Raw genomic sequence first — 72,089 nt, forward strand, 5'->3', positions numbered from 1 at the left:
ACTGGGCTTTTGTGTAGGGCATTATAACAACTCAATTTACTTTATTAGGGTTCCCTTGGAATGTGTAGTTATCAGTGTAAATGTAATGTATTAGATGCACCATGTAACATAAAGAGGTCTATTCAATTTTAAATTTCCCACCGTGTGCAAATTAGCCTGAGTGCAAGACCTCAGACCTAGTGAAGTTGAGACTTTGCATTTTAGTAAATTAGCGTTGTCAAAGTGAATCTTCTCCTGGCGAAGTATTGAGATGGGTGCAAAGCCGTCGCTGGCAAATTTTCGCGGGATAATAATTTTGCCCCTATATATTTATACTGGCGCACTTACCATAAGGGCACAAGTACCCTGGGGCAAATTCACTAAGCGCCGAAGCGCCGAACGCTAGCGTTAATTCGCTAGCGTTTGGCATTTTCGTTACTGCGCAAATTCACTAACGAACGCTGGCGTAGTTTCGCTAGTGTTACTTCGCACCCTTACGCCAGGCGAATTTTCGCTAGCGACGTTACTACGCAAATTCACTAACTTGCGCAGTGTACTGAACGCTACCTTTTACGCTAGACTTCCTTCGCCACCTCAGACCTGGCGAAGCGCAATAGAGTAGATAGGGATTGTTTCAAAAAAAGTCAAAATATATTTCTAAGTCCCAAAAAACGCTGGCGTGTTTTCTACATTATGGGTGATAGGCTGAAAAAGATTGAAAAATTTTTTGGGGCTCCACTCCTTCCCCCCTACATTTCCTGACTCGTGGCAACTTACCTAGACAGTGGGCATATGTGTAGGGCAAAATAAAATTTTTATTTGATGATTTGAAGGTTTTCTTGGCATTTGTAGTGCTGATACGTATTCCTCAATTGAAATTTGAATTTGGCGCCGTATGCAAATTAGCCTTCGCTAGCGTAACTTCACTTTACATAGCGAATCAACGCTAGCGCAACTTCGCAACCTTACGCTACCCCTGAGCGCAACTTCGGATTTTAGTGAATTTGCCGAGCGCTGGCGAAACTACGCCTGGCGAAGTGCGGCGAAGTTGCGCCTGGCGCAACTTCGCATCTTAGTGAATTTGCCCCTGTCTGTGTGTACACACTAAGGGGCCCATTTACTAACAATCAAATTGAGACATTTTCCTTGAATCTTGAAAATTTGTGGTTTTCCTCTAAGCCTCTAAACTTTGCATCTAGTCTGGGACTTTGCACTACCACTAGTTTTTCCAAAAATAAGCCCTTGAACTGTGGATCAGTGGCTGACACATCTCTGTTTCCTTTCAGAGCACAGTGTAACAAGTCAGACAACTATTCTGTACTTATTCATCTGGTTATTTAAACTGAGCAAATTCAAACATACAAATCTAAACACATCTATAATGTTATAAGTACATGTATATTAGAAAGCAAATGTTCTTTTTTTCTGTACATATACTAAGAGGTCTTTCAAAGGAATAATTCAAAAACAAGCTGCTTTTTGGCAGCTTAGAGAAAGAGTATCTCAAGTGGCATCCACAGTGTAAAGTTCACTGGAAAAGATTAGCACACAAAAAGCAGTCATTTACATTCATGATTATGATATTTAGAAAACCTCTTGTGGTCTTTCATCTGTCTCTGATAAAGCTGATTTCCCTGAATCACATAAAAGTCACAGTGAACCTGTCAGAAGAATACTTAAGATGATTGCTAGCTGAGGGGGAAATTGGCTTCAAAAAGATAAAATATAGCTTGTTAAAATCCCAACAAAGTAAAACAGAGCACAGACGGCACTTAGTGTTTTTTTACCTTCCTATCTATAGCCCAGAATTCTTACACAGCGTTCCAAGTTGATCCATTCTTTTGCAGTTCTAAAGAAACTTTTTTTTCTTTTCTTTTGAGCAAATGTGATTCACAGGAACAATAGCAAATTATATATGGAAATTATGGTCACAATTTTACTACTCACTGGAACCTAAATTTATAATCTGCCTAAAATACAGCAATAGATCTATGAATAATTCCTAATAATCCTGAATACAAAATGAGCATATAGAATGCTTAATCCACTTGTCATATCTTTTATTGCCTGGCTTTTTCCAGTTTTCTAAAATTATACGTACAATAATTCAAATGTATGCAGCATAATTGTAAGTTTCCATGTGCTTCTTTTTTTTACCCCCTCAAATACAAAACTAAAGAAAAAGTCCTGCTCTGCATGCAATCTAATTTTAATGCAATCAAATGCACACAAATCTTTGAATCAACAAAATAAATGCAAATAAAGCAAAGAATACATCACTCTACATATTTTGCCGTGCTAGTGATTTGGTAAAATAGTATGTGCTAAATCAATTGAAGGATTATAGTCAAGAACTAGCCTCCCAAAACCGTTACCAATTTCCTGTCCCCCCAATATGCTGTCCACAACCAGAATTTAGGAGGTTTCAATGCCACATCAAACATTCTGTACTGTTTCTGAATTAAACAAGTTACTCTTCACTGTCCCCCATTTAGTATCTGTCTCTCTTCATTCTCTCTTCATGCAGGAGTCGGGAGTCTGATTTTGATTGAAATTAGGTCTAATATATCTTTTGGGGGTGCTAGTATAACCCTAATTTGATTACGGTCTCTTTAAATAGCAATTAACCTTTGGCAATCCAGGGCCATAAGTCCCTTTTGCCTATAAAAATACTGGGAACTGGGATTTACAGCGCAGTGCCTCCACATAGGGAACACTGAGGAGCACACCTCAGGGGCATTTACAATAGGAAAAATAAAACACGCACAGTTTGCAGTATACAAATTAAAACTTTATGTAAAACTATATGCAATAACTGTAAATCACACAATATCACTTTACTCTGAGGAACCTGTGTGGACTATCAATCCCTGGCACAGTCTCTCAATGCCACAATCCCACACAGGGTGGATAAATGCAAAATCACTCTGGTCAGTTCAATGTCCCTTCCCCAAGAGCTCTTATGTCCCCAGGTACCACTACCTGCCCCAAGGTACCTTTCCCTTTGAAAGTAGTAGCTGCTTCCACGTGGCAGGTACACAAGCAAGACCTGTCCTCACCCTAGGGAAACACACAGTGGCCAAAGTATCCACAGGCAGGAGATAGAAGCTGGCTCTCCCTAGTGCTCAAATACTTTCTCAAGCAGAGCAAAACGCAGCCTTTCCTTTTCCTTCTTCCTGGAAACTCTTTTCAAGCAGCACTGTCACTCTCTACAGATCTGGATCTCTCTGGCTGCTGCAGCAGGGATCCCTTTATGAGCTCTGTCAAAGACCCTGTATATTTGGCTCCAAAGTCAGGCATCCTCTCCCAAGGATGCACTGGGGCACCCAGCCAAACGGATGGCTCTGCAGCCTGTAACTGGGCTGGATGATGTCACAGACAGAAAAACAGGGGAACGATTTGTCTGATCCCCTACACTAGATTTCCAGTATTAGAATTCACTCAAATAACTGATCCAGCACAAACAAAATCTATAAAAGACTGACTTTGGCACAAATACTGCATGTAGAGAGACAGGATTTCTGGTAATTTTGAAATTATGCTCTCTAATCCATATTCTAGGCAAAAGGAACAACTCCCCCCCCCAAAGGCTATATTAGACCTAATTGTCATTCAAAATCAGACTGCTGACTCCTGCATGAAGAGAGAGAGAGAGATGCTGGGAGGGGAAGAGTGAAGCGTAACTTAAGGTGGCCATACACGTAGAGCCAAAGAGCTCTCTCCCTGATATGCCCACATTTAAGTGGGCGATATCAGGCTGATCCGATTGTGTGCCCTAGGGCCCACTGATCGGATCATAATGTAGGCAATACCATCGGTCAAATCGCAGGACCCCATCAAAGAACAGGGAACATTTAGTTATTTTGGAAACAGTACACAATTTGTAATTGATTATATTTAGAAACATTTTTATTTCAGTATAATGAAGAAGGAGAAATATTTACTGCTACTACTATTTTATTTTATTAAGGTTTCCTGGTCTTGTGTAGTGTAATGTATTTGCTGCAACATATACCTCCATTGAACTTTAACTTCCTGACGTATGCAAATTAGGCAACGCTAACGCAACTTCGCTTTGCTTGCCGCAGTAACGCTAGCGCAACTTCGCCAGCATTTGGAGCCCTGGCACAAATTCGGATTTTAGTGAATTAGCATTGTCCTGGCAAATTTACTCCTGGCAAAGAGTTGCAATGTGAATGAAGCCGTCGCTGGCGAATTTTCAGAGGTTAGTAAATTTACCCCATAATATTAAAGGCTATTGTGATACTAAAATCTCTAGTTAGTATAGGTATGGGTATTTATAATTTATGTGATAGTATGGAGGGGTGTGTGTATGGATGCTGGATTTTCTTTTGGAGGGGTTGAACTTGACCTGAAAAAGCTACTTTGTCACAGTGTGATATAGCCTACAACATCCTATGAGGTCTTTTAGTTGTATGTAAACAACACACATGGTATAATTATGCAAACAAACTACATATATTGTGGCTGATGTTACAATTAATATTATTTATTTATTGCTAGACTAAATTGCCTATGCTATACAGTATAAGGATTTCTATGCATTTGAGTGATCTATTTTTCTGTTTTGTCAGTTTAACACCACACAGACATACAGTATGCTACAAGAGGATTCAATGACATCTGGTGAATATTAAAATCACTGGAGTACATGATGCTCTCACATTTTGTTTAAATCCCCTTTGTCAGACAAATGAATGTCAGCAGATAAGGAGTCTACCTGGTGATTTATACCATCCTTCACACCAACAACAGGAGGAAATCTGAAATGCATGGTTGACATAGCTAAATTAGATACCTGAAATATAAATGGCATGAGATTGAAGTAACTGCTGGTTCATTCTCAGTTTTCAAATACAAAAAGCAACTGATGGTTATAGATAGATCTAAATGTGACCTACCTTTTGGAATTTGCAAAGCAGTTTTGTTTGTTCATGTATGTGAACGGTAGAGAGCATGTGAAAGAAATCCTGTGTGAACTTCCTCCACTATAAATTTCTTATGGCTTGCCTTGGTACTGCCCTATCCCAGGCCAAACAAGAGTACTACAGTACACTCATAAACAATAATAAATCCAACCCACAATGCTTGTATCAACTCAGTATTCCATCCCTCTACAATGAAACAACATCAACAAATGAAACATTAACATCTGACTATAACCCCCCCCCAGGACTTTGATGACTTCTTTAAAAGTGAAGTTGATTCTGTCCACAAACAATTTTCCGACACCTCAGATAGCAATACACTCACTCTTCCTAAATCTCCTTTTTTACTATTCACCTTTTTGATCTTATAACTGAATCTAAAGTCTCAAAACTTCTCCTGTCCTCACGATCAACAACTTGCTCATCACCACTACTAAAACAGTGTGCCCCTGTCCTTATTCCAGTACCACAGTGTTCCATGATTGGTACAAAGATACTCTACTATACAAGTATGGGACCTTTTATCCAGAATGCTTGTAACCTGGGGTTTTCTGGATAATGTATAATTATTTGGATCTTCATACCTTACGTCTACTACAAAATAAATTAAACATGAACAGGTGCATTTCATTTCACTGCGCTTCTAACTTCTAGCGTCAGAGCAGGTCAAGGAGGAGCCGCATCTCTATATTGCGCTCGCTGCACTAGCAGAGCCGAATTCCCATTTTAGAAAATGGAAATCCGGCTCTTAAAGTTACTGGCTGCTCCGTGCAGCCTGAGGCAAGGTTCTCACCTTGCCTCATGGCCAGATCGGCCCTGAACATGAAATAAACCCAATAGGATTGTTTTGCTTCCAATAAGGATTAATTATATCTTAGTATGGATCCAGTACAATATACTGTTTTACTAATGCAGAGAAAAATTTGGATTATTTGGATAAAATGTAGTCTACAAACTCTGTAATTTGGAGCTTTCTGGATAACAGATCCCATACCTGCACTATATTCCCTAAATTATGTTACAAACAATCCAACAGATATGTATGTCACCTAAGCTTAAACCTAGATGTCTATTCTTGATAATGACTGTGATACGTTTTCATTAAGAGCACGTTTAAGCCATTAACTTTATACACCTTTCACATACTGGGTAGACCTACACGTGTGTTTTGACATCCGATACCTTACGTTTCGATGCGAGCGACGGAAGGTATCGGATGTCAAAACGACCGTGTAATTCTAAAAGAGAATTATAGTACTACAAGTCCAAAATAAAACCTTGCTATATAATGCTTCAAATCATAAATCCCCAGAACTCTGGTCTTTTTCTTAACAATGTGATAGAACTCAAAGGCCTGTTTTATATCAGTCTCTCTGAAAAAATGCATTTCAGAGCATTTAAGGCAAACCTATGGTCTGGCATTTAACAACAGGTATTCATATCCAGTGATTAACTGTATTCTGATGAACAATGGCTAGTTGCTTGGTTAGAGGGAATTTTGAATACTTTGCTAAAACCACTTTTAAAACATTGATTTACAAATATAATATATACAAAATATACTTAAAATAATCTAAACAAAGCTGTCTTCATTATTATTCATTTTGTTAAGTTAAGCATCTGAATGCAGCACTGTCCCGTAAAACTTTAAAAATAAACATTGGTGGCCAGCCACCCAATGAGTTAAACAAAAAACATTGGCGGCTGGGGCCCCCCTACAAGTTAAAAGAAAAAACTGGTGGCCAGCCCCCCAACAAATTAAAAAAAACATTGGTGGCCAAGTCCCCCCCCCAATGAGTTTAAAAAAAACAAACAATAGTGTTCAGTGGAACTTTAAAAGTTTCCTTCCAAGTTTTCTTAGCTTCTTCAGCTACTTTTGTTAGTTTCGGCTCCTATTTTGGCTGTGGCATTCACCTCCTATGCCCAGTGCCCCCAGATGGCGGCCTTGTGCCAAGGTACCCAACAGTGCTGTGCTCTGCACCTTGTGCTTGCTTTTTAAGGTATTAATACAGACCATATTTGCATCCAACAGTCCTGCACTCACCTGCTAGGTAGGTACAGAACCAAACTGCTCCAGACACAAGTGCTCTATGCATGGTCCCTTAAAGAGGCCTTACTGCTATAGTACTTAGAGCAGTAGTAGAGCAGTTTATTTACTTTTTGTCATTTAAACATTTTAGCCCAGCCTAGATACTCTATTACAGATATGGGAAAGGCTCCAAATTACAATCTCCCATAGAATCTATTTTAATCAAATAATTAAGATTTTTTAAATGTAATTTATTTTTCTCCAACTGATCCTTATTTATTAGTGGAAAAACAATCCTGTTGGGTTTATTTACTGTTTACCGTAATTTAATTTTAAGTAGACTAAGGGGGTTATTTATCAAAATCCGATTTTTTTTTTCTGGTTGGACTTTTAAAGGGGGAAAAAAACAAAATTTTCGGTATTTATTAAATTTATTAAATATTAAGATTCATGTAGAATAAATGGCAGATGTCCCGTTGATATCCTGATCTGCGCTGGGTTTCGTTCAATAATCTGAAGATTTCATGGTTTTCGGGCATCAAATCCAAAAAAGTCACTGATTTCAGGCATCAAATTTGAAAAAGTTGCAGTTTTCTGTGACAAATCCGAAAAATGAGCACAATTCAGATTTTTTTCACGATTTTATAGAGTTATTTCCCTCGCAATAAATTTTCGGAAAAATGTATTTATAAATAGGGGGGGGGAAGTCCATGTGGATTTGGTTGGAGTCGTTTTTTTAAAAATAGTGAAAACTTTTAGGATTTGAATAAATAACCCCAGTGATGTATGGAGATCCAAATTACGGATCTTATCTCTTATCCAGAAAAAACCCAGGTCCCAAACATTCTGTATAATTGGTCCTGTACCTCTATATCCTTAAGTAGAGCTAAAATCCTTAAAAAACATCATTGCATTTTAAGGACCTCAATAATTACCAAAGCTGTCTCTTTCTCTGCATTCTTATCACTCTGCCCACAAGAACAATCACTTTGGAGCAGATTGCCGTCATACACATCATAAGATATCTAAATTTTTCTGCATAACAATTATGGGGGTTATTTATTAAAACGCATTTGTTTCTAATTCTTATTAAAGGAAAAAACTACCAAACTCCCAACCACAAATGCCCGTAGCTTACTTCAAGATCAGAATGAAAAAAGCACTTCCGGGAAAAGTTGCAACAAAATCTTGAGATAATTCAAATCATGCAACTTTTTTAGAATTTGTCACTGGAAAACCACAGCTGTATTTGAAAACCCTCAAAGATCAGAAATGCAAGAAACATCTTCCAATTGTAGAAGGGACATCTGCCATTTACTTCTGCATGACGTTGATAGGTTTTAGCGGGGGTATTTTTGGATTTGTCGCATAATACATTTTGCGACAAAAAACCCAACCAGAAAAATCTGACTTTTAATAAATGTGCCCCAATATGTCAGAGATTTTTGATGGTATCAATATTATTTTGGGAATAGCCACTCAGCATTACAGTCATACAGAATAATGCCCCTACAAGTAATTGACCAAGATGTTGTTGAAGATAATGGTTACATTTAAAAAAGTTATGTTGCTTAGGGAATGTCAGGGAACCGGGAGTTCCCTCTGGGGAGTAGTCCGGATTTAGGAGGAAGCCCCTCAGGAGGGATCAGGATCGTGGTATCCAGGGACTAAGCAGAAAGGGAAAACGAGTTCAGGCAACAGGTCACAAGGCAGGCAGAATATAATCAAAGTCCAAAGTCCAGGCAGGGGGTCAACAACAAGAGATCAAACTGGAATATCCTCAGGGATAACAGGAATAGGCAACAGGGAACCCAGGAATCAATACAGGAACGAGATCCTATTTTCGGGCGCCATCTTGGCGCCTCAGGCGTCCTTTTAAAGGGGATTTTTGGCGCCCTTGCGTCGGCGTCAGCACGTCTGCGACCGGCGCGCTGCGCCTGCGTCCGTCGCGTCGTTGTGACGTCTTCGCGCCTGCGCACTTGCGCGCAGGCGTCTCTGCGCCGGCGCCGCTACCCACGTGGCGGCCATGGGCGCCGCCATTTTGGGAGCGGCGTCGGAAGGAATAGCTGCGCCGCCCGGAGCTCCTGGTCCTGCTCCGGGCGGCGATCGTGACAGTACCCCCCCCCTCACGGGGGGCCTCAGGACCACCGGGACAAGGCTTCTGGGGAAACTTGGCGTGAAAATCCCTCACCAGACGAGGAGCGTGAACATCACGGTGTCCTTCCCAGGAGCATTCTTCAGGGCCAAAGCCCCTCCACTGAATGAGGTACTGAAGGGACCCTCTGGAGATCCTGGAGTCTAAGATTTTCTCCACCTCGTACTCGAGTTGACCCTCCACAGAGATGGCAGGAGGAGAAGATTGACCGCCAGAGAACCGGTTGGTGATGGCGGGTTTCACCAGAGACACGTGGAACACGTTGGGGATTCTCATCTCTGGTGGAAGCTGGAGTCTGACAGCCACAGGGTTGATTATCTCCAAGATGGGAAATGGACCCACGAATTTTGGACCCAACTTGGGAGATGGTATCTTCAACCGGATATTCCTGGAAGAGAGCCAGACATTGTCACCCACCTTGTAGGGAGGAGAGGATCTTCGACGACGATCCGCGAAAGTCTTATGAACAAGAGCGCTCTTCTCTAGGTTCAACTTGGTAGCAGCCCAAATAGCAGACATATGGGCTTGCGGAATCGTCAGCAGCCGGGACGTCAGATAACACAAAGTCTTGGGGAAAAGCTTGAGGATGCTGACCATACACCGACATGAACGGAGACCTTCCTGTAGAGGAATGACAAGCATTATTATGAGCGAATTCCGCCCATGGGAGGAGATCAGACCAGTCATCCTGGCAGAGGGATACGTGGTTCCTCAGGAACTGTTCCAGGGCTTGGTTGACACGTTCAGCTGCCCCATTCGTCTGCGGATGGTATGCAGACGAAAACTGAAGAACAATTCCCAAGTCTTTGCATAGTGAACGCCAGAATTTGGCAGTAAACTGGGTGCCTCTATCGGAGACGATCTCCACCGGGAAACCATGCAGGCGGAAGATGTACTGGATAAATAGCTGGGACAACTCCACCGCAGAGGGCAACTTCTTCAGGGGGATGAAATGGGCCATTTTGGAGAATCGATCAGTGACAACCCAGATCACAGTGTTCCCACCGGAGGGAGGAAGTTCGACAATGAAGTCCATGGACAAGTGGGTCCAGGGACGAGAAGGAACCGGCAAAGGCTGTAGTAACCCACTGGGGCGAGAGTGGCTTGACTTAGATGTGGCACAAACATTACAAGCAGCAACAAAGTCCTTCACATCTTTGCGGATATCAGGCCACCAAACCAGGCGTCGTAAGAGTTCAAGAGTCTTAGCTGGGCCAGGATGTCCGGCTTGCCTGGAGCAATGGGTCTGTTGCAGGATAGACAGACGCAGCTCAGGAGGAACAAATGCCATTCCAATGGGTGTATCAGAAGGAGCAGAAGACTGACCAGCCAGGATTTGGTCGGCAAACTGTGGATACAGGGAGGCAATAATCTTGATTGGAGGAATGATTGGCTCTTGTCTCTCAGGAGAGCGGTCCACCGGAGTGAAGCTACGAGACAAAGCATCGGCCTTCAGATTCTTGGAGCCTGGGCGATAAGACAAGATAAAATTAAATCGAGAGAAGAAGAGAGCCCACCTTGCTTGTCTGGGGTTTAGCCTCTTGAGGGACTGGATGAACTTGAGATTCTTATGATCGGTGTAGATCTGAACAGGAATCAGAGAACCCTCCAGGAGGTGAAGCCACTCTTCAAGGGCAAGTTTGACAGCCAAGAGTTCTCGGTTCCCGACATCGTAGTTCTGCTCTGCGGACGAGAACTTCTTGGAGAAATAAGCACAGGGATGCAACTTCCCATCAGCGGGGTGTCTCTGGGACAGGATGGCTCCAGCTCCGACTTCAGAAGCATCAACTTCGATGCAGAAGGGTAGTTCAGGATTGGGGTGTCGGAGGACAGAAGCGGACGTGAAGGCCTCTTTCAAGGACTGAAAAGCTTCAATGGCAGATGGAGGCCACAAGCTGGGTTTACCCCCTTTCCGGATGAGGGCCAGGATAGGTGCAATGCGGGAAGAGAACCCCCGGATGAACTGCCGATAATAGTTAGCAAATCCGATAAATCTCTGGATTGCCTTGGTACTCAGCGCGATAGGCCACTCCTGGATGGCAGACACTTTCACGGGATCCATCTCAAATCCCTCAGGAGAGATAATGTATCCTAGGAAGGGGATCTTGGACACTTCGAAGACGCACTTCTCCAACTTGGCGAAGAGAGAGTTCTTCCTCAGACGAGAGAGTACCTCCTTCACCTGGGAGCGATGGCTTTCTAGGTCTTTAGAAAAGATCAGGATGTCGTCCAGGTACACAACTACGAACCTTCCTAGGAGATCCCGGAACACATCGTTAACAAACTCCTGGAAGACGGCAGGGGCATTGCAAAGGCCGAAGGGCATAACGAGATATTCATAGTGCCCGTCACGAGTGTTGAAAGCCGTCTTCCATTCATCACCCTCACGGATGCGAATGAGGTTGTACGCCCCCCGGAGATCCAACTTAGAGAATATCTTCGCCCCCTTCAGCTGGTCGAAGAGCTCTACGATCAAGGGCAGAGGGTACCTGTTTTTTACAGTGATTTTATTCAGGCCCCGGTAATCTATACATGGCCGAAGACCTCCGTCCTTCTTCTCCACGAAGAAGAACCCAGCCCCTGCAGGAGAGGTAGAAGGACGGATAAACCCCCGCTGGAGATTTTCTTGGATGTATTCCTTCATTGCGGTAGTCTCAGCAGGAGAGAGAGGGTAAGTGCGGCCTCTGGGGGGCATGGCTCCTGGCAGGAGTTCGACAGGACAGTCGTAGGAGCGATGTGGAGGAAGGAATTCCGCAGACTTCTTACAGAACACATCGGAGAATTCCTTATAACAGGAGGGAAGAGACTTTAACTCGGTTGAGGAGATAGTTACCTTCTTGAGGGGTTTAGCAGGAAGGCAATGCTGTAAGCAGAAGGGGCTCCAACGAGAAACCTGCCCTGTGGACCAGTCTATGGTGGGATTGTGCAGGCGCAGCCAGGGGAGACCCAAAACAACTGGAACAGCGGGACAAGAGATAATAAGGAACGAAAGTCTCTCTTTATGCAGGGCCCCAACCTGCACAGGTAGTTCGCCAGTGGTCATCGTGAGTACAGACTCCAGGGGTTTATCATCTATGGCGACGATCCGCATAGGAGAATGCAAAGGAAATAAGGGAATTCCCATGTACTTAGCAAAGAGAGCGTCCATGAAGTTACCCCCGGCTCCGGAATCGATGAAAGCATTCCCGAAGATGGTTTTATCAGTCAGACGAATCTGGAAGGGAAGGAGGAACCTGTGTGAGTTTTCTTGGGTCTTCTCCTGAAACCAATCTCGAGACTTTTGAGTAGTGCCCCCTACATGAGTTACCATAGACATACCTCGGGGTACAAAACTCTTAGCCTTTGCAGGACAGGCATTGGCAAAATGGGAAAGTCCGCCACAATACAGACACAGGCCTGACATCCGTCTGCGGAGTCTTTCTTGTTCAGTGAGGTGAGTTCTTCCCACTTGCATGGGTTCCTCCTGGAGAGAAATGGATGCTTGGGCAGGCGGAGTGACAGGAGCCTGCAGGAGAGGCCTCTGGAAGCGGGGTGCCAACAAGGGTTGAAACTTCCTGACACGATCTCTCAGGGTTTGATGCTCTCTCAGAAGAGTGTCCACCTTGACAGCCAAGGCGATGAGGTCTTCAACTTGCGTGGGTAATTCACGGGAGACCAGGTCATCTTTGATGCGAAGGGAGAGACCATTATAAAATGCAGTATGGTATGCGTCGTTGTTCCAACGAGTCTCAGCAGCAAGTGTACGGAATTCAATAGCATACTCCGCTACACTGCGACTCCCTTGGCGGATTTGGAACAGACGGGAAGCAGCGGATGTCACCCGGCCGGGAGCATCGAAGACGATCCGGAATTCTTTGAGAAATGCTTCTGCGTCATCCATCAGTGGGGACTGCTTCTCCCAGTGTGGAGATGCCCACTCGAGAGCTTTCCCTGCCAGACGAGTAATCACGAACCCCACCTTAGCACGTTCAGAGTCAAATTCAGTGGGGTGTAGGGCAAATCGAATCTGGCACTGATTCACGAATCCTCGACAGGCTTGAGGATCGCCATCGTAGAGAGGCGGAGCAGGAATATGTGGACCAGAAGTGGAGGGCTGGGTAGCCATGGCAGCAGCCGCTTGCGGAGGAGGTGCCGGCGGGGGGTCGCTGGTGTCAACAAGGAGAGCTTTTCCAAGATCGCCTCTAGCGTGTGTCCCACGTAATTCTGCCGGGCTTCATACGCCTCCATGCGGGAATGCAGGCCCCGAAAGGCCCTGCCGAAATCTGGCTGAGCTTCCTCAGTGGAATCCATGGCCCGAAAATAATGTCAGGGAACCGGGAGTTCCCTCTGGGGAGTAGTCCGGATTTAGGAGGAAGCCCCTCAGGAGGGATCAGGATCGTGGTATCCAGGGACTAAGCAGAAAGGGAAAACGAGTTCAGGCAACAGGTCACAAGGCAGGCAGAATATAATCAAAGTCCAAAGTCCAGGCAGGGGGTCAACAACAAGAGATCAAACTGGAATATCCTCAGGGATAACAGGAATAGGCAACAGGGAACCCAGGAATCAATACAGGAACGAGATCCTATTTTCGGGCGCCATCTTGGCGCCTCAGGCGTCCTTTTAAAGGGGATTTTTGGCGCCCTTGCGTCGGCGTCAGCACGTCTGCGACCGAAGCGCTGCGCCTGCGTCCGTCGCGCCGTTGTGACGTCTTCGCACTTGCGCGCAGGCGTCTCTGCGCCGGCGCCGCTACCCACGTGGCGGCCATGGGCGCCGCCATTTTGGGAGCGGCGTCGGAAGGAATAGCTGCGCCGCCCGGAGCTCCTGGTCCTGCTCCGGGCGGCGATCGTGACAGGGGCACATTTACAAAGCTCGAGTGAAGGATTCGAATTAAAAAAACTTCGAATTTCGAAGTGTTTTTTTGGCTACTTCGACCATCGAATGGGCTAGTTCGACCTTCGACTACTACTTCGACTTCGAATCGAACGATTCGAACTAAAAATCGTTCGACTATTCGACCATTCGATAATCGAAGTACTGTCTCTTTAAGAAAAACTTCGACCCCCCTAGTTCGGCAGCTAAAAGCTACCGAACTCAATGTTAGCCTATGGGGAAGGTCCCCATAGGCTTGCCTGCGTTTTTTTGATCGAAGGATATTCCTTCGATCGCTGGATTAAAATCCTTCGAATCGTTCGATTCGAAGGATTTAATGGTTCGATCGAACGAATAATCCTTCGATCGTTCGATCGCAGGATTTGCGCTAAATCGTTCGACTTCGATATTCGAAGTCGAACGATTTTAGTTCCTGGTCGAATATCGAGGGTTAATTAACCCTCGATATTCGACCCTTAGTAAATCTGCCCCTTAGTGTTGCTCTCTATTGTCCATTTTCTTTGTGCTTGAATTGAACAACTAATATGTGCGATTACAGACCACCATGATATACAGGGCTTGCAAGTAAGTTATGCAAACAATGTATTTATGGAAACTGCGAAATTCCACCTAAAATGCATTGAAGGCATCGGGAAGGCAAAATCACATTGTGTTTAAGGCATTTTCAATAGTATAAACATTGTCCTACCTTGTTAGAAAAACATCTTTTCAAGGGGGCGTGGCTGACTATGAGAGAGAACACACGCACTTTCTAGGAGCTCCGTCTCTTACTAGCCTAATTGACCTGATAATTAGCAACCTGAGACTTCTTTTATTTGTTGATCGGGACATTATTGCGAGAGACACCAGCGACGCTAATTATGGGAAAGAAGCGTGGTAAAGATCAGCATTCGACCATGTCTCCGTTTATACGGCGATCGACTGCACACAGCCGCCAGGCCAAAAATCAAGATGGCGCCGACGTGCTTCCAGAACCGCACAGTGCGCACTCCTCACCCGTTACCTCTATGGATAATAGCCGCAGCTCGGCCTCCGACTCTCCTCTCAGGGCTCCTCCGCTCACAGATCTGGATGCGGTGCACCAACCGGTCACCGAACAGGTACTCGCGCAACAGCTTGCTTTATTACAAGAACGCATGGCCACTGATTTCTCTCAAACTGTTGCGAGTGCAATCTCGAACGCACTTAGGGAACTTCAGAGAGATGTTTCCGATCTTGGGGAGAGAACGGATACATTGGAAGTTTATACTGATGATATAGCCCAAAAGCTTTCACATTTAGAGGAAGAAAACGGGATGATAAAAGAGGAGTTGGCCACTTTAAGGGATACCTGTGAAGATCTTGAAAACAGATCCAGGAGGCAAAATTTAAGATTTAGGGGTATCCCTGAGGACATTGGGGCACCGGATATTCATGACTATTTAAGTGATCTGTTTCACACCATTTGCCCTGAAACCCCACTGCAGCTCTGGACCCTTGATAGAGCCCATCGCTCTCTGGCCCCTAAGCCGCCAACGTCCAAACCTCCACGTGACGTTATAGTGCGCTTCCACTATTACAAGGGCAAAGAAGCGATATCATCAGCTTCCCGTAATTCTACCTTGGTGGAATTTCGCAGCCATAAGATACAAATTTTTGCTGACCTTTCCCCAGTCACTCTGTCTAAAAGACGCAACCTCAGACCCGTTACTCAACAACTGCGGGATCATAAGATCCCATATCGCTGGGGATTTCCCTTCAAACTGGTGGCCACCCATCAAGGTCAAACGTACATTTTACAAAACATGGACAATATCGCTAAATTCCTAGCTGCATTGGGTATAAAGCCGACGGGAACACGGTCACAGACCCTTCCGGCTCAACCTGAAAAGGCGCTTAGCCCTATTTGGTCCACAGTTCCTGTCACATCTAAGGAACCCCGGTTATCATTAACCCCTTCACCGCCTGCGGTAACTTGATCCCCATAATGTTATCAAGCAACATCATATTGTTATTTTTCCCTCTTAAAATCTGAAGATAAGAGGAAGGCTGCTCTATGGAATGCAGTGGACTCTCCAACAACCTCCCCCCTAATCAGGAGTTCATTTACTCCGTAAGGCTCACACTTTGAGCCCCTATAGACAGTTGTTTGTTAGTTTTGCCTTTTTTCTTTTTTTCCTTTTTATTCTTTTTTTTCATACTGCTGCGCCTTTTATCTACCCATACTTACCTAAGGAAATACTTTTGGATGTACAATATTCACCATCTAGTCAACACCCACCAAGGGTACTGGATACCTACCTCTTCATAGCTACAGACATCATGCCATCAACAGACTTGACATGGCCATCAACCTGTTACACACTCCCATTTCACTGCTTGCCTCCTAATCCGGACAAATGTTACGAGTAATATCCTTAAATGCCAAGGGCCTTAAAGGAGAAGGAAAGCTACGGAGGCATTTTATTGCCAATAGATTAGCTGCAATAGTGCAAGCTAGAATGCTATATTTATTCTGTAGAATGTTTTACCATACCTGAGTAAAAAGCTCTAGAAACTCTCTGTTTGTTTAGGATAGGAGCTGCAGTATTAACATGGTGTGACATCACTTCCTGCCTGAGTCTTTCCCTGCTCTGGGCTCAGATTACAGAAGAGAAGGGAGGGGTGGGGGGAGAAGAGCAGACTGAGCATGCTTTTGCCCAGGGCAATGAGGTTTAAGCTGAAGGCAGGAAGTCTGATACAGAAGCCCATGTGTACACAATAGAAGAAAGAAATGCAGTGTTTCTTTTGACAGGGGACTCAGAGCAGCACTACTTTGGGGGTTTACTAGTATATTTAGATGGACCTTTCTGATAAGGCATACTTAGTTTTAACCTTTCCTTCTCCTTTAATAGTGTTACCAAACGTTACTTAGCGCTGAAGGAGATTAAAAATCTCGGTGGCGATATCGCATTCATCCAAGAGACGCACTTTGAGGCCCAGGCTACCTCGAAACTCTGCTCTACTTTCTACCCTATTGGTTATTATGCTTCTCATACTAAGAAAAAGTCGGGAGTGGCTATAATATTGCACAAGGACTGTCCTTTCATGGTTGAAACTATCCATCGAGATCCTTCAGGGCATTATCTGATACTTCAAGGGAAATATCTGGGGTTCTCTCTACTTTTAATTAATATATATGCTCCTAATAGGAACCAGGTTTCATTTCTACAAAAAGTCCTCAACAGATTCCTCACACAAATCGACGTATACACTATTGTTGGGGGCGACTTCAATCTCTCTTTTTCGCAACGAATGGATCGGTCATCTCCATCAACTGATCTAACCTCCCATTCTCACTCACGTGATCTACGAAAATTACTCAGAAGCTCATTACTTTTTGATGCTTGGCGGATCAATCATCCCACCGACCGCCAATACACTTTTTATTCCAATCCCCATAAACTCCATACTCGTATTGACTATTTTTTCATTTCCCACCCATGTTTGCATTTGGACTTCTCCACGGAAATTTTCCCAATCTCCTGGTCGGATCATTCCCCGATAAGCCTTTCTATAACACTTTGTGCTGCTCCTCCAAGAGAACCACACTGGAGGCTCAACGAAACCTTGCTACATGACACTGAGGTTCGCCAGGATATCGAAACAGCATTAAGGGACTACTTTCAACTAAACGAACCCTCGGCCTCCTCCTTACCTATCCTATGGGAAGCTCACAAAGCAACCATTAGGGGACATATAATCTCCTTGACTGCACATAAAAAAAGGCAATGTAAGCAAGCTCATCTTCAACTCCAGTCTCAACTGAGACACTTGGAAACTCTTTATAACCAACAAAAGACGGACCTTCTGCTGACACAAATTTTAGATCTGCGAAAAAAGCTATGTGCTCTTAAACACAAAGACACTGAAAAAGCCATTCTGTGGACTAAACAGAAATATTACCAATGGGGTGACAAGCAGCACACCCTACGGGCCAAGAAACTCAAAGATTCCAAGAGTCAATCTAGGATTACATCCATTAGATTACGTTCAGGACATCTCACATATAACCCTGACCAAATAGGGGATGCCTTTCACGACTACTATGCTGATCTCTATAACCTCAACCTCCAGATACCGCACTCTGTGCCAGATGTACAAGATCCCCTCACAGAATTTTTCAACTTGGCGGACCTACCTAAACTCACAGATGACGACTTAGGCCTTCTTAATATGGACATTTCCCCTGAAGAGATAGCGCTAACCCTCAAATCAATGCCACCTGGCAAATCACCTGGACCTGATGGCTTTCCATACTCTTACTATAAGTCATTCCTCCACATTTTTTCGCCATATCTAGCCCGCCTCTTCAACCAATATTTATCAGGCACTCCTATACCTACAACTAATCTTACCTCGTACCTGTCTCTTATCCCAAAAGATGGAAAAGACCCAACAAGTTGCTCCAACTACAGGCCGATCGCACTTTTAAATTCAGACCTGAAACTATTCTCCAAAATTCTTGCAAATCGCCTGGCACCAATGCTACCTAGATTAGTTGATTCGGATCAAGTAGGCTTTATCCACGGGCGACAAGCTGGTGACAACACAAGAAGAGCGATAGATCTTTTGGAAATAATAGACAGAGACAAAATCCCAGCAGTACTGTTGAGTTTGGATGCCGAAAAGGCATTCGATCGCCTCAGTTGGCCTTATCTGTTTCAACTATTGACGCATATCAACTTATCCGGACCATATCTGATGGCACTTAAAAGCTTGTACAGCAACCCTTCCACCTATTTAAAAATACCAGGTCAAGCTCACAAACCAATATGGATTACAAATGGCACCAGACAAGGCTGCCCCCTTTCTCCGTTACTATACGCCTTGAGCATTGAACCCTTGGCGGCTGCCATTCGGAACTCACCTGATATCAAGGGCATCACTGTATCCACTAATTCCTTCAAAATTGCATTGTTTGCAGACGATGTGCTCCTGTCACTCAGCAACCCTTTGATCTCCCTCCCATCTCTACAGCGACTCTTAGACCACTATTCTTTGATATCAGGATATAAATTAAATGTATCAAAAACGGAGGCAATGGCACTGAATATTGATCCACGAACTATGGACACAATTCACACCAAATTTAAATATAATTGGAAGAGGGACAGTGTTACTTACCTCGGCATTCATCTCACTCCATTATACAAATCCCTCTATTCTGCAAACTACTCTCCTCTAATCCATAAGGTCAAACTTCTAATGCAAAAATGGTCGGAGGCACCTATATCCTGGTTTGGACGGATCTCAGCAGTTAAGATGAGCATCCTTCCAAAATTCCTTTATCTATTTGAGACCCTGCCAATTAAAATATCAATTAGGACCCTCAGAGATCTCCAGACGACCCTCCATAAATTTATCTGGGCCCAAAAAAGACACAGAATTTCCAAATCAGTCCTTACAACATCAACGGACAATGGTGGCTTGGGTGTACCTTCCCTTCAAACATATTACGATGCAGCCCAATTGCGTCAACTTCTGGCTTGGTCACATTGGGTCCCACCAAACAAATGGGGTCAAATTGAAAATGTGTGCTCTACAGATCGACATCTCAATTCTAGGATTTGGAGTGACATAAAAATGGCGAATTTACCACTGTCGCTACTGAGCTCAACCTTACTCACGTTGCAAATTTGGAACAAGCTAAGAAGTAGACATAATTTGGCATCTTTATATTCCTTAAATACAATATATCTGAATCACCCGAGCTTCCCGCCAGGACTCAATACCCATTTCTGTAATAAGTGGCTCATGACAAATCTCCACACTGTTAAGGACTTACTACATGAGGATTCGTGCACCATGCTACCTTATATGGCAATAACCGAACGGGCACCTGATGCACACATCAGAATGTTTGAGTATTTCCAGCTGCGACACTTCCTACAAGCTTATGTCAAACATAGGGTCCATACGCCCCCAACATTGTTCGAGAACATTGCACTGCAAGGTTTGCCTCAAAAAGGGTTAATATCTCGACTCTACCGACTTCTGAATGATCCGGCCGAAGATTCCTTCCCACAACACCCCTATATGGTCAAATGGAATATCACAACTCGACATGCGCTGACTAATGACGATTGGTCTCGGATCTGGAGCAATGCCAAAACAATGGTAACCTGCACCAAACAGAGGGAGCATATATACAAAATTATGATGTTCTGGTACCATACACCGGACAAATTGAACAGGCTTTTTCCAAATTCACCTTCAATTTGCTGGAGAAGTTGCGGTCATAGAGGGACTCTGGAACACATATTTTGGGACTGCAAAATAATTCAGCCGTTTTGGGATAATGTCTCTCTATTATTAAATAAAGTAATGCCATTTCCGATCCCTAAGGACATCACAACGTTTCTATTAGGAAAACCAATCCCACATCTGCCCCGGCAATCACAGAAATTGGCTAATCATGTCCTCACTGCAGCTAGATTGACCATTGCCAGGAATTGGAAGTCCACTGTGTCCCCTACTATCACTGAAGTACTGCAGAGAACCAATGCAAACAGGGAATTCGACCTTAGGATTGCATGGATACAAAATCGAGTCCAACAACATCTGGACGTTTGGGACATTTGGGAACTCCGTGGTCTGACGGAGGTTCGTCCTCCATTGGCCTCTACCACGGCTATCACTGGTTAACTCTGCAGCCTCCATTGTGATGTTCTCTTGGATTGGTGACCCTCTGTTTTGCTATATATTTCTCTTCATTTCTCTTGTATTTCCTTCAATACTGGGCGCATACCTGTTCTGTCTTTTTTATCCCCTTTCTCCCTTTTTTTTTTGTTTTTATTTCTTCTTTCTCCCCCTTTTCCCACTCTACCTTTTCACGTTTCCTTTCTTTACCTTTGATTTTAGATAAAAAAATTAGAGCCTCCTCAGCTGTACACACAGTTACTCTGTTTTATGATGATGTTGACTATTCTTTGGTATGACATGATATATGCTTATCCTTGACTATGTTGATGATCAATGCATTTTACATGTACGACTGTATTTTTTTTTTCTGCTCTATCTTTAATAAAATTATAAGTTACAAAAAAAGAAAAACATCTTTTCACTTTGCTAAAAAGGATAGACAAGGGGTGAATGATAATGACGTCTGTTTTTTTTTACAAAGCAACAGATATTCATATTGCTCTTCCAAAGCTATTAGCTCAAGCTCCCCTGTTTGAATATATGTCACATTTCTATTACAGTGAACTCAATGCACACATCAAATATAATACTTTCGGGCATCATCTGTTTTCCAATAATGTAACTTTCTAGCCATCTTCTGCCTTAAAGGGCATGTAAAGTCTAAAATAGAATAAGGCTAGAAATGCTGTGTTTTGTATACTAAATATAAACATGAACTTACTGCACCACAAGCCTAATCAAACAAATAATTGATGCTTTCAAAGTTAGCTACAGGGGGTCACCATCTTATAACTTTGTTAAACATCTTTGCAAGACTAAGACTAAGTGCACATGCTCAGTGTGGTCTGGGCTGCTTAGGGATCATCATAAACAAAGCTGCTTGAGTTCTGCATGGCTGGTAAGTAAGGCGGGGCTCCCCCTGCTGTTCATATGTATGATTGTTTCCCTGCTCAGCAGTTAGGGACCATCTGACAATTCCTATCCACAGCAGTAAATGAAGGGAGAATATAACTGCATACAGTCAGGTTTCTTATAAAAATGGTACACATTTTTCAATTAAAGTATATTAGAGATAGGTTTCTTTTTCATTAAAGAAAGTAAAAATGGGATTTTATTTTTTTGCCTTTCCTTGTCCTTTAAAGAAAGTAAAAATGGGATTTTATTTTTTTGGCTTTACATGCCCTTTAAAGGAGAACTAAACCCTAAAAAAATTAATATGGTTGAAATGTCATATTTTATATACTGAACTTATTGAGCCAGCCTGTAGTAGTAATAATCCAGGTCTTCAAAGTTTCCCATCTTGGATTTTGTTAGGAGTGTGTTTTGAGCACACTGAATTATTTACTAATTTATTATATATATAAGGCCGAGTGTTTTTATACAAGTCATGAAACTCCGAGTTAACTTCTAATATCCTCATATTTTGCAACTGGGGGTACTTTATTTATTATAATACACAAGTTTCAGTGAGTCATGTGACAGAAATGACATCAGAACTCACCGTTTATAAGGATATAATTTACAAGATATTCATGGCTTTTGTGTATTATATATATATTAAACAAAAGCCATGAATATCCTGTAAATGATATCTTTATAAACGTCTCTTAGTTATGACAGAGCTTAGTGATGTCATTTTTGTCACATGACTCACAAACTTGTGTATTATAATAAATAAAGTACCCCCTGTTGGAAAATATGAGGATATTAGAAGTAACCTCGGAGTACCACGACCTGGATGATCATGGAACTCCTATTTTACAATAGATGGTAATTTTTTCACTATATTCAGTATATTGTGAGCCTGTCCCTAAGCTCACTAACTGACCACAGCACAGAGCATGTGCAGTAAATAAGCAGAGAAAAAGATAGGAAGATATTGGGGCATATAGAAAGCCGCAGATCTTTTTAAAATTACATTTCTGCCTTACATCTTTAAATAAGCTATTTCCATGCAGCTCGTGGTTAGAAGGGCATGTTCCCATTAAAATAAAACAAAAACAAAATATCTGGGATTTAGGAAACAGTATTAAATATATGCATTTTTTTAGAATATGTTTTTGGTTTACCTTAATTGAATAAAAGTGTAAAATAATGCAGAACTATTGTTAGCACTAGACAGTATTCCAAGCTACATCATGAAAGTAATACACTACAATATCATTCCTCTGTGAAATCCTTAGTTGTGCTACCAAGCATCTTATTTAATTATCATTTATAAAAGTAACAGAAGTAAGAAAAATGACAGAGAGAGAGAGAGAGAGAGAGAGAGAGAGAGAACAAAATGTCATGTTGTACTTCCCTTTTATCAGAAAGTTAATAAAGACAGTACATGGATATAAATGTTCAGTCCAGTGGATAATAAACATTGTTTAGCTGTCTATTGTCTTCCCATCAGCTTGATTAATGTGAAGCATGTCTAAAAGGCTTGTAAGGCCATTCCCACTAGGCATTTACAGCTTGCAAAGATAGGAAAATATCAGCAATTCTCTATAGAGTTCCCATCTGTAATAATAGGAAGGTTGTGGTGGAAATGAGGAGCGCTGCAAAGGGAAATCAATCAGTTCTGTGCCAAAGGGCCAGTCTAAAATAAATAGAAACACTTGTGTGGATGAGAAAACCAAAAGAAGTCGCCAAAGCATTCCATGATGATATATGCTTTAACAGTCAGAGAAATCCAGGGTGTCTTCTGCTATTTATATATTTTATAGTAAAGGTTAAATTCTCCTTATAAAATGTTTTGCTATTATTATTTTATATATATTATTTTATTAAACTTTAGTACTGTAGTACAATTGTCATTTCTTAAAAGCGTTCACAAGGTAAATAGATGTTTTATTCTATTACCCCATTGGGTATATTTACAAGTCACAAGGTGCAATGTGCCAAAAATGGATACTAAATGGCAGCCATTGGAATCCTAGTCACAAAAGTATCACTTATATCAGGGGTGCCCAAATTAGTATAGTTAGTAAAATCTTCATCTTCACTCACAAAGAGGAACCTGCCATAATTGTAAATAAAACTAAAATAAAAGGGGTTTAAGTTATATTTTAGAATGTTATAGAATGGCAAATTCTAAGTAATGTTTCAATTAGTCTTCATTATTTAATTTTTATAGTTTTTTAATTATGTCTTTTTCTTCTGACTCTTTCCAGCTTTCAAATGGGGGTCACTGACCCCATCTCAAAAACAAATGCTCTGCGAGGCTACAAGTTTCTCGTTTTTGCTACTTTTTATTACTTGTCTTTCTATTCAGGCCCTCTCCTATTCATATTCCAGTCTTTTATTCAAATGAATGTATGGTTTCTAGGGTTATATGAACCTTAGCAACCAGATTTCTGAAATTGTAAACTGGAGAGCTACTGAATAAAAAGCTAAATAACTCAAAAAACACAAATAATAAAAAATGAAAACCATTTGCAAATTGTCTCAGAATACCACTCTCTATGCATATTAGAAGTTAATTCAAAAGTGACCAACCCATTTAACACATGCTTTAAAGATTATTGTTTGTGAAGATTCTCATTCTTAAAAAGTTTTTGGGTACTTCGACCATCGAATAGGGCAAAATTAGATTTGAATAGAAAAAACTTCGAAAATTCGACCATTCGAAGTACTGTCTCTTTAAAAACTGTTGACTTTGACTCTTCGCCACCTTAAACCTGCCGAATGGCTGTTTAGCATATGAGGGACCTCCTATAACCTATATGAGTCTTTGGCTAAGTTTTGAGAAGTCAAAGTTTTTTTTGTAAAATCTTTCAAACAAAGGATTTAGTCATACGATTTAATCGTACGATCGAACGATTTTAATTCAAACAAAAATGGCCATATTCCATTGAAAAAAAACTTTGACTATCGTACTACTACCCTTCGACCCTTAGTAAATGTGCCCCTTAGTGTGCAACATACGACCGAGTGTTAACGGATTGTAATCAGTGGTGACAGGGGCCCTTGAGGTCAGGTTCTTGGGTGGACTAATTTTATCAATATCAACTGCTCATGCTTTACAAATATTAACGCACCTTGACTTTCTATTATCCTTCAATACACCTTGCAACCATTGATCAATGGAAGAGTGACTGAATCCATAACGAATGTGTACATAAATATGTGAACTATTATCATTAGTAACACAAACCTCAAATGATTTATGTTTTTAAATTGCAGATTTATATATTTTTCAATCATGGTGCAGTATATTTTGGTGTAAAATAACAAGTGTAATTGTATTGTAAAGTGTATGAAAATGAGAAGGAATTTTAACATGATTAGCAAAACATTTTTCTTTGCATAATTATCTGTGTCACCACAGTCTCCTTTTCGGTCAGTGCCATTCATGTCCCTAGAAGTGCCCCTCAGAATCTTGCCTAACCAATCAGAGTCATACGGAGTTTCAATGTTGACACTTGAAACACAGCTGCACACAGCTTGGCTCATGCTAGAAGAAAGTGACAGTGCATGGGATAAAGATGGCAGCCACAGGCATTTAAGCTGGGATGCAAAATAGTAGTTCAGCTATTAGAACATGGATTAATATAAGGCTGATGTATTATATAACTACCTTTCCTTCTCCTTCAAGTCCTTTTTGTACCAAATTATCTATGTCTAGTCTCTAATAATATAATATATAACTTTTCAACTGAAATGATCATATAACAAGAACAATGTAATTAAATAATCTCACAAAAGGAGACAAAATGGTCAAAGTCAATACTGCTAATTAAGAAAAGGTGTTTTGCATTAGCTTCCTAAGGGGTGTAAGAAGCTATTGAATTGTTTATATAAAGCCTGGGGGTTACGTATAAAATCAGAGATCTAAAAAAATCTCATGGAAAAGTAATGACTTGTACGAACAGTTAAAAATCCCCCGGGGATGATTAAAAACTATCATGCAGAAAGCTATTAACTTTATACTTTAATTACTATTTTCCGTTTATTTACACAGCGTCAATATATTTCTTAGTGCACTGCAAATAGTGTAGAAAATACATTTACATGCCAAAATATCTTTCAGTGGTTTGATACATTTTAGCAGTGCATGTATTTCATAAAAATCCGACAGTGTTCTGAGATGGAAATACACAGAAGGATGCCTTTTAGATCTTTCTTGCTCAGAAGGGTGGGTCTATGAGAATGAAACACATCCAGTTAGATGTCTGACTATAAACTATAAAATTGTTGGTTAAAACCTGATGAAACCCTTTCAATGAAAACTATAACTTTTTGATCCTGATGTACATCAAAGAATGTGCAGCTAAAGCTGGCCAAACATGGGCTGAACACTTTACACAAATGAGTTATTTCTGAGCTGTCTAATTGGCTGGTACACAAAACTAGAAAATACTTCTGGCTCTTGTAGAATAGCTACACAGCTAATTAGCCAAAGGAAACAACCAGTTAGGTCAGTGAGTCCAACTGGCAAGTGTATGGAGTCATCAGCCAATCCAGAAATACACAGGCTCACAATTTGGCCATCCATCCATGTTTAGCCAAATCATACAACATCTGACCTGTGCCAAATATGCTGGATATACAGCATATTTGGCCAAAATAAAAAAGAACTACAAAACACAAATTTTTTGGAAAGGTCTTATACTATTGATCAGCACCAGAATGCAAGCTAAATATAAGAAATTTGTAAAATGCAAAATAATGAATTCAACAAGACTGATAACTTAATTTCTCCTATCCGAAAAGGGATCCTGTCATCGGAAAACATGTTTTTTTCAAAACGCATCAGTTAATAGTGCTACTCCAGCAGAATTCTGCACTGAAATCCATTTTCCAAAAGAGCAAACAGAATTTTTTATATTCAATTTTGAAATCTGACATGGGGCTAGACATATTGTCAATTTCCCAGCTGCCCCAAGTCATGTGACTTGTGCTCTGCTAAACTTCAATCACTCTTTACTGCTGTACTGCAAGTTCGAGTGATATCAACCCCTCCCTTTTCCCCCCCAGCAGCCAAACAAAAGAACAATGGGAAGGTAACCAGATAGCAGCTCCCTAACACAAGATAACAGCTGCCTGGTAGATCTAAGAACAACACTCAATAGTAAAAACCCATGTCCCACTGAGACACATTCAGTTACATTGAGAAGGAAAGACAGCAGCCTGCCAGAAAGCATTTCTCTCCCAGGGGCAGGTGGGAAATTGACAAAATGTCTAGCCCCATGTCAGATTTCAAAATTGAATATAAAAAAATCTGTTTGCTCTTTTGAGAAATGGATTTCAGTGCAGAATTCTGTTGGAGTAGCACTATTAACTGATGTGTTTTGAAAAAAAAACATGTTTTCCGATCACAGGATCCCTTTAAAAACCATAAACATTTTAATGAATGTAAATTTTCAAAGCTGTTTAGAATTGTGTTTTTGGGCAAAATTAGGAAAGTGTCTAAAACTGCTAATAAAAAGCACAAAAAAACACTTAAATAGAATATTCATAGGATCACTGTGAATAAGTTTACATCTATTCACTTATGCTGTTTAAAACATCTTTTATGCAAATTTTGTTGATAATACACAGCTTTGTGTGCACAATCACAAAAAAAGTTACTATATTGATTAAAATGCAAAATAAATGTGATAAGCTGTTTAAACTGAATGATGTAATTCATCCTGGTGTTCCATTATGGTGAGCCACCTGAAATGAATATTATTAATATTATTAATTAGCTACGTACTGTGAATGGATCAAATGATAATGGGGAAGGGAAAAAAAGACTCTATAGGCAACATGAAAATTCAGATAATAAAGACAATAGTCGGAAGCTGGAGGCAATCTAAAAAGTTAAAAGAAATGTGAAAGTTTTAAATCAAAATAATATCTATAGCAAAAGACTCTAAAAACAGATTTCTCTATGCTCATTGAAGTGATTAAGCATGGAAGTTATAAAACGTAACAATGCTTTACAATAACGTATAAAAAGTAAAAAAGTTAATGTATGTAACTTTAAATTGAATGCTATTATTCCTAAATCTTGAGGAAAATTGTGACCCTTTTACAAACGTGGGGCTTCCAATATGTGCAGGTCAGCAAAAACTCAACCTGCAAAACCTTAACCCACAACTGACCCTAACCCGCAAAATGTTGCAATGGTATGACCCTCATCCAACCCATACCCAAGTTTTCTCTCTCTCTCTGTTACTTCTGTGTGAGCCTCTGGGAAACGGGGAATCTTCGGGGGCAGTGGAAGAGTATACTTCCCTAGTTGACTTGCACCCAACCTTAACCTAGAATGCTTGGTCAAATTTCAATCCAAACCTGCCCAACTGGTGGTTTCAGGTGAACCTGCACACCACTACTGCCAATGTGTTACCTCTCTTTTAACTTGAGTTTAATTAATATTGCTTGCTATAAACATCATTTTTTTCTGGTTATGTATGGTTTTTGTTATTTCTTGCATGAAAATAGGCAAAATCTGAAATTGAAAGTAGAGTCACATTCTACTAGGGGATGCACCAAATCCAAGATTTCGTTTCTTATTCTGGATTCTGCAAAATCTGAGCGTTTTTAAGCAGCATTCAGGCAAATCAAGAAGCCGGACCGATTTGAATCGAAAACTACCAAGTGCTGAAATTTGCTGAGTGTATGGCAATTTTTACACAAGGGCATCTGTACAGGCACACGCTTGTCAATTGATTGCCTCAGGCCCAAGGAAATTATTTGGCTGAATACTGTGTGAAGTATTCAGGTTTCTGTGAAGTATTCAGGTTTCTGTGAATCCTGTGTGAATTATTCAGGATTTAGTGCATCTCTGCATTTTGGTTCACATGTCTATTCTAATATTTAACAGTGGTCAAAACAGCTTATGTGCTATAGCACACACCTCTACTAAACTCAACTGTTCAGGTCTTGGCTTTCATTTGCTAACATACTGTAGATTAAAACTACTTGTTAGTTGCAGATAGCTGCAAGTTAGTACTTTGCAGTCAAGGAAACACAGTAAAAATATGTTCTGTTTTAAAGTCTAGGGATCATATACAAGAATTGCAACAATACTTTAAAGGAACATTGTAACTATGTTACTGCTATTTAGCATTAATTACAATGATAGGCTATAACATGTAGTTTTCCCAAAGACACTGCACCTCCCGAAGAGCTTGTTAGCCCTATATAAATATACTGCCCTAATACAAATCACTACTTTGTTCAGCTATAAGGAACTAAATTGGCTGCAACACCATTACGTTTTCTGTGTTGATTAGCTGAAATTCTCTAAGGCCGGCTTTGCCTTAACTTTGGAACGCAGGAATTAGCTGACACTGTAATGCTGTTATCCATTGGCATGTTTTGTGATGCTGTGCTTGTGGCTGCGGCAGCTACTAGGGGAACAGAAGCTGGACTGGAAATGGCAAAGCACTGTGTAGTGAACTGAAAAGTTTCTGGGGCCAGTAATTAAAGGAATAGTGGCACTTCTCAGGTTTTAGCATAACTGAATTCTTCATCAGAATATGCCTATATGTCCTTTAGACCATTTTACTTGATGTGACCTCTTTCTATGTAAATTGGACGTAGGTCACTTCTCCTTTAAGAGAGTGTTGAACATTCCCTTCCTGCCTTACCTACACAAACAGAATGATCTGTGCCAGGACTGCTTTCAAGATTAACCTTTTAACCACCTGTTCAGGATTGATTCATTTGTATCAGCTGGGGCTCAGGCAGGCCCCATGCTATGGCAAGAAAACACATGGATGGAGATGCCCTTGGTGGGCTCAGGGATAATTAGACCCTGATAATCGTGAGAGAGATCGTCCAGAGAGAGATGCTTGGAAAGGGATTTCAGGGAAAGAGGCTTGCGAGTGCTCACACTCTGGATGAGTGTTGAGTTGAGTGTTAGCTTATGTTAGAGTGGTGGATACCTGTACCTGTTCTGTGTGAGCCCTTAGTGAAGGAAGGCTATTGAAAGGTCCCAGCATGTGTCCCCTGTGTGAGGACAGGTTGTGCACGATAACCTGCTACATGGGAGCTACTGCCTCTAACCAAAGGAGAGGTATAGGGGGCAGGTAGCACTACCTGGGGTAAAGAGCTCTTGGGACTGTGTGTCCACCAGATGTGGAGTGTGGGACTTTGCCTTGGGAAAAACTGTGCCAGGGTTGAACTTACAGTCCAAAAAACAATTTTTCTTCAGCACACCACTTACTGTTTCAGGGTGCATCCACTCCCAAGCTGCCTCCAAGTCAGCCAAATTCCTTATCTTCAATAATGGGATATGAAGCACACCAACCTCAGGCTTTGCCTTTAAAACATTTTATTCCAGCAGAATTCACACACTTTGGTGGTTGGTGTGCTTGATATCCTATTATTCAAGATAAGGGTTGAACTTACCACATGGGGGCAGGAGCATTATTTATATTGTTATTGCAATTTGCTGTATTTATTTTTATATAGTTATATTTTGTTTGCAGCACTGGTGTGCTGAATTATTGTTTCCTAGTGGGGCCACCCATAGGTGTAGTCCCGGATCCCATTAGGTGGAGGCACTGCCATGGAGAGGAATTCCCAGTACCCTTTCATTTAGCAAAGGGGATTCAGGACCTGTGTATGGTAAGATATTCGTGATGTACATCCTATAAAAAATGAAGGGGTTAAAATAGGGTTGCACATACATTGAACACGTTCGCAAAAGCCATTTGTTTGCAAAGTGCCACAAGTCGTTGGGGTCTGAAATTGGTCAAAAAGCACTTGGTTGCTAATGTTCGCAATGGTCTTTGCCAGAGCTGGAACTAGGGGTAGGCAGAGTAAGCACGTGCCTAGGGTGCAAAACTCGGGGGGGGGGGGGTGCCAGGCACGTACCTTCTCTGGCTCCTACCCCTGGTCCCGTCACCTCTATGGACTGAATACTGGTGCATTGGTTCACGATTGCACTTGCTCGCTTATCCGCGCATGTGCGCCAGCGTCCGATGGCGCATGCGCACGTCTGTTCGTGCATGCGTGCACCCAGTTGGCGCCTGTCCCGGCTCTGGTCTTTGCAAACGTTTTTTTTTGCTCCAACGACACATATTACATTCTCCCATATGTGCTTTTTTTATTGCTTTCCACAAGTGAATCTGTGAGCAGAAAGAAAGATGAATTCTTACATATGATCAAGAGGCTCCACTGGCAGCTCTTGGGTTCTCCATGCATCTTACAACAATAACCAACACATACAGTGACACAAGTACGAGCTCTAGTGATGAGAGAAAACAAGGTTTAGTATTGGTCATACATTTGGGGTGGAGGCTCCGGGGAAGTGGCCGTGGGACACAACTGTAACAATAAAGACAAGGGTTTTATTTATACCATAAAGGAGACATATAGGATAAATGAAAAAACCCTAATTTTGTAGGCAATTATAAGTAATATATGGTGTTGGTTTTACATTGTGCTAAAAAATTTACAGACGCGAGTGCAGGGGGAGCGTGCGCACAGCCTGGCAAACTGACAGCAGTGACTGTGGACAGTGGAAGTGTCTGGACTGCGGAGGGCTGTGTTAGGAACTGAATGATTGGTATGCTTATACCAAGGCCACCTCCTGTTCCTATATAATACCAAACAGAGGAATGGAGGGAAAGATAGATGATGTTTAGTGAGAAGCAACTAAAATAACAAAGAAGAGATAATAAAAATAAGCTGGAAATGTATTGCAGTCTAAAGTTTTCTGGTGGACCCCCAGTCTGATACTGCCTCTTACTTTTAGCACTAAAACACGGTCCTATTGCTTAACCTCGGGTTCTCAGTTGTTGTAGAACTACAGCAGTGTGCCTTTACCTTGATCCAGCATTGGAGGATGTTGGGAATTGTAGTTTACAACATCTGGTCTGGGAAAGCAAGCAAGAATGTAAACACCAGCAATCAGCTTTATGAAAACATCCACCTCATTGCTAACTTTCGTCTTGAGCTTGAGGTAGAGTGCTGCAGCGGGTCGGGTACCCGCGGGTTACCCGCAAAAACCTGCGGTACTTTGCGGGTTGAGGGGAGAAGTTGTGGGTGCGGGTAAAGACGCGGGTCGTCGGTTCTTCGGGTCATGGGTTGGGCCGTGGGTCTTCTCAGTAGCGATAGATATTTACTCCTTTTTTCTGGTCACGGGTACTTTCGATGACATCACTTCCGGTTTACAATGACAGCACTTCCTGTTTTACTCCTTTTTTTCCTGATCATGTCTACTTCCGATGATGTCACTTCCGGTTTACAATGACAGCACTTCCTGATTCTTGATGGTCAGCGGGTCGCGGGTCTGGGTTGCGGATAAGGTATATGCGGGTAGGGTCGGGTAGCGGTTCCAAACGGGTAAGAATGAGGGTTGCGGGTCCGGGTTGCAGATACAAGTCGGGTACGTTGGGTACAGGTCGGGTACGGGTCCCAAAAAATGGACCCGCGCAGGACTCTATCTTGAGGTGACACTCACACACTGGACACCTAAAAAGTTCCTCTTTTGCCCTAGTCCATAGGTTTCCTTTGCTGGTTCAGAAATGCGTTCCTTCTCAGAACTAGGGGTGGGACTTTGGGCGGGATTGGGGGTGGAACTTTGGGCGGGATCGGGGGTGGGACTTTGGGCGGGGCTACGGCCAGTATTTTTTTCTAGAAAAGGTGGCAATCCTAGTAGGAGGGGGACAGCCAATCACAGCCCTGCAGTCACACAAGCACAGGCAGGTTTTAGTTCCCTATCAGGTCCTGCTAGCTGCTGATTGGTTCCTGCCCCACAGTACAGTGAGCTGAGAACTGCCCTGCACAGCCTGGGAATTCAGGGAGCAGGAAGGGAGGGATTATCTGAGTTTTTGCAGAAATATTCAATAACGCACTTGGTACATTCTTATTTGTTACACAATTATTGTCTCCTTTAACTAAAGGAACTACAAGCAGAGAAAAAAATCATCACTGACGGCAGCCGCCAGTCTCCAACAAAGTATATCGAATTTTATCCACTGCTATAAAAATCCACTCATCAACCACCTCGTCACTCCCTCTCTGCACATCTCGGGGATGCTTCAGTGCGCTTATATACTGTAGTGTGACGTCACGATCTCGCGACACGAGACTTGGAACGTCTGGATTGGGTGTCCGGAAGGCGTCAAGGAGCCGAGACCTTAACGACCACTGCAAGACTTTAGGAGCAGCGATCGGGGACTACGAGCCGTGTAAAGAGAAGCGGGACTGCTGGGCGGTATGCTAGTGACCGCTAATACCCGAGTGCTAATGTTGTCCCTTAGTGGATCCCTGTGCAAATATTGACAACCATAATACACGTCTGACGGTGGAACGCACAGAATATTGTGTATTACATAGCTCAATACTTGCTCTCACACACCCCCCGCCTTTTAAACACAAGGCCTTCGAAAATTTAGGGGGTTGTTTGCCTTACATAATGTTATTTAAGAAGGTGCAATCTGAATACCCCCTCCTTGTGTTTGGGCAGAATATGTTATGTCGTGCAGTGTAGATCTGAAGTTACCTCAGCCTTCAAATTACATTGGCTTGCTACTTTCCAAGGGGTTGGGCTCCTTTAAATTGACTTTTACCATGACATTCTAAAACAATTTGCATTGGGTTTCCATTCTTATTGCTGTTCTTGAGTTATTAAGCTTTCAATTCAGCAGTTTTCCAGTTTGCAATGTCAGTAATATGGTTGCTAGGGCCAAGATTACCCTAGCAACCATGCATTGGTTTAACTAAGAGACTGGAATATGAATAGGAGAGGCCTGAATAAAAAGATAAGTGCTAAAAAGTAGGGATGCACTGAATCCAGGATTCGGTTAAGGATTCGGCCCTTTTCATCAGAATTCGGATTCACCCGAATACTTGTGCCCAGCTGAAGCGAATCCTAATTTGCATATGTAAATTAAGGGGGGCGTGGGAAATCGCTTGACTTTTTTTCACAAAACAAGGAAATAAAAAATGTTTTCCCATTCCCACCCCTAATTTGCACATGCAAATTAGGGTTCGGTATTCGGCCGAATCTTTTGCGAAGGATTCAGGGGTTCGGCCGAATCCAAAATAGTACATTCGGTGCATCCCTAATAAAAAGTAGCAATAACAATACATTAGTAGCCTTACAGTGTTTTTAGGTGGGGTCAGTGACCCCATTTGAAAGCTGGAAAGCGTCAAAAGAAGAAGAAGGCAAATAACTACAAAGAAACGAAGAGCATTCGAAAAGTTGCTTAGAATAAGCTATTATATAAAATACAATACGCCTTTCAGTATATATTTTAACAAAAAAAAAAAACTGTGCCAGTCTGGGATCTGTTATCCCAATTGCTTGGGAGCTGGGAGTGTCCAGATAGAGAGTCTGTGACTATTTAAGACATTTACACTAAACAACAGTGTTTTTCCTTTTGCACAGATTTGGCTTATGCGTCGAGTACAAGATGCTCCCCTGTTACTAAAGGGAAAAAGCAAATCTGTCAAAAATGTAACAATAAAATTATTTAACTAGAATACAGTGGGATATGTTATTGTTGCATTCTAGACTACAATCACAGGCTTTTAGATATTATTATACCCCTACTTTATACTTGCAATGGATTTGCATACGTTTCTGCAGGTTGGCTCTGTTTGTCTGTGACTTGTATTACTGTGTGATATGGGTATCCTGTCATTGTATTTTATATTTATGTCCTAAGAGGACCCTAGTGCCAACTGCAGTGTGGGGAAATACTTGCATTGCACAAATCACCAGCTGTATAGTAAGTTTGATACTAGGCTGTTCCAAACATAGGACCAAGAAGGAAAGCATTGGCATAGCCCAAATAGCATTCTTAAAGTGGATATTACCCCCCCCAAAAATGTGTAAAGTTATTTAGAGTACTTTTGCCATTTACATTTTCTATTTTAATTGACTTCTGAGATAGCATAGTTTTATACTGCTAAGCAGGCTTCTGCTCAACAGATTGTTGAAAGCCCAAAGTGTCAGTGACTTTCTATGTACTGTCTGTGCAATTCCTACATTCTGTTAATCCCTGGGCCTTTCAGTTGAGCTAAAAGCCCCGATATTCGTAATCTTAAAATGCAAATAAGTTAGAAACAACTAAACATAGAAAATGACTAAATTGTAAAAGTGCTCAGAAAAGCACCCTGAATACGTTTGCATCAATTATTTTTGGGGGCTTTGGATCCCCTTTAAAGGGCCATTAAAAAGTTGACATTTCTTGGAAAACTTGTGCTCAGTACAGGATATTGCTTGCTGCATGCTCATAGTATATTATTGTTATCCCTCTCCGAAGGCCATTAGCAAACACACAGAATTGCCTCTTCTATTGAGAGTGCAATTTACAACCATGTTTAGCTGAGCACTTCCCAAGTTATATACCAAGTCAAGTATTATACTACTAGGAGTCGGCTGTGTAAGCAAATAAAAAGACACTTCATGTGGCACACCTACTTCTTGTGTCTATTGAACAGATACTGACACCAGAAAATAACCTTTTTTTAAATCCATCATAACATTATCTTTGAATGCTATTTATAATTTTGCCATAAAAGTATTTGCCTGATGCTTTTACATTACCTTCCTTACCCCCATGTTCCTCTATGAGGGGGCTGCCATATTTGTGCAGCAGTAGTAGGTTAGCATTAGAAACAATTAACTGACAGACTGAGATGGGACAGTCTAGTTGGCAAAACAGTCAGGTTTATGAATTTAAAAGTAATAATTACTTACAAAAGCAGAACTATAGGCAACGATCAACGTGACCTATATGTAACTTTTAATGCAGATTAATATTTTGTAAATAAAATGTTTAGTGGGAGTATCACTTTAACACTTCACACTTCATTTTTAATACAATTGCATATATTTGTCTTGCATTATTGTATAGTTCCCCATCTGTCTATTGATGTATTGTTTGTGTACAGTTAAAGGGGAACTAAAGTCTAAAATAAAATAATGCTATAAATGCTGTATTTTGTATACTAAACATAATAATGAACTTACTTCAGCAGAAGCCTAATTAAACAAATGATTTATGCTTTCAAAGTTGGCCGCACGGGGTTGTCATCTTGTAACTTGGTTAAACAAGACTACGCACATGCTCAGTGTGGCTTCAGTTGGGAGGACAAGCTTAGGGATCATCATAAATGAACAAAACAAGTCAAATAATATCTGCCATAGAAGCCTATACAGCAAGACTGATTAATAATCAGAATATGCAGACTGCAGTGCGTCTGCGGATACAAATCTCTACATAATCGTCGGCTGTTTTATAGGGAAACAAACAAAACTACTTGAGGTCAGGGAAGTAAGGTGGGGGGGGGATCCCACCTGCTGTTTGAAAGTATGATTGTTTCCCTGCAGAGCAGTTAGGGACCGTCCTATTTGCAGCTGTCAGAGCAAGTACAACAAAGGGGGAATTTCACTGCATACAGTCAGGTTTATTATAAAAACGGTACATATTTTTTTTATCGAAGTATATTGGAGATAGATTTATTTTTCATTAAAGAAAGTAAAAATTGGATTTTATTTTTTTGCCTTTACATCCCCTTTAAAAAATACCTTTTTCCCTAAGGCTTACTGTACCATTTCAGACACTTAGTTGCCTTGTGAATGTAAAGCATGAGTTATTTGTCTTTTACAAAGTTTTCTGTTTCCAGTAATGTTTGGCTTTTCGTACCCGCATTGGTTGTAGAATGGCCCCTTTTCTAGCCAACTATACCAGAACTCTGACCATGAATGTTTGTGAATTGTAACACAACAGGAGAGTAATGTGTAGTAATAAAATAGGACTTGCCAGCCTGAGTCAGTAGCACCTTCAAAGAAGCTATGGGACAAAAAAAGTAACAATTAGTAACTATTCAGTCAACTTTTGAATGGATCCTGACATGGGCATACTGACTGTAGAGTGGAGCACTTTTGTAATGAGTTCTACTATGCTTACATCCTTACTAATGGTGTTCAGATAACTTTGGCAGTCTGATAAAAAATAATATAAACTAGGCATCATGTTGTAGGTTTTAATACGGACTTTCCTAATCTTGTAGACTTTGATTTAATTTATAATATTTCATTGGCATAGTCCTTTAGAGGATCTTTGTGCAGTATTTGTTTGTCAAAATGATGTTATCAGTTTGTACTTTACACGGTTACAGTCACATATAACATTAGCTTGATTTATGCCTGATTTCCATTTGTTTTAGTGATGGGTCAGGAAGCATGCAAAGCAGCCTGGCCTAAGTCAGCTGGAGGCTCTCAGACCATCACTGGGCGGAGGTATGGAAGAAGGCATGCATATGTGAACTTTCGGCCTTCTTTAAAGAGCCCACAAAGAGCATCAAGTCAGCAAATCAGAGAATACGAAGGACTGGAACTTGATGATGTGCAGAAAGAAAAAGATTTAAGTGTGTGCTATGTTATTAATTATTGCTTTGACAAAATAGCAATGTTAGAAAATTCTAGCATACATGAGAAAATACTTTAATAAAATCTTGCATAACGATTTGCAATAGATCGCTCCCAACTTTTGAGGGACAAAGATTAGATTAGGGAAGCAGCACAAAACAATTTCCCCGTCCACATTTTAAGATTTACCTGCCCCTAAGGTATTGAGAAAAAAATGCTCAAAAAGCAAGATAATGACAGGAACAGACCTTTGTTGTTTCATTTTGCAGCCTTTTTGCCTCCAAAATGGTCTGCCAACTTTGGCCCATCGAATGCACCCTTCATGGGATTTTCCAGTCTGCCCAATTAATACTTAAATAAGCCACAACCCGATTGCAGTTAGGGAGGGCCCATCCATGTGCCAGTAGGTTTCTAAGTTGATAGCAAAATTCATCCTGTGTATAGATATTGTAACTTATTTTTCTAAAACCAGATTAGGCCTTAGATCTAGTTAAACAAACATCATCACTTTTTCTTCTTGTACAGGTTTTCCTAAAACTAAGTAAAAATATAGCAACTAGCAGTTAGGCAGGTTAAATAGGGTGAAAAGGTTGAACTTGATGGGGTGTGTCTTTTATCAAACTAACGTACTATGCATGTAGATATTTCCACTGTATAGAAGGTGCAAATGATTGTAAACTACTAATTCCAATTTTATTGTGACTTGCAGCAAACTGGACTTGAATTGCTTTTATGATGCAGTAACTCCTGGGATTTTAAGTGAGAATTCAGTTGTCATTGGGTTCTGGGAACTATAGTCTACCACAGGGATCCTTAAACTTTTTTATATACCTGTGAGCCACATTCAAATGTAATAAAACGTTGGGGAGCAATACAAGCATGCCAAAATATGGCTCACAATTGGTAGCCCCCATGTGCAATGACAGCCTACAAGCGGCTCTGTTTGGCATTTGACCTGGTTTTAATGGAACCAAAACTTCCCTCCAAGCATGAAATTGAAAAATAAGCTCCTGCTTTGAGGCTACTGGGCACAACAGCCAAAGGGTTGGGGAGCAACATGTTGCTCGTGAGCCAATGGTTGGGGATCACTGGTCAGGCAAAAGGAGGAGAGCTATGGTTTATAGAGGATTTGAATATTAAAATTTTTCCATGCTTTTCTGTTTAGTTTTTACTTACAAAATTACATTTTCCTAAAATTTAAGTTTAAACTTTGCTGTTTCTCTATATAGTGTTTCTGTCTGGCAGTTCCAGACATTCAGTGTTGAAACTGTTAGTTAGCTACATTACCTGATACATTTTAGCTACAACAACAGCGGATACATCAGTGGAACTATCGCATTAGTGATTCTGGTTGGCTTTAAAGAAATTCTAATAAAATGAGAACAGTTTACAGAGTCAGTAATCTCCCCTCCTAACTGCTAAAGGGAGACGCGAGTAGGTGAAAAATTACAATTTTAAACTTCAGTATCCAAAAACAGGCAAAAATAAAAATCGAATGAAAAAATTTGTTCTTTCTGGGGAACATAAATAGAAAACTGAAAATTATTGAAAGTTTTGAAGGTTTAAATAAATGTGTTCATATTCATTCCAATAGTTGTAATAATAATGCTGTAATCAGAAAAAATACAGCTCTAAATATAGTTTGTTTGTTTTGTGGTATTTATTTTTTACAATTGATGATATACCCCCAGCTTAGATTGACAAAGATATAAGGAAGTCTAACCAGCAGTCCTCGAGCTATTGCTTTAAAACTCCCAACATTATTTCACAGCCAGTAATACAATTGTAATAAAGTATAAATTATATGTAATACTGTACTTCAGCTAAACATTTCAAGGATGAAAGACAAGGCATTTACAATGAAACTGTAATTCTCTAGCTGCAGAACATCTCCCAGAAGTCTCTATTATTATCTACTATTGTCAGACATATTCTGAAGTGGTTGTTCATAAATTGCTTAAATCTGACTTTTCTTCCTGTGGCAACATTCACAATCGAATTACTTCTCAAGGCTTTATGGCTGTATAAATGTAGTCCTTTTGATCTCAAGTTGTGGAATTCCTCACCGTGTTCTATTATAGGATATAGCAATGGATACATTTTCCAATATGCATTGAGACTAATGTCTGTTTAATCATTAAAGGGGAACAAACCAAATTTTGATAAAGAGGCCCACATAATACAGAAAACCCTAATATACCCATCACCGTTACCTGTTTCTTCAAAAAGTATAAATAAATGCCATTTTCTATGCTGAAATCCAGCTGTTTAACAATTCTTCTCTTTCTGCATCATTTGAAATCCTGTCAGGGAAGGAGGGACTAAAACACTGATATTACAAATTGTAACAACTACTCCACAGTTTACAGACAGCATGCAGGAACAACATAACCCACAATGCATTGCACTGTGATGTTCCTTTCCTTATTGAAATCACATGTGCAGGGAATTGTGGGGTTTGGAGGATGCAGCCTAAGGGCAGATGGCTGTTGATACAAAGTAACAGTAGTCAGCCAGCTCAGCAAAGTTGTTAGAGAGATCAGCAGGAGAGCAGGGGGCTAGGCTTAGGGAACTGTTCCAAACCATTAAAAATTATGAAAAGTCTGCATATTTTAGAATTGATATATATTGCAAAGTTGCTTGAAATAGTTTTTACTTTTCAAAAAGCTTGTTATATGTGGAGTTCCCTTTTAAAATGTTTTAATAAACTGCATTGCTTCCCCAGGTTGATTTTTTTTTTTTTTAGATATTTTCATGTCACCAGCCTTTTATTTTTATTTTATTGACAAATATCGGGTGGTCATTTTATTAAATTAATTTACACCAAGTCTGAGAGAACCTTGAGCAAGTCTCCATATTTTCTTGAGCACTATTATGCTGAAGAAAATGCACTAATGAAAAATACCTTAGAATGAAAAAGGCGAGAAATATTTTATGTTCCAATGGACATGGTGCATTTGAGTCATGATGTAAATATTTCATTGACTGTACAGGATGCTAATGGCCATACAATGTAAGGACTAGTTGCAGTGTTTTGAGGCTGGGGTCCTTATAGTTAGAAACTATCATTATAAACCCCAGTTTGACATGAAATGTACCATGCTATTATTAGAACTTTTATGCACTGTTGAAAATGGGCCTATTTCTTTTCCTTTTCTAGTTTCCATGGAAAGCTGTGATTCACCTCTCAACAACATTAGTAATATTTTTACGTCTGACTTGCAGCAAGACAACAATAAATTAAAAGCAATGACTGATGTTACATCTTTAATTACAGAAGTAGAGGAACATGGGTGTAGCCAGTCAGTATGTAATAGCAATTTCTGTAAAAAAAATAAGACACTAACTAGGCATGTACCTCACAAGTATCAAAATGGTATTTCCTTTTTAAATATTGACTCTTTTGAGCCAGACAGTAGTGAAGAAGAGGAAAGCTGTCACATTACAGAGGATTTTAATTTGGATGATGAGACCGGCAAAATTGAAAAATCGTTAGAAAACACATTCTCTGATCTTTATGAAGTGGGGACATTTTGTGAAATGGAGTCGGAGTTCCGAAGTAAAAATCCCAGTTGTGCGAAAGACAGATTATCAGAGATGTGGCCTGTATCTTTATGCAAGAGTTCCAAAATTGATTTCGGGACCACCCATGGCAAATGGAATGTGTCAATGAAATCTGTTTCAGAGGATGAGGCCACAGGAGTAGCATCGCTGGGTATTTCTGAATTGCAGCCGAGGAAAAATAGGACTGATATAACATCAAAATATTCTGAAACTGCTTCTAGTAGCTCTACAGCAGCGCAAGATAGTTTAGCTGAACCAGTTGTTAGGCCAAAAGTTAGAAAGCAATGTACAAGTTATTGCAGTAAAAATTCTATCCTACCGGAGGAAGGAATGGACAGCTCAATAGTCCGAAAGAGCAACCGAGGAACACGAGTCAAAGTAGAAAGTTCCTGCAAAGATGAAAGGAGTTGTCCTGATATGGGATCTGATAACAGTCATGATGATGGGTCAAAGATAAAAATCAAGAGTATTTGCAAGGAGCAAGAATATACCGACTGCCATGTTGACAAACCTGCAGTGGATGATACATTTTGGGATGACTTTGAAATCTATGACATGAAATTGTCTGGCTCCGTTAAGGAAGATGAAAGGTAGGATTTCTGTAACATAGATGTATGATGTGTAATTACATGTTAACTGATTCTGATGCAGAGACAACACTTAACATCGTGCTGCATGTGCAACACCTTAGGATGCCTGAAAGCAACTGCTGCTATGCAAAGAAAAAAAGGTTAAATTTGATCCAGCCCTTTTATCCTCTGTGACCAGTTATGGTTTGTTTAACATGTGAATAGCCATGAATGCTTTCTTGTACAGGTATGGGACCTGTTATCCAGAACGCTCAGGGCCTGTGGCTTTCTGGATAATGGATCCGTCTGTAATTTGGATCATCATACCTTTTGTCAACTAGAACATTATTTAAACATTTAATAAACCCAGTAGGCTGGTTTTGCTTCCAATAAGGATTAATTATATCTTAGTTGGGATCAAGTGCAAGGGTACTGTTTTATTATTAGAGCGAAAAAGTAAAGCATTTTAAAAAAATTTGGATAAAATGGAGTCTATGGGAGACGTCTATTCCATAATTTGGAGCTTTATGGATAACGAGTTTCTGGATAATGGATCCCATACCTGTAGCTGTTTTACATTCTACCCTTGCAACAGAAACCACGCTTTTAGTTGAAGTGGTTGTGCTCACTGCGTAGATCTTTGCCATAGGCAACTGAATAAGAAAATACATTGAGGGGTCATTTATCACAACTGGCAAATTTTCCCATGGGCAGTAACCCATGGCAACCAATGAAATTGCTGTAGTCATTGTTTTACTTGCAGCTGGCTTTAAAAAGCTAATCACTGATAGGGGCAGAGTTGAGTGAGGCTGTTGCAGCAACAGTTTCTGCTTCTGACACACCAAAGTGATATAATGCACATAAATTGCTGTTTCTGCTTCAGAATGATGTGGCACTCGTTTTGCTTTCATGTGGATTATTTTGTGTCTTTAACTGGGGACCACACAGAGGGTAGTGTGAAAGTTTGGATTTATAACCCATTTACTTTTGAACTAGATGTTCTGCTTTGCTCCAGAAGGAAGCAATAAATGGTCGTACTATAAGACAGTCCAATATTCAACTACAATTACTGGTGTAGAGGACTGTTTTGACCTCTTATTGTTTTCACAGTCTAAATCTGTTAAGGATAATGTTCCTTTAAATCTAAAATCAATACTTATTAGTAAACAAATGTGATTGCTATTTTTTAACTGCTAGCAAAATAATGAATGCTAATTTCACTTCATATCAAGGGGCCTATTTATTATACTTTGCAAAACAAATGGCAAATTTATCAGGGTATGTTTTATTTTATTCCATTCACACCCTAAATTTGCTGCCTTTATTTTACACAGCTTTAGACCTTTTCAAGTAAGTTCCGGTGGAAGTTGCTGAAAGAAAAAATCTGTTTAAAGGAGAAGGAAAGGTTAAAACTAAGTAAGCCTTATCAGAAAGGTCCATCTAAATAAACCAGTAAACCTCCAAAGTAGTGCTGCTCTGAGTCCCCTGTCAAAAGAAACACTGCATTTCTTTCCTTCTATTGTGTACACATGGGCTTCTGTATCAGATTTCCTGCCTTCAGCTTAAACCTCATTGCCCTGGGCAAGAGCATGCTCAGTTTGCTCCTCTTCCCCCGCCCCCTCCCTTCTCTGCTGTAATCTGAGCCCAGAGCAGGGAGAGACTCAGGCAGGAAGTGATTTCACACCATGTTAATACTGCAGCTCCTATCCTAAACAAACAGAGAGTTTCTAGAGCTTTTTACTCAGGTATGGTAAAACATTCTACAGAACAAATATAGCATTCTAGCTTGCACTGTTGCAGTAAAATGCCTCCGTAGCTTTCCTTCTCCTTTAAAAAATGTCACCATTTGTATGCTGTTTTTTACAGAGTGATGTGTATCAAAATATTCTGCCATTTTTTTAAAGCACGTAAGGAATCTGCCCCCAAGTGTCTAAATAAAATGAGTTTGGTTATGTTGTATATTCGGTCTGCTTTAATTGTTTTGGTTTGTTCGACCTATTCCAGCTCCGATTGCAGTGATGGAGAATGGTCTACATGCTTGCCTTCATACTTTTCTTCGGACAAAGAGCATTCTTCAAGTGATGAAAGCTGGGAAACACTGCCTGGGAAAGATGAAGAACATGAGCACGAAGTTCAGAGTAACAGCAGTAGCCTGGAAGAAGAAAATTCTGACTTTTGTTTTCAAATGGAGTAAGTATTCTTAAAATAGTTTTATATGAATATTTATGAAATGTAAATTTTGAATATGGATAATGCTTTTGCCATAGAGAAATGTTAGCGTCCTCCTGTAGCAACCTATAGTGTTATAATTACTAGACACAACCAGGATACTGCTCTGAAACATATTCACCTTTTATAAACTGTTAAAGTTGATTTATTTGTTCGTAAACTGGTGTGGATAGACTGTACCATGTCCATAAATTGGGATGGTATTGAACAATCCCATTATAACTCTAGGATGTTGTTTTCTGCTCAGCTTGAGGTGTGTTTGTCGGTTTTGCCTTCTCCTTTTTGAAGCTTTCCAGCTTTTAATTGGGGGTCACTGACCCCATCTAAATAACAAATACCCTGTAAGGCTACAAATGTATTGTTATTGCTACTTTGTATTAGTATTCTTTCTATTCAGGCCTCTACTATTCATATTCCAGTCTTTTATTCAAATCAATGCATGGTTGCTAGGATAATTTGGACCCTAGCAACCAGATAGTTGAAATTGCAAACTGAAATGCTAAAAAGTGAAATAACTAAAAACCACAAATAATAAAAAGGTGACAACTCAAAGGTGAACAACCCATTTAAAACAATATAATAATGAAGTATTTGATAAGGATGCACTGAATCCAGGATTCGGTTTAATATCAATATTTCACCAGGATTCAGCCTTTTCAGCAGGATTCAGCCCATTCAATCCTTGGAGTTTTTGTCACACAAACAAGGACGTTCTATTTCACATTCCTACCCCTAGGAGTATTTTCCATTATTTCAGCAGAATAGTTTATACTTCTTTAATTGATAATGGGGAATAGAATCCGTCTTAAATAGCCACAGTGTCAAAATATGGATATTGCTCTTTCCACAAGGCTTGTTAAACTTCGTCTTAATGTTCCTTAAAGGACCAGTAAAAAAAAATGTGTTTCCTTTTAACGAAAAAAAACCCACCAACACAGTTTAAACTTTTAATTCGCAAAGCTTTTATTAAGAAATTGCTTACTGATTCTCTGTATGCGCTCCTCTTCAGAAACGGCGACAGGGCGACGATCCATTTTCCTCCGATCCGATTTCTCCTCCCTGGCTATCTCCTATAGAAGGCAGGGAGGAGAAATCGATTGTCGCCCTGTCGCCATTTCTGAAGAGGAACGCATGCAGAGAATTGGTAAGTTATTTCTTAATAAAAGCTTTTCGAATTAAAAGTTTAAACTGTGTTGGTGGTTTTTTTTTCGTTAAAAGGAAACACATTTTAAAAAAAATAAAAAAATTTACTAATCCTTTAAACCAAAATAAATACAAAACAGCGATTTACTGAGCAGTAGCACGGCATCTATTGCTAGAAAAATGTCAGTAAAATGTTGTTACACACATTGCACCGTATATTATGATAATAGGGCCCAGTGAGTACAGGTATGAGACCTGTTATCTAGAATGCTTGGGACCTGGAGCTTTCCAGCTAACGTTATCTTTCTGTAATTTGGATCTTCACACTTTGTCTACTGGAAAATCATGTTAACTCAAATAGACTGCTTCTGCTTCCAATAAGGATGCATTCTATCTTCGTTTGGATCACGTATAAGGTACTGTTATATTATTATAGAAAAAAAGGAAATAATTTTTAAACATTCGGATTATTTAGATAAAATATAGTTTATGGGAGACTGCCTTTCTTTAATTCAGAGCTTTCTTGATGCATGTTTCCGGATAACCAATCCAATACCTGTACCATGATATTGCTATAAGAGGTCTCCATATCTAACTGATGGTATTAAGCACTGCAGATTGCAGGCTTCTTTCAAATTGTAGAGCATGATTTGTCTGACCATACAACCTGTTTCTAAGCATTTCATTTCCAATTCTTGTGATTGTTACACTTTGTAAAGTTCTTGTCCCAGTGCCGAAACTGTATTTCACCAGTGACTATTGCAGATTTGTAAGAGTAGTTTAAAATACATTTCAGTTAGTAAACTTTTTAAAGCATAATTCTTTGCAAATGTGCTTATAACCTTGGGCACAGTTTTTCTGGTTACAAAGTAGCATTTTTTTCATGGGCCAGACTAGCTCTGGGGATTTATCTGGTTAGGAATTCATACATGCCGGACTCTATTTACTGTTCCCATACTCAAAATAGTTCATAAATACATTACATTTTGTTTCTATAATAGGTACAAAAAATATCTAAATTGCAATATTAATAATTAAACAGCGAAGACATTACTTGAACCAACTTGTCATCATGCAACAAGAAAGAGGAGTCAATCTTAGCCCATGAAGCATACAATCTTATTTTTTATGAAAATGTTCCTCATTTTTTAAGTGACAATAAAGGGAAACTCTGGGACTTTTTTTTACAAACATGGGCAAAGTTGCATCAGTGCATTAACCCATAGCAACCAATCCGTGATTAGCCTTTTTTTTTTATCAGCCAGCTGCAGGTAGAACAATGAAAGTAAAAATGTTATTGGCTGATATCTGGTAACTGCCCAGGTGCAAATTTGCCCAGTATTCATAAATGAGTCCCAGTGAGTACAGTGACACTGACATATTATGTAATACATCTAAAATAGATAAATAATGCTCTACTACATAATAGAAATACTGAAACTACATTATAATTCATGAAGTATTACCCCCTTATGTAAAAGGTACAACATCTGCCCATTAGCAGTAAACTATAGCAATAACATGTTTGCTTTTAAACAGATGACTATAAAGTCTACATGCTGATTAGTTGCTATGGGTTACTGCTCCTGGGAGAGCTAGTGAAGCTAGTTACACAACCCAGTATGTCACATACACAGGAACATGAACAGGTATGGGACCTGTTATCCAGAATGGTCGGGACCCTGGGATAACTGATCTTTCCGTAATTTAGATCTCTATACCTTGTCTACTAAAAAATCATGTAAATATTAAATAAACCCAATAGGCTGGTCTTGTTTCAAATGAGGAATTATTATAATCTCAAGTACAAGGTACTGATACTGTTTTATTATTACAGTGAAAAAGGAAATACATTTTAAGATTTTAAGTTTTCCCTCATTTTACATTGTTGTTTTGTGGTCCCACCTATATATTATGCATAATACATTTCCCTGATTTTACATTTTCCTGGATTTTACACCATTTTTTTTCCGGTGCCCTGAAAAACTTAAAATGGGGGTTCTACTGTAATCTTTAAAAATGTGGACAGTTGACTAAAATGGAGTCTATGGAAGACGGCCTTTCTGTAATTCAGAGCTTTCTGGATAATGGGTTGCCAGATAATGGATCCCATACCTGTATGTGCATTTCTAATTTTTAATGTAAAAACACGAGTTAGTGCATTGGAATACACAAACGTGGTCACAGTGTGCTTGTCTCTTACCGTATATACTCGAGTATAAGCGATCCGAGTATAAGCCGAGGTACCTAATTTTACCTACGAAAACTGGGAAAACTTATTGACTCTAGTATAAGCCTAGACACAACTACAGCCCTGTCTCCCAGCAGCGCACATTCCGCCAAAGAGACTCCCCCAGCGATCAACCGGACTTCTTTGCAAAGTTGATGGTGTCAGAGAATTGTGCAGAGAGTGCTGTGTGATATTGCCATCACTGTTAATCTTTCGTATAACCAACAGATGGCGCTGTGTGATATTGTCATCACTGTTAATCCATTATACAACTAACAGAGGGCGCTGTGTGATATTGCCGTCACTGTTATTCTTTCATATAACCAACAGATGGTGCTGTGTGATATTGCAGTCACTGTTATTCTTTGATACAACCAACAGATGGCGCTGTGTGATATTGCAGTTACTGTTATTCTTTGATATAACCAACAGATGGCGCTGTGTGATATTGCAGTCACTGTTATTCTTTGATACAACCAACAGATGGCGCTGTGTGATATTGCAGTCACTGTTATTCTTTGATATAACCAACAGAGGGCGCACTGTTATTCTTTCATAAAAGCAACAGAGGGCATTGTGGGATATTGCAGTCTCTCCCCAAGTGTACTGTTGGTATAGGAATGATTAAAAGTGACTGCAATCTCAGCTACTGCCCGCTGACCCGAGTATAAGCCGAGGTAGACTTTTTCAGCACATTTTGGATGCTGAAAAACTCGGCTTATACTCGAGTATATACGGTATGTTCTTATACATTATACAATGTTTCAAAGCCCTTCATTATTCATTTCAACATGTATCAAACGCCAGGAACTTGGGCATTCTGCATTTAAAAAAAAAAATGTTTTATCCAGTGCAGCTGCTTTTAAAATACTTGATAAATGCTTCTGAGTATTGCTCAAGTTTATTTTTATTTATGCATTTATATGCCATGCATTAAAAAGGCATTTCAACACACATGGATCTCATGTCCATGTGTATGAGCCTAAAAGTTTTTTTTTATTAAAGTTGACTTTCGTGACCATTCTTTGATATTGAAACTATCCACTGCCCTTTTCAGGGAACAAATTTCTTTGGAAGATGGAGAAATACCTTGGTTGCAGTACCATGAGGATATTGAAAGTAGCACAGATGAAGAAAATGAAATTGGCAACCAGTTTGTGCACCCTGGATTTTTCATGTTAGATGGCAATAACAATTTGGAGGATGATTCAAGTTTAAGCGAAGACTTGGAGGTTGAATGGAGGTAAACGCAAAACTCCACTTTTTGTAGAAAATCTTTTTTTTATGCAAATTATCATTATTAAAGCACCAATCCAATTGTAGACAGAAAGTGGTCTGGAGAACTTAGGCTTTAATAGAGCTGTGCTACTATCTCTCTCTTATTTCCCCTACCTCGTTTTGCTAACAGTAATTTAACCCCTTCCTTGCGGTGTTGAAGTGATTGATTCTGAGAATTAAAGTTCCTCTGTTTTCCAGAGAAGATATGCATTGCCCAGCATGGGAAGCAGAATTCATCACTAGAATATGGCGAATGGGGTGTTGAATGACGCTGTCAGCCCTAAGGAGTGGAGAAATGGAGGCAAACAGTTATGGCATGCAGCATGGGTGGGACTGGGCCCTAAACTAAAACTGAATTTATGGGCTTAGCAGCAAAAAATCCAAAAGCATGCTCTAGATGCCTGACTGAATGCTTATCTTGCCCTGCAAAATATACTGCCCATTAATGCTGTACTCTTTCCTGTGTCCCATTTGTAATCACTGTGTTCAGTGATGTACTGTAGTGCAGCTGATTAGATTAATTCCCAGCTGTGTATATTCCTGACCCTAGATTCTATACCATCTATTCTGGATGCTTAACTTTCATTAATCAGCATTGCTACTCAGAACCACAATTTATTCAAATCAAACTGGAAACATCCTCCATCGACCAATTGTTTTGCAAAATGTATTATCATCAGCAACCACAATACTAAATATGAATGTTTAGATTATTTATGACTAAATTAAAGGGGTGAACCAAGGACACACCCCAAGGACACACTAGTAATATACTCCATACATATTTCCTTTTTTCAAGCCAGATTTCTCTTCTTTCAGTATGATAAGTATCCGATGTATCCTCTTCAGGCGTTCCTTTATTTGAGAGCTTTGTGGTGGTGTGATGGTCAGCAATTTTCTGACCAGTGCCAGCCCAAACTCATCTCATCTGAACCCATGCTCAACCTTGGACAGACTTTTTATTGATGTTTTAGACCCAAGCCCACCTTAGAGGCAGTCAGGAAACTGTTCATACATCATCAGAGGTGGAGTTGCTTTGCACTATAAAGCTTGATCGAGGAGATTAACATTGGAAAGTTTGATCATACGTTACCTACTGAGATCAATGGGCATCCACATGCATGCTTCAGTAGACCAGATGTATATATCAGGTGGGATGGGTTATTAGAATTTCCTAGATATTTTGATAATGTTAAATTCATATCCCTTTAATTATGTACTTATTTTTTATACATTTCTATCTGCTCATTGCATTGTACTGTGCTAGACCTGCAGTCATAGCTATTGCTCCTGATATGTGTGCATAAACCCAATTTCCCCTTTGTAGTTATCTGAGGAATTGTAATCAGAAAGTGAGAGGCTGTTATGATTCAGTTCACAACAGATATTGTGTTTGCAGATATAGCAGTAGCAATGAATTGACATTTGGAGATTTGAGGCATAAGATTTGATATAAGGAGTGGTTGCAATGGTGCAGAAATAAATACAGTGATGTTCTGTAAGGTTTTAACTGGTCTTTGTTTAAGGGCCAGTAACACCAAAGAATAAAACTGTTTTGTACACATTTAAGGGGCAGGGTTTGATCTGCACTCCACTCTATGGGTTATACGTTTCGGGGCATATTTATCAAGGGTCGAATTGAAAATTAGAATTTTTTAATGGCCAAAACTGTCAAATTCGACTTCGATTTTCGAGATTTATTATACTCTGGCCCTTTAAGAACTCAAATTCGACTATTCTCCACCTAAAACCTGCCGGATTGCAGGAGAGGTCCTGGGATCAATTCGGAGTTACTTGCAGCCTTCCTGACATTGCAGCCTTCCTTTCACATTCGAGAAAAAACTTGAATCTAGTTTTTTAAATTCAAATCAAATTCTAATTCATCTGAGTTTTAAAAATACAATTTTTTTAATACATTTTGATTGGTCGAATTTATGGGAGTTTAGGGGAGATTATAAAAACTCGCAAGAATTCGAGTTCTTATGTTCTTATGCTGATGTTGCTTCTAGAGACAGTTTGGAAACCTGCAATCAGTGTCCTAAATGAAGACGTGCAAGAGTGTGCTGGAGCCATAAATGGTCATATAGTGTCTCTTGGTGTAGTATATAAAATATGGCATTTTTAGCCCTATTCATTTTTAGGTTTTAGTTCTCCTTTAAATGTAATATAATAATTCTAACACTTTGTTTTAGCAATATACATACAGATTTTCACTAAAAAGTAATACTTAAATAAGTTTACTAGTTTTGCATTTTCATTTTAATTGTAGATTGCTTGATGATTTTGGTGATGGACTAGGAGTTGCACAAGCCATGTCCTATATGGATCCTCAGTTTCTTACATATATGGCTCTAGAGGAGCGTCTTGCCCAGGCTATGGAGGTATGTATTTTGTAAAATATTCACGGCACAATTCAGGTAGTAGGGGGGGGAAATGTTTTTGTTATTATTGAATGCTTTAGGTATATATGTTTTATCTACAAAATAACAATTATGATTTGGAATAGCTTTTTAAATGTCAGAAGAAGGGTGCTATTTTTTATGGACATCGGTGATAGGGAAACATATTTGGAGATTTTTATTTGTTTATTGGCAGACAGTGGGGATATCTGATTAGATAAGCTCATGTATTTGGTAGCTGCTTAAAGCATTCTAATTATCTACCTTTCTGTACATAAGATCAAATTATACGAATTATGCCATGATCATCCTACCTGAACATAGTTGAAAAAAAGAAATTCACACATTGTGTTGATGGATAAATACTGTATAATCTACAGTCTGGTCATTTCCCTATGGGACCAGACTGTAAATTATATCCTTATAAACGGCGCGTTCATGCGTCAGAACGCGCCGATTATAAGCTTAAAGAGACAGCACTCGCAGCTGCTGCCTTGCTTCCCACTGCTATAGCTTTCGGGGCTCCCCATCTAATCACTTCCCACAATGGATTTACCCGTTTTATGCGATGAAGGGCTTCTCTTTCCTTCATCGCATCTCTCACTCCTGTCACAAGTCTCCCTGCAGCTGCCTCCCTGGTGTCGCTTTCCTCACAGGATTCGGCTCCGTTTTCACTCCCCCTCCCGTCCAGTGTCTGAAGTCTCGCTCCGCCTCCCTTACACTGCCTAAATCTCGCTCTGCCTCCCTTACACTACAAAGTCTCGCTCTGCCTCCCGTCCACTCGCTCCCCCTCCTTCCCTGCATGACCGGTAAAAGAAAATGATGTGACACAGAGGGGGAGCGATTCTTTAGATAGTGGACGGGAGGGGGAGTGAAAATGTAGAGGAATCCTGTGAGGAAAAGAGCGAGACCAGGGAGGCAGCTGCAGGAGACGTGTGCCATTTAGAAAGCAAGAATAAAATACAGGTACCTAAAAGAGCTGCAGTTAAAGATAAAAATCAACTTGTAGAGACACTTCAAAAAAAGTAAAACTGAACCCAGAAACTATAGATTATAATAGATAATGTACCCCCCACTTAAAATTTATAAAGATATTAATAGTCACCTCGGAGTTATGTGACCTGTATAAAAGCACTCGGCCTGCGGCCTCGTGCTTTTATATGGTCACATAACTCCTCGGTAACATAATATCTTTATAAATTACAGTAGGGGGTACATTATCCACTATATAACCAACTTGATCCACACAAAAGTCTTTTAATTTCCCATATATAACCTCATAGTTAAAAGTGCATAATGCACCCAGATCCAGATCATTGTGCTTAGAGAAATGTTAATATTTAAAAAACAAATAGTTTTATGATTTTCAGCCACAGCTGATAAACGTATGGATTGGTTAATGGTCAAGTTTTGGGATGCAGTGTTCTTAATGTTGTCTAAGGGGCCGATTTATCAAAGGTCGAAGTGAAAATTCGAATTTAAAAATTTGATTTTCAAGCTACTTATAGTGTACTTCGACTATTGAATAGTCCACAATTCAACCAGTTCGACCAGTTGGCATCTAAAATCTGCCAAATTGCTGTTTTAGCCTATTGGGGACCTCCTAGAACCTATTTGGAATCATTTGGCGGACTTTGAAAAATCAAAGTTTTTTGGGGCAAATACTTAGATTCAAATTCAATCGAATGCGCTAAAACTTCAATTCAAATACAGCCTATTCACACAATGTTAAAAACTTAGATTTTTCTTAAAAATAAATTTCGATTGGTCTTTTTGTAATAGAATTTCGAAGTTATGGGAGTTAAAAAAAACTCCCATTACTTCGAAATTCAACCCTTGACAAATCTGCCCCTAAGTGTTCATTCGTAGTTTTTTTTTTTAACTTAGATTCTTCTTTAAACGATTTTGGTTCTTTTTCCTACACTGCTTAAGAGGTGGTTACGGAATAAATTAAGGACATTGACCGTGAGCAACTTGTTTGTATTAGAAATTAGCTGAAGAGTAAAGTGCAGGTAGTGATGATAAACAGGGCTAGAACTGGTATGACTGTGTCAGCACAGTAATTATAGCTGTTTTGTTTTTTTTTTTTGTTTTTTTAACCACTCTTAAATATACTGGATGTTTCAAATTCATATGCATGTTTCTACAAATGATGCAAGTTTTTTTTTTTTTAATTTAGGATATTTGCCACATGTTATCAGTATATGGTTAAATTTGGGGGCTGGTTAGGTAACAGGCAATAAACATATTTAATATATGCATGGCGATAGGGAAAATGCAATTGAAAAATTCAGTGGAGCTATATCTTAAGGATCGCTGAAAAGAGAAATAGAATGATTTTTAGAAATGTGTGCTAAGAATTCACTATGGGTGTTCAATGCAGGTTTAGGTGCAAGTTCACAGGAGATGCTAGCTTTAAAACTGGCATGGAGTTTGTCAGGAAATAGGAACAATTTTCAATTTCTAATATAGTTGGTTAGCTAATAATGTAATGTATAAAGGCTGAAGTGACTGGATGTCTAACATAATAACCAGAACACTGCTTTGCTGCTCTCTTGGTTTCCACTAACAGGTAGTAACCAATCGGAGACTTGAGGTGGGGGGGGACCTTGGTCATAACTGTTTACTTTTGAATCAGCCATATCCTCCTTCCCAGAAGCTCTTAAATCTGATTTGATTATTTTCCGTGCTTGTTTTCTGCATGCTAGGGATCAATTGCAAACCCACTGAACATTTATGTCTCATGTGGCCACTCTTAAAGTCATTGACTAACTCGGAGTTAGAGAGATGAAAAGCAGGAAGTAGTGTTCTATCATGTTAGACATCGAATCCACAGGTGGAGGGGGCAGAAGGGGCTTGCAGTCTGAGCTGGGGGAAGTGGAGGTGGCGGGATGGGGTTTGCAGGGCCCTGAATTGCCCCCCCCCCATCTGACTGAATATAAGGAAATGTATGAGATGCACTTGCAGCTTGACTTGGATAAGCAAACTATTCACAACTTTAATAACTATATATTAAAACAGAAATATAATATTATTTATTTATTTGTAACTTTTTGAATGTTTTTCTTTCTTTTTAATGCCTGAAATATCAGATCTGCCAGTTTCTTTTGAGTCCAGAGGGATTTTTTCGTACCTTATGGAAAGCAGATTTGCTTACATGTAGGGCTTGTTCTAGATCAGGGCTGTTAGCTGCAGGCCTTTAGGCCAGATTTTGCTATTTGAGTAATTTTTATGGTCTCCAGTCTCTTCAAGCACTCAATAGACTTCTTTGCATTATATTATTTTAATACAGTGTAGAAGGAGTGTGGAGAAGGCTGTAGAGCTCAATGGGGTGGAAGGAATCGAGGAGTAATATGCAAGCTAGACCTCCAGAATATTGAACTTTCATAAGTGTTTCTTTTCAGCCACATGTTTTCTATTGGTCTTTTAGACTGCTCTAGCACATTTGGAATCACTTGCTGTCGATGTGGAACAAGCTCACCCACCAGCTACTAAAGAAAGCATAGACTGTCTCCCACAAATCATTATTAATGAAGATCATAATAGTAAGTTTTGCCATAAAACTTTATTTTGTAATGTTTTTGAGGACTTTATGGTACATTTCTTCGATGTGTTTAATTCCTGTTTTCAAGTTAAACATTTTGATTTTAGTTCCAATACCATATTCAGGTCAATGGGGGGGAATTCACGAAAGTGGTGATACTGTGACAAAATAAAAGTGGAGATAAAAATGATAAAAAATGTCGGATTTGCCACCAAATTCACAAACCTTTATCGCCACTTATGTGAATTTGTTTTTTAAACTGACATTTTTCAGATTTTGTCTTTTGCAAGAAATTTAAACAACATTTTTTCTGAATTTGTCTTTAGCTCTAACTAAACCTGTCAGTCAGCCATCAAATTGAAATTTCCAAAGGAGGGAGTTTATTTTACCTAGGAAAATTACACATCTTTTTTTCAGGATAACCTGGACTTTCTAAATCTGCCTACATGTTTGTGTAATTCCACTTCTGTAACAAGATATAAGGGTCTAAATACATAAAATGCTAGTTTGCATAATATAGGGATTTGTATCAGAAATATGTTTTATTGTCTTAGGTCAAGTGTCTAATTGCTGCTAAAACTAAGAAAAAATGAATGGCTGTGAGACTTTACTTTTACTTAGATAACATATTCACTAATATTGACTCATTCATTAGGCCAGAACAAGTAAAATTATGCAAGTGTGAGTTTAAAACGTTTTACATATAAAATTGAATAAAACACTTTTTTTCGGTTTGTTAATGAGGCTTTTACACCTATAGGGTTAGACAGAAACTTGTGCCCTGACTATAAAATGTTGATCCCTATTAATATGCTAATAATTCCAAAATGGGGCACCTACAAGAGGGGTGAAATGAAGATTGGGTGAACCAAAACAGAACAATTTATTTTAGAATTGATCTGACACATGGTGAAGAGTTATACTGAACTTTACTCCATTTTTAAAATGTCAAGAGAAAATAACGTTTAAAGTGTCGTTTTTGCGCCATTTTTATGTTGCTTGAAAGACAAATTCATAAGTGTCTGTAAACTGTCTTTCTTTCACTAAAATATAAAAAGTGGCGATTGAGTCGGAATTTAGGTGGATTTTTGTTTGTGAATATGGAGAAAGTATTTTACACCAGTTTACCACCACTTTTACTCCAAAAATGGACTCTCTCCACTTTTGTGAATTCCCCCCAATGTATCTGTTGCAACCATGGTACACAGTAGGCTAGTTAAAGGGATACTGTCATGGGAAAAATTTTTTTTTCAAAATGAATCAGTTAATAGTGCTGCTCCAGCAGAATTCTGCACTGAATCCATTTCTCAAAAGAGCAAACAGATTTTATTATATTCAATGTTGAAATCTGACATGGGGCTAGACATATTGTCAATTTCCCAGGTGCCCCAAGTCATGTGACTTGTGCTCTGATAAACTTCAATCACTCTTTACTGCTGTACTACAAGTTGGAGTGATATCACCCCCTCCCTTCCCCCCCCCAGCAGCCAAACAAAAGAACAATGGGAAGGTAACCAGATAGCAGCTCCCTTACACAAGATAACAGCTGCCTGGTAGATCTAAGAACAACACTCAATAGTAAAAACCCATGTCCCACTGAGACACATTCAGTTACATTGAGAAGGAAAGACAGCAGCCTGACAGAAAGCATTTCTCTCCTTAAGTGCAGGCACAAGTCACATGACCAGGGGCAGCTGGGAAATTGACAAAATGTCTAGGCCCATGTCAGATTTCAAAATTGAATATAACAAAATCTGTTTGTTCTTTTGAGAAATGGATTTCAGTGCAGAATTCTGCTGAAGTAGCACTATTAACTGATGCGTTTTGAAAAAAACATGCCCTTTAACTTGCAGGCAAACATGCAAGATCGTTGGTGTATATCCCTTCATACCTCATACATCACACACTATTCATTTAATCAATTTCCAATCCGGTCCATTCTAAGCCCTAATAGGAAGAATAGGAAAGAATATCTTTGCATAAAGGGGGTTTGCGGGAATGTGTATATGTTTCAGCTTTATAAGGTACTTATTTAAATATGATGAGAATAAACACTTGGAAAACATAATAGATGATTTCATACGTGCAAGAACCTGATCTCTAGTTGTGGTAAGAGCTACACACCAGACTGCAGACCATGCAGCAGTAGAATATAACCTTTATTTCAAGCAAAATAGCCATTAGCTTTAAGTGCATATCAAAATTAGCATTTATGATGGTTTTTTAGTGTTCAGGAGGTTGATGGTGGTATGTATTTTGTTGCCATGCAAATGTATGAACACAGAAGTGCTATTCTTAAATAGACCTGAAATATCAGAGCTGTGAAGTCAGAAACAATTTTGGGTACGTATGTGGAGTTTGAGTTTCCAGAAATGTTCTGTGCCTTTTCTCCTCTTTTTTTAAGCTTGAATGGCTGCCCCCATGGCTACACAGCAGCTTATTTATATAAACTATAGTAGTGTTTCTGAAACAAACACACCAGTTTTACCAGTGCAGGGGTATATTTTATACACTTTCAATTTTTGATGTTACTTTTTCTTTAAAAACAGAGGAATCAGATGTTTAGGTAGTTTTAGGAGGAGTTGCAGTCAAAGTCTGAGTCTAAGGATTTATGTACCAGCTCCACAGCCCTGTAAATAATATAATTTGTCCCTTTTTTGGGTTAAGGTATCATGCTGCTGGTGTCCTTGTATTAGCTGAAACAAAAGTTCATATCCTTACCATGAAACCTTTATTATAACTGCAGTTACTATAATCCCTTCGCAAGCAAGTTGAGAAATGTTTTCTTGTTCCGAGTCCACTTGGGACCAAATATATCACGTCTCTTTCAAGTCGTAGGTCAAGAGCAGTGCTGTGCCATCTGCTGCAGTGAGTATATCAAAGATGAAATATTAACTGAACTACCATGTCACCACCTTTTCCATAAGCCTTGTGTTACACTTTGGCTACAAAAAGTAAGTATTATTTATATTCGCCATATGTTTCTCTATGTTGGTCCTTGTGAATTATTAGCCTGTCAAATGAAAGCTGATCCTGGAAGGGAAGTGTATTTTTCAGTATGACTATGTTTTGTCTAACTAGTTCATTTTATACAGTTGTCTGACCTCATTTATGAAAGCTGTGACAGTTTCCTGTAGCTACATTCTAAATACAGGTATGGGACCTGTTATCCAGAATGCTCAGGACCCGGGACTTTCCTTACTTTGGATCTTCATACCTTGTCTACTGGAAGATCATATAAACATTAAAGGAAAACTATACCCCCACAATGAATACCTTAGCAACAGATATTTATATAGTTTATATCATATTAAGTGGCATATTAAAGAATCTTATCAAACTGGTCTATATATTTAAGTAAATATCGCCCTTTTAGATCTCTTGCCTTGAGCCACCATTTTGTGATTGTCTGTGTGCTGCCTCAGAGATCACCTGACCAGAAATACTGCAGCTCTAACTGTAACAGGAAGAAGTGTGGAAGCAAAAGAACTCTGTCTGTTAATTGGCTCGTGACCTAACATTTATGGTTTGTTTGGTATGTTTGTGTGCACCGTGAATCGTACGATCTCAGGGGGCGGCCCTTATTTTTTAAAATGGCAATTTTCTATTTATGTTTACCCAGTGGCACATACTACTAGAAAAGTATATCATTATAAAAAAAAGTTTTATTTACCTGAAGCAGAGTTTTACATATGAGCTGTTTTATGCAATATCTTTTTATAGAGACCTACATTGTTTCGGGGGTATAGTTTTTCTTTAAATAAACCTGACGAGATGGTCCTGCTTCCAATAAGGATTAATTGTATCTTAGTTTGTACAAGGTTTAGTTTTATTATTACAGAGAAAAAGGAAATGGGTTTTAAACATTTGGATAAAATGGAGTCTATGGCAGATGGCTTTCTGGATAATGGGTTTCCGAATAACGGATCCCACACCTGTATTATCATTTTGGGAACAATATTTATCTGCTAACTGACCTATTTATCAGTTATAAGTTCAGCAGAGTTTTCTTTTGTAGTATTATATTTAATATAACAAGTTTACAAAATTCAGATTGCAAAACAAGTAGATAATATAAAAGGGCTTGACTTGGCCTGCTGGTCTGGTTCTTTAACAGAACTGTCCATAAAAAAAGATGTTTTACCAAGAAGCTGTTTTTTTCCCTAAATTTTTCCCGGGATAATAACGCTTAAAATGATTTTCCTTGACTATATTGCTGCAGGACTTCATTCACACAGCCAAAATAGAGTGTGTTTTAGTTATTGTGCTCATAAATCATCTTATCATTTTTGTTCTTCCCTTTGGGAACATTAACACTGGCAGCTGAAATAGTAGCCTTCTCCCTTGTTGCTAAAAAAAAATCCCAGTGGAACCGGATTGACATTTGGCTTGTAGGAAGGGATTGTGGTTTTTTTTTTAAAGGGGAAAATGAAAATTTAATCTAAGCTTCATCATACTGAAATAAGAAACTTTCTAAATACATTCAATTAAAGATTCTGTATAGTTTCTGAAATAATCAAGTTCATATACACTGTTCTTCTCTCAGCATTTGAGTCTCTTCATTCTGTCTTCATGCAGGAGTTGGGTGTTCATTAACAGTTAGATTCAATATATTTTATAGGGGGCTCCTTTTTCCTAGAATATGTATTGGAGCTCACTCCATTAAAATCACCATTGTGTCTCTCTACATGCAGGATTTGAGCAAAATGCAGTTATTTTGTTTGTGCTGGAGTCAGTTATTTGAGTGAGCTCTAATTTATCTGTTAGGAAAGGAAGCCCCCCCCCAAAAGATATATTGGATCTAACTGTTGATGAATATCTGACACCCAACTAATACTTTATGCTAAGTTATGTTGTAGGTTCTTATATACCCCTTAAACATGGATTAAATGTATATAAACTAAACTCTCATACGTATTTTTTTCCTAGTCTGGGACCTGTCCCGTTTGTCGTCATGTTCTTGCATCTTCACTTACTGACACTGCTGCAACATCTTTTCTTTCGGATCACGAGAGCCCCCCCTCAATCCACAGTGCAGCAGGAACCAGATAGATCCAACTACGAATAAATGCAATAAAGCTTGTTTTCCAAAAGTTGTACCATATAAAGTGTAGAAATGATTATACAGATGCACAGATATAGTATAATATATATATAAAATAGTTTAGAGAGTATCAAAGACTTTCTAAGCATTAGGTTTACTGCATAAGCTGAACATTTTAGAGTAATGCAGAATAATTATAATTACACCAGGTTTATGTTTACCTTTAGCCCTGTTCTTTGTTCAGCTTTACTGTTATTTTCTTTTTCTTTTGGCTGGTTCATTTTTTTGTAATGTGACACAATGCTGACATTTCTGCAACTGCAGTGCAGTTAGAGTTTTGAGGAAAAAGTGTACTGCTTTCTTTTCTTTAATACATTTTTCTCAATGGGTCAGAAGTTATATGAAAACAATGTTTCTGCAACCACCCGTAGTGAACACTTGTGCCCCTTAGTAACCATTCATGTTTGCATCAAATGTGATAAAGTTTTGTGATTATACCAATGGTATCAACCACACATTCCACTGGAAATAAAATGCACAATAACACATGGCCTGATGGGTGTTTTTAGTTTTTGCAATTTATTAATAATCTTACATGGAATGTACTTCTTTAAATTCACAACTTTTTTTTTATTGCAAAGCACTATTGTAACACCATGCATACAAGTCTCTTTCTGTCAATAATCCTGGAAACAGCTGGATAGTTCAACAAGCAGGCTGCACAATTCCCTGAAAAATACAAACAATCACAACACATCCCAAATATAATTGCATTGTATATGCTCATTATGTGCAGACTAAGACTGACTAGCCTAGTCAATACCATCTGTCATCATTCCAGCCAACCGTGCTGCATTTAGTTTCTTTTTTTAATGCAAACCTTTCCACCCAAGAAGATATCAATCGTTATGACGGCGCACTCCGGAGTCCTCTTCAGAAAAATTGCTCGTTCTCAAATTGTAAGTAAAATAATTTTCCTTTTTTCAAAATTCTTAATAAACTTAAAATACAGCGCCATGAGGTCTGACGCGTTTCATGTCACTGCACTTCCTCAGAGACCTCCCAAGCAGATAGAAAAGAAAAGTTGATCTTTCCCTGACTAGTGTACAAGCACTGTACTGTTATGAGAGTGTTGTGGAGATGAACGTCTCTAAGTATGTCCATGTTTAGCTGGTTTTCATAGTAGGAGCTGCATTATTTGCATAACAAGTGGTTAGGGTGCCAAATTTCCAACTTGGGTAAGCTTGAACATGATCAAAAAACCTTAGTTTTCATTACTCTATATTGAGAGACCGTGAAATATATATGTTGCTATGGTTTAGAACAGGTTAAGAAATATAATTTGCAAACGATAAATGGATATACTGTACCCATGTATAAGGTTTCAAGACTTGTGTTTACATCCAAACCTCTTAATCAAGCCTGGAATGTTATATTGCTGTTTAAAGTGATAGTGACACATTTGCTCCACTTCTCTTCCTCATATGGAGAAGGAAGTACTTCTGTCTTCTTCTTGCTGACATTTTTCCTTTCAGTCTATCTTATCTCACACTCTCTCCTGCAAAAACATATTTTTAGAAAACTGGTGCTTTTAACTCATTCCCCCTTAAGGTGGCCATACACGATGTCGCCAAACGAGCGGATCTCTCCCCGATATGCCCATCTTGAGGTGGGCGATAGGCAGATCAGATTGTGTGCCCTAGGATATGGATCATAACGAAGGATAACGGGTGGTCGTATTGCGGGACCGCAAAACAAACAGATGCGACTGCGATCCAACTGGGTTTTTAGTCCTGTCCGATCGACTTTTGGCCAGATATCGATCGGGAAAGCCCGTTGGAGGGCCCCATGCACGGACCAATAAGCTGCCGACTTGGTCTGTTGGCAGCTTTTATCAACTCGTGTATGGCCACCTTTACTTGATTGTTTATGTGTGGCCCTTTCCTGCACTAGCAATCTAATCTGTCACTGGGAGTTGAAAGGTTAATCTTGCAAGCAGTCCTCGTACATATTGTTACATTTGTGCAGAAAAGGCAAGCAGGTAGGCAGACAAGGAAGGCACATAACTTAGCAAGAGGGCGGTGTTAAAGAAATATGTTTTAGTGCATTGGAAGATCATTATTTTATAGTCACATAACTGAACATAAAAGGAATCGGCAGCACTGCATGGTCAAGTGGCATAAAACGACAATACGATTTAACTGTACTGCCAGATTTTTCCTGTCATTCAAGCATTTAAGTTCTGCGTTGCAAGCCCTGACTGACTGACTATCTTCAAGGAACTGTTAAAGTGATACTGACCCTATAAAACTACTTTTAAAAATATGAATGTACATTAAAAGTTACCTATAGGTCATGTTCATTTTTTACTGAGAGGTCTGTTTTTGTAAATAATTGTTAGTTGAAGTTCCTGAACCTGACTCTTTTGCCAACCTGACTGTCCCATCTCAGCCTGTCAGTTACAGTTTCTAATTAGTGATGGGCGAATTTTTTCGCCTCGTTTTGCCGAAAAAATGACGCCCATAGACTTGTATGGAGACGTGCGTCAAAAAAAAGACGCGCGACAAAATAATTTTGCCGCGCGACAAATTTTTTGACGCCCATAGACTTTAACGGGCGTCTGCAACATTTCGCCAGCGGCGAATTTTTGGCGAAACGAAACAGGTCAAATTCGCCCATCCCTGTTTCTAATGATAACGGACTTCTGCTGCACAAATGTGGCAGCCCCCGTATAGTTGAGCACAGGGAGTCAGATAGGTAATGTAAAAGCTTTGAGCAAATACTTTATGGTAAAATTATAAGTAGCAAACAAAGCCAGTACTATTATAGATGTAATAATGGTTTAATTTCTGGTGTCAGTATCTCTTTAAAGAAGAAACGACCCATGTCCAGTTTACATAGAAAGAGGTCAAATTGATGCAAATGGTCTAAAGGACATGTTGAGGAACATTTTCATACAATTCTGAGAAGTGTTTTTATCCCATTAATTTAAAGCCAGGGTTCTGTTGCATCTTAAACTAATTTGTCATCTTAACAAATAAAGTAAAATAAAGCATAATGGGTCACTCCAAATTTAGACTAAAGGTATTATATCCTGGAGACATAAATACCCTGATCTATTCCAAACAGATCTGATCATATCTATAAAACTGGAGACTATACAACCTGACAACCCTCAGAGAAAAATAAACTTGAAGTTTATTAATATTGTTTGTCAATTACATAAAAGCTTTGCAGCATAATATATAGTGAATAAAGTACCCCCTCTTGTAAAATATAAGGATATTCTAAGTTACCGAGGAGTTTCATGACCATATAAAAACACAAGGCCGAGTGTTTTTATACAGGTCATGGAACTCAGAGGTAACTCCTAATATCCTCATATTTTGCAACTGGGGGTACTTTATTTATTATAATACACAAGTTTTGGTGAGTCATGTGACAGAAATGACATCAGAACTCACCGTTTATAACTGATGACATCAGAACTCACCGTTTATAAGAATATAATTTAAAAGATATTCATAGCTTTTGTGTATTATATGCATATTATTTCAGTTTGCTTAAAACATGAATTCATATACAGTCCTGACTTGGGTTGAGACTGCAAAGTTTAATGCTGTGGTTGCCATCATAGAAGAGATCAAGGTGAGCTACTGAACCTGAGGAAATGGCTTAATGAAGTGAAGAAGTAAAGCCCTTTCCCGAAGTTCTGGTACTGTCCATAAAGGGCTTTCTAATACTATCCCTATTTTCTTTCTCCTCATTGTAGCATTGTCAGACTTCTATTACAGTAATATTTGGTGGCATTATAATGATTCTGCTATCTATATATTGTATTTACAGTAATTCATCTTGGCAAATAGAGGCCACTGTGTCAAATAAGAACAATGCCTTTGGGAACCTCGAGTGTTCTTTCCTATGAAAGTTTCCATGGTAACTCAAACGCAGGCAACAGCATGATCAGTTCCTATTAACAGCGAGAGGATATAATCATTTGCAGGTGAAATGTACATGAAGCAGAGTAGTTTGAGCAACTGAGAAATGCTTTGTAAAGAATAAGCAAAAGTAGCTTTTCTTAAAGGATCATCAGAAAGTGTTTTAAAGTAATGAAAATATAGTGTACTGTATTGATGCACTTGTAAAACAGGTGTATTTACTTTAAAAACTCTATTATACTTTAAATAAACAAGCTGCTGTGTAGCAATGGGAGCAGCCATTCCACGGTAAAAAAGACAGGTTACACAGCAGATAACAAATAAGCTATGTAGCATACAATGAAATTCTTCAGAACTTATCTGTTATCTACTGTGTATCATTTGCTTGAATGGCTGCCCCCATGGCTACACAGCTTGTTTATATAAACTATACTAGTGTTTCTGAAGCAAACACGTCTGTTTCACCAGTAAATTCCATTAAAACGCTTTTTTGGTGTTACTGTTCCTTTAAATATAGCAACAATTGTGCTAAAAGTTATTCATGATTTTCATCTTTTAGAACACGGTCAATTATACAGTATATGCTATCTCCTAACCTAGGACAGGTATGGGATCTGCTATTTGGAATGCTTGGGACCTGGGAGTTTCTGGATAAGGGATTCTTCTGTAATTTGGAGCATAAAGCTACTGATAAAAAAGTTAGACATACTAACAAAAGAAAAGAAGAAACTGCAACAAGAAAAAACAGTAAGGGGGTTATTTATGAAAGTCTGAATTTATCTCAATATTTCCTGCTACAAACTCCAATCAAATCCACTCAGGTTTTTTACGCTTATTTATTATTACATTTTCATGAAAATCAGATTTTCAAAAATTTTTCTGACTTTTTCCATCCAGTTTTCAAGATTTTCTTTTATAATTTACACCTGAAAACTTCGGGGTATTGCCCGAAACCCAGCGCACATCAAAAAATCATTGGGACTTCTCCCATTGACTTATATGCAACCTTGACAGGTCTGAGATGCCGGATTTTCAGATTCTGACTTTTCCATCCTCATGGTTTAATAAATTCCAAAAAATTCGTGATTTTTGCATTTGGAGTTTATTAAATAACCCCCTAAGAGCTGATTTAGATGAGTGAGAAAAGTTGCTTCAGAACAGAGAACTTTTTCTGCCAATGAAACCCATAAACATTCCAAAATGGCTGCATGCAAGCCCAAAATCAAACTAAAATTGCACCCAGCAGATTGTTAAAGCAACTGACGGAACTTTAAGGAGAGAAATAATTTTTGGTGGCACAGTTTCAAGTTCAATTCAGTTTGCGGTTAATTGCACCAAATAAAAACCAAAGCTTTATGAAAAAAAAAAAACCCACTTTGGGGTCATTGACCTACCTCACCATAGTGTTCAAAATGCAATTGCTATGTCTGTACACATAATGCAGTGTTTTGGAGCTAAAGTCTGGTATGGAAGTGATGGTACAATTGTGTTCAGGATAATAGCAGTGTTTAAAAAAAGTAAATAAAGCTCAAAATCCTTATAATAGCTTTTATTTCCATCCACACAAATGCATTGGGAACAATGAGCATTCTCTTCCAAATCAAAACATGAAGAAAATTGATCAAATTTGTGTTATTCCTTTACAAAATTGATTAGTAGGCTGTTCCAGAAAATAGCAGTGTCTGCATTCTTCTTTAGAAACTTAAACATTCACTGTATAAATTGAAAAATGTTTCAAGATTTTGCTTTCCTTTGAATCACTGAATTAATATTTAGTTGTATAATCAGTGTTTCTGAGAACTGCTGCACATCTGTGTTACATGGAGTCCTCAACTTCTGGCACCTGTTACATTCCACAATTCTTCTGCATTTTTTGCTTATGTCTCAGAAACAGCATTTTGGATGTCACCCCACAAGTTTTCTATTAGATTAAGGTCCAGGGATTGGACTGGTCACTCCATAATGTCAACTTTGTTGGTTTGGAACCAAGATGTTGCTCATTTACTGGTGTGTTTGGGGTCATTGTATTGTTGTAGCCCCCATTTCAAGGACATTTCCTCTTTGGCATAAGGCAACATGAACCATGATCCCTGGTGTGTGATAAATAGTCCCAACTCCATAGTATGAGAAACATCCCCATATCATGATGCTTGTGCCACCATGTTTCACTGTCTTCACTTGTACTGTGGTTTGAATTCAGTGTATGTGGGTCAACAAACTGTCTGTGACCCCTAGATCCAAAAAGAACAATCTTGCTTTCATCAGTCCTCAAAATGTTGGGTCATTTCTCTTTAGGCCAGTCAATATGTTCTTTGGTAAATTACTACATTAAAGCCAAGGTTTATGTAATGTTTCTAATGGACAGTAATCCTATCCAGACTAGATTACTGTAGCCTTCTACTAGCTGGCCTCCCTAACTCCCATCTCTCCCCTCTACAGTCTGTATTAAACACTGCTGCAAGAATTATCCTCCTCTCATCCAAAAGGCCCCTCCGCTGCTGAAGTCCTTATCATGGCTTCCTATAAAACAAAGAATAACTTATAAACTCCTCTTCATAACCTTCAAAGCCCTTCATTCCTCTGCACTAACTACATCTCATCTCTTGTCTCTCTATATGTTCCTGCCCGAAACCTCCGCTCCTCTCAGAGCAACCGCTTGGTTGTACCCCCCACTACTACTGCTGTTTCCCGTATCAAACCCTTCTCTCTTGCAACTCTTTATATTTGGAATGCCATTCCTGACTCTCTCAGGAGAGAATCCTCCTTCAATGTTTTTAAAACAAAACTCAAAGACTACCTCTGGGAGCACCTGGATAACACCTGAACTGGCACTTATATAACAGTGTAACAAACTGTAACCCACAGCACCTTAATACCCCTCTGAATTGTGTCTGTATGTTACCCTCCCATTTAGACTGTAAGCCCTACGGGGTAGGGTCCTCTAGCCTTTTGTTTCCTTGACACTGAGCACTTAATCTATATTGTAATTATATTTTATATTTATGTGAATTGTATTCTAATAATGCACTTATTGTTACTTTTTATTCCAATGACCCCTTGTTTGTTACTACTAATTTATTGTTTTGTTGTACAGTGCTTTGCCCTCAAGGAGCGCTTTACAAATAAAAATATACATACATAATACAGTATACCTCTGAATGCATCTGCAGTGATGAGGCTATGCCGCCTATGACTTCTAATGAGTCGGACTCCATAAGCAGGATCGGCACGAGATGTTTCATATTAATATGCTCTTTAGGGCAAACATGCTAGCAACCCCCTGCATGCTTCTACCCTAATCAGGTCTAGTGTATAATCACGGCACTTATCTTATTTAATAGGATTTGCTCATTCATTTCTCCTGAGGGTGGGAGGGAGGTTCTGTGATAATTGCATGGACTCCACCATGGACTTCCTCACAGTCTTATTCCACAGATTATCTAATATGCTTATATAATATACCCCACTTTACTCCACTGTGGATTGAAGAAAGGAATATGTCCTTGAAGTAGAGATGGTGCATAATGAGGGCAAATGTAACTCGTGAGTTTTGCTGAAGAAAAGCTGTGCCGAAATCTTATTATGTTAAATGTGTTTTTATTCAATATCCATACCAATGCTTATCCTAGAAAAGGGCGCTCGGAATTGTCAAAAAAAACTTTGACTGGCGGTGAAACACGGAAATTGCGCCTGCCGAATAAATTCGCCAATCACTAGAAATATATATTTCTGTTCTGTTACAGCTGCTTATATTTTACAGCATATGCATAATGAGATTCCTTAAGTAAGTGTTTGAGAAAATGAACATATGTTTGTACAATGGCATTAAAAGAGGAATCATTTCTCTAAGAAAAGGACTACAAGTGCTGATGAAGCCGTTTTTCATGTCATAAACTGCACTAGACAAACAAGCAATCACGAAAGCCGATTTCCTACGACATTTCTCTTAATAACAGTAACAATTATCCTGCCTGATGAATGGATATGCCGACTGCTCATTATAAAGCAATTCATTTTATCAAATTTGTATCACTGAATAAAAAAGCACCTTTAATTTCTATTCATAGGTTATAAAACTTTGAATTTAAAAATATGCTGTAAGGATTATGAAGGATCACATTTCTTCATGCACTGGGGTGGTCTGTACAGAACTGTGTATGTTTTATATAAAATAACTAATGACATGTTTAATGAAGACACAGAGAGGCCCATTTATTAAAGGTTGAATTTTAGTAGTTTTAGAGATTTTTGATGCCACCATTAAACTCCATTTCTCTAAAATCACAAATACCATGAAAGTTATTAAAGGGAACCCGTCACACAACAAAATTATTCCAAATCCTATTTTATCATGTTAGTCAAGCAAAATGAACTTTAATTACACTGTATAAGTTATTTGAATCTTGTTTCCATCAGTCTGGGAACTCATAATTATTGCAAGCAGGCAGCAGCCATTTTGTGGACACTGTTATTAACGCAAGCCTTGTAACATTTCAAAATCTTGTTTGTGCACCAGAAGGAGGGACCTGATGTCCATCCCCATGCCCTGGCTACACAATTAAATGGTGAAGAGAACGGGGAGAATGTGTGGAGAGCAGTGACATCTAGGAAGTGCTGAATGGAAAGTGAAAGCAATTGCCTAAGGCAGGAGTGCTCATACTTTTCTAATGCAAGGTCTACTTTTAGTGATGTTGGCCCATTAGGATCTACATCCATAAAAGCATTCTGTTCCTTAGAAACAATTACTTAAATATTGATTGATGGCAAATGGTATATTGCTATATTTAACAAACAACTATTTCTTATCTAACCTTAACATAATAAATATCTGAATGAAAAGCATGAAATAGGAGGGTGATTTAAGCTGGCCACAAAGACGCAAAGATCCGATCGTACAAATCAAAGTACGATCCAACTTCCCCATCTCCCGACCTGCCACTAACCATTCAGATCAAATAAAGTAGTAAAAGAACAGATCAGCCGATGTTCTGCCCCTGACAGCAATCATATGAAAGTTATGTCCGACAAAAGCTGGTGACAGTCTCCCACTGAAAATCGTACGATCGTCAATACACACAGAGATAATACCCGCAGCCGACAGAAATCCTTTAACCTGTCCGATCGACCAAACAACCGATCTCCGCCGGACGAAAAAATGTCGGGACTCTCCACAGACGGTCTGAAAATCGTACGAATCCTCGATTCGTAAGATCAGATCTTTGCGTCTATGGCCAGCTTTAGACAAGGTGTTTGTTGATATTGTCTTGAGATCTACTGCTCACAAGCTAAAGGTCTACTGGTAGTTCCCGATCTAACTTTTGGGCACCTGTGGCCTAAGGCATAGAGGAGGGGTAGGCAATATTTGATTGACAGCTGAGATTTTTTTAAAAGAGTTTACAACAGCTATGAATGCTTTATAAGAATTTATGAATAATTTGGATTTCATGTTTAATTCGAAAAAGACTTTTATTATACAGCTTTTTATGTCTGGGTGACAGGTCCACTTTAAATAATCAGATTCTAAAAAGTACAAACGAAAAAAAAGCTGATCAATGTGCTAAAAAATACGACTATCTTTAAAAGCCTTCAAATATTTGTTTTTCAGACAAATACTAGCGAAACTATTCTGAAAACCTCTAAAAGTCTGAATGGATAAAAAAAGGTTGAATAGATCAGCGCAGCTCCCTACTTTTACTAGAAGTTATGGTATATTAGGGTTATTTGTGTTTTTTTAAACTTAATAAGTCTCAAATGTTTAGAGTTTTAGAGAAGTAAAAACTCGCCACAATTTTTGAAAGAAAAATTTCAAATTTTAGTAAATCCACCCCATAATGTAGAATAAATATATGCATTGCTCTGAGTGAAACACCTCCCTCCAGGCTCTGGACCAGGTTGTATTTGGACCTCTGATTCTCAGCCCCTGCAATGGAACTGATTTCGGCAGAATACCTCAAAAAATTATACAAACAGCAAAGCAAATTATAAATCATGCTGCTGAGATAAATGTTAACGTCTCTCACTATAGTTTCCTATTTCAGATTTAGAGAACATAGTTTCCTCTAGTAACATAGATTTTCTTCCATTTATCCCCAGCAACCGTGTGTTTTGCTTAGTCCATCCATTTTATGAAACTGTTGGTATAAGTACAGGGGATAACATTAATGCCTTTTGATATAACGCATACATTCTAATAAGCTGTAGCTGTGAAGCCAATATATTGAGTTCTGTTATTATGGATAATATGAATCTTATAAAAAGAAAGGTACCTATGAAATTGTTAGCCTGAAACAGATGCCGGCTCTGATTAATAACCACAAGGAGCATATGATTGCTTAGTGGCTTTGTAATGGAAACCTGCTGAGTTAAAAAGTGACAATAAATTGAGTATTTTGTCTTGTAAATTGGTTAACTGCAGTCTGCACCGACCATTTAATCCAAGAGATAACCTTTGTAAAAACAAAGATGGGTTTTGTAGTGTGGAAATAAAGCCACTTTTATTTCTTCCAAACTCATAAGGCAATTTGCTTTTGCACCATTTGAACACTAACAAGGTAATTATTGCATTTCTAAAGTTATAATATCTAGAGCATTAAAAGGGGGTTTAAACCCCACAATAACATATTTTTGGAGTTAATAAAAAGCATTATGTTTGACCAGAAGCAGTATCCCATGGCCACCAATCAGCAGGTAGAATGTACTGGTCACCTGTTTAAAAGCAAACATCTTATTGTTTGCTATAGGTTAATGCTCATTTTACTAGTGCCTTTTATTACATATAAATATATATACATAGGGAGTTATTTATCAAGGTCCGAATATCCGAACCTTGAATAATTTGTAATTTTTGTAGCAAAAAAAACAAAAAAAAAACTAGTCGGATGGTCTAAAAACTCAGAATCCGAAACCCTGGCATCTAAAAGCTCTCGAAGTCAATGGGGAAGGTCTCAGTGTCTGCGCTGATGTCTGTACTGATATCCGATGATTTCTGGTTTTGGCACAAAAAACTCATCAGAAAAGCTCAGAACAATTCGCAGTTTTCGGGGAAAGCTCCGAAGTTTGCCCGACCCTATTTTTTCAGGCTTTTTTCATTTTCATTAATTTTCATTCGGGAATTCGGAGGTGGTGCTTAGTTGAAAGCCAAGTGAACTTGGTGGTCAATTTTACTGCCATTGTTTGTTGCTGGAGATCAAATGGTTTATAAGACACCTGTGTCAGCAATAACACGTTCCTCTGATTAGAGGGGGTGTCTACATACCTTTTAGCAGGTTGTCTCATCTTTATGAAGAACCAATAGCCCCCTCTCAGAAGGCCAGTTCACACTTTCATAATGGGATAATTCAATTTTTTTTGCTAAATTTCTCAGAACAAAATATTTGACATAATCCAGAGCAATAGATTCATACGTAGAAGGGTATGCAAGCTCTTCTTTTTAAAAGATGACTAATTTAAACCAATAACTTCTTGTTCTACTAATATATATAATCAAAACCAATAAGGAGACATGTATGTCTCTGTATAAACAAAGATCTAGATTTTATGCGATCATGCACTACCATCGGCACTAATGTATTATTATCTGATATAAAAGGCCATATCTATGTATTTTTGAACTGTTTGTAGTTTATAGAAGATAGCTTCTATGTAATGTTCATATGTGGTGTTTTAAGTGTTTATATGGATAAGGGGGAGAAGTACGTTAAATCTGGTTTTAAGTAAAATCCCTCTGGATGAAAACGTTCACTTTTTCTTTAAATTTGATTGCCGCTTGGGAAATGGAAGGGTCCATGTGACCTGATGTCAGATATCAATGAAAGTAACAACCATTGAAACTTTATGAGACCACTATCTGGCTGGTGAGCACACCCTTCACTCATATGGTTCCCTTATCGCTACAGGCACAAACCAAATACTCTGCACAGAGAAGTACACCACCTGAACACTTAGGGGCACATTTACTATGGGTCGAATATGGAGGTTTAATTAACCCTCAATATTCGACCATAGAAGTTAAATCCTTTGAATATCGAAGTAAAAGGATTTACCGAAATTCGTTCAATGGAACGATCAAAGGAAAAATCGTTCGATTCGAAGGATTTTAATTCATCGATCGAACGATTCTCCTTCTATCACAAATTGCTAGGAAAGCCTATGGGGACCTTCCCCATAGGCTAACATTGGTGCTCAGTAGGTTTTAGGTGGCGAAGTAGGTGGTCAAAGTTTTTTTTAAAGAGACTTCTACTATCTAATGGTCGAATAGTCGAACGATTTTTAGTCCTAATCGTTCAATTAGAAGTCATAGTTGAAGGTCGAAGTAGCAAATGCGATGGACGAAGTAGCCAAAAAAAACTTCTAAATTCGAATTTTTTTCCTTCTAATCCTTCACTCGAGCTAAGTAAATGTGCCCCCCCAAACAAATACCAGAATATTTCAGTTGATTCAGTTTCAAAAGGAAATTTACATTGAGATCTCCACAAAACAAACCCTTTGTAAGAAAGGGACCAAGTACTCTAAACAGAGCTGGTCTTAGGAACTTTGTGATTTAAAACCTGGAACCCTACCTGGGTGCTCCTCCTTGCTGAGCCACATTATGCTTGGTGGGCTGTGTCTTGTAACTCGTACAAGAGTTTTGCTTACTTAGTAATGATGCCCACTAGTATAGGTCAGGGAGGTGACAGCATGGGACAGGGTTATAAAATCACAGGACAAGAATGGGCATGACAGGAGCAGGTCCTAGAGCTGTATGTCATAAAGTGTAACTGAGGGACTTAAAAAGATTGATCATCAGTGGAGCAGGTCTGGTGGGTGCAGATGCATCTCCAGGCAACTGCCCAATGTCTTATGCTCTACCCTGTTACTGGATCATTAAGCCATTCCCCTGTGATCAAAAATCCTAAATCCTGTGTTGCAAATCCTAAATTCATGTCTGTTCATGCCATGTTCTTATTTCCCCCACATTTGTATCTCCTATTTTTGACCAGTGCTTTTGGTTGTGTGCCACCTGCCCTGACTATGTGCCTGTCCTCAGACTTGTTATCTTCTGCTGCCTTCCTCGACCTCTTACATGTTATAGAACTTGCCTTTGCCCACTCCTCGTTACTATTTCTGCTTTTTTTTCCCCTCATTTTGTCTACTTCAGTTGTACATTGTCTTCAGTTTCAAATTTCTAAATGCTTTCTCCTGGTTATACTGTACATT

General features: G+C 39.3%; 1 protein-coding gene across 2 annotated transcripts; it reads left to right on the top strand.

Annotated features, from left to right (window-relative positions):
- Positions 1-32,577: 32,577 nt before the first annotated feature.
- pja2.S (praja ring finger 2, E3 ubiquitin protein ligase S homeolog) lies at positions 32,578-59,502 on the top strand. 2 transcript variants are annotated; one of them, NM_001091126.1, is given in 9 exon segments: positions 32,687-32,789; positions 36,755-36,955; positions 40,117-41,110; positions 43,094-43,279; positions 47,749-47,934; positions 50,239-50,350; positions 53,799-53,913; positions 56,745-56,866; positions 58,842-59,502. In NM_001091126.1, coding segments are annotated over 8 exon segments (2,037 nt in total). In that variant the 5' UTR covers positions 32,687-32,789; positions 36,755-36,756; the 3' UTR covers positions 58,965-59,502.
- The last annotated feature ends 12,587 nt before the right edge of the window (positions 59,503-72,089 follow it).

This window comes from Xenopus laevis, chromosome 1S (assembly GCF_017654675.1).
Source record: "Xenopus laevis strain J_2021 chromosome 1S, Xenopus_laevis_v10.1, whole genome shotgun sequence".
In the NCBI taxonomy this organism is placed as follows: Eukaryota; Metazoa; Chordata; class Amphibia; order Anura; family Pipidae; genus Xenopus; species Xenopus laevis.

Coding starts and splice junctions, on each gene's coding strand:
- pja2.S (XM_018235707.2), top strand. CDS start 40,122: ATGGAAAGCTGTGATTCACCTCTCAACAACATTAGTAATATTTTTACG. Junction 43,280..47,748: donor GACTTTTGTTTTCAAATGGA/GTAAGTATTCTT, acceptor TGCCCTTTTCAG/GGAACAAATTTCTTTGGAAG. Junction 50,351..53,798: donor GTCTTGCCCAGGCTATGGAG/GTATGTATTTTG, acceptor TTGGTCTTTTAG/ACTGCTCTAGCACATTTGGA.